This window comes from Erigeron canadensis, chromosome 9 (genome assembly GCF_010389155.1).
Source record: "Erigeron canadensis isolate Cc75 chromosome 9, C_canadensis_v1, whole genome shotgun sequence".
Classification (NCBI taxonomy): domain Eukaryota; kingdom Viridiplantae; phylum Streptophyta; class Magnoliopsida; order Asterales; family Asteraceae; genus Erigeron; species Erigeron canadensis.
Genome location: NC_057769.1, coordinates 4,629,560 through 4,701,648, shown reverse-complemented (window position 1 = coordinate 4,701,648; position 72,089 = coordinate 4,629,560). Strand labels below are relative to the sequence as shown.

At 33.3% G+C, this 72,089-nt stretch overlaps 7 protein-coding genes and 2 non-coding genes across 10 annotated transcripts in view; 5 read left to right on the top strand and 4 right to left on the bottom strand.

Annotated features, from left to right (window-relative positions):
• Positions 1-7,753, bottom strand: part of LOC122582683 (ATP-dependent RNA helicase DBP2-like) — a 10,003-nt gene extending 2,250 nt beyond the window's left edge. Inside the window, exons 1-10 of the mRNA XM_043755110.1 lie at positions 7,417-7,753; positions 5,607-5,699; positions 5,331-5,495; positions 5,086-5,181; positions 3,915-3,989; positions 3,501-3,662; positions 2,862-2,942; positions 2,434-2,532; positions 1,417-1,512; positions 572-703 (exon numbers count right to left, since the gene is read on the bottom strand). Of these exons, the coding sequence (XP_043611045.1) occupies positions 572-703; positions 1,417-1,512; positions 2,434-2,532; positions 2,862-2,942; positions 3,501-3,662; positions 3,915-3,989; positions 5,086-5,181; positions 5,331-5,495; positions 5,607-5,699; positions 7,417-7,689 (1,272 nt within the window). The 5' untranslated portion in view covers positions 7,690-7,753. The remainder of the gene's footprint in view (positions 1-571; positions 704-1,416; positions 1,513-2,433; positions 2,533-2,861; positions 2,943-3,500; positions 3,663-3,914; positions 3,990-5,085; positions 5,182-5,330; positions 5,496-5,606; positions 5,700-7,416) is intronic.
• A 9,639-nt stretch (positions 7,754-17,392) lies between these two features.
• On the bottom strand, positions 17,393-17,534 carry LOC122584079. Its single transcript, XR_006321430.1, has one exon. It is a non-coding gene; the product is annotated as a small nucleolar RNA snoR74 (small nucleolar RNA).
• Positions 17,535-17,588: 54 nt separating this feature from the next.
• LOC122584077 lies at positions 17,589-17,698 on the bottom strand. Its single transcript, XR_006321428.1, has one exon. It is a non-coding gene; the product is annotated as a small nucleolar RNA snoR100 (small nucleolar RNA).
• Positions 17,699-21,230: 3,532 nt separating this feature from the next.
• LOC122581607 (B3 domain-containing protein Os07g0679700-like) lies at positions 21,231-30,719 on the bottom strand. The gene is made up of 12 exons (XM_043753850.1): positions 30,601-30,719; positions 28,638-28,719; positions 28,088-28,198; positions 26,867-27,420; positions 26,347-26,449; positions 25,918-26,092; positions 25,294-25,430; positions 24,954-25,181; positions 24,395-24,444; positions 22,910-23,023; positions 22,194-22,261; positions 21,231-21,814 (listed from the first exon to the last, which is right to left on the bottom strand). Exons 1-12 carry the CDS (start codon positions 30,717-30,719, stop codon positions 21,366-21,368), a joined length of 2,190 nt encoding a protein of 729 aa, XP_043609785.1. The 3' UTR covers positions 21,231-21,365.
• A 1,499-nt stretch (positions 30,720-32,218) lies between these two features.
• On the top strand, positions 32,219-33,482 carry LOC122581606 (putative nuclease HARBI1). The gene is made up of 2 exons (XM_043753849.1): positions 32,219-32,930; positions 33,010-33,482. Exons 1-2 carry the CDS (start codon positions 32,219-32,221, stop codon positions 33,480-33,482), a joined length of 1,185 nt encoding a protein of 394 aa, XP_043609784.1.
• A 188-nt stretch (positions 33,483-33,670) lies between these two features.
• LOC122581605 lies at positions 33,671-34,710 on the top strand. Its single transcript, XM_043753848.1, has 2 exons — positions 33,671-34,018; positions 34,387-34,710. Exons 1-2 carry the CDS (start codon positions 33,671-33,673, stop codon positions 34,708-34,710), a joined length of 672 nt encoding a protein of 223 aa, XP_043609783.1.
• A 2,492-nt stretch (positions 34,711-37,202) lies between these two features.
• LOC122581603 lies at positions 37,203-37,718 on the top strand. The gene has a single exon (XM_043753846.1). The coding sequence runs from the start codon at positions 37,203-37,205 to the stop codon at positions 37,716-37,718; it is 516 nt and encodes a 171-aa protein (XP_043609781.1).
• A 6,905-nt stretch (positions 37,719-44,623) lies between these two features.
• LOC122581831 lies at positions 44,624-53,760 on the top strand. Its single transcript, XM_043754138.1, has 9 exons — positions 44,624-45,149; positions 46,938-47,123; positions 47,793-47,885; positions 48,729-48,911; positions 49,009-49,111; positions 49,705-49,890; positions 50,293-51,116; positions 52,068-52,441; positions 53,474-53,760. Exons 1-9 carry the CDS (start codon positions 44,925-44,927, stop codon positions 53,532-53,534), a joined length of 2,235 nt encoding a protein of 744 aa, XP_043610073.1. The 5' UTR covers positions 44,624-44,924; the 3' UTR covers positions 53,535-53,760.
• A 12,081-nt stretch (positions 53,761-65,841) lies between these two features.
• LOC122581064 (probable serine/threonine-protein kinase WNK4) lies at positions 65,842-71,253 on the top strand. 2 transcript variants are annotated; one of them, XM_043753204.1, is made up of 7 exons: positions 65,842-66,053; positions 67,183-67,448; positions 67,528-67,751; positions 68,629-68,786; positions 68,865-69,177; positions 69,720-70,040; positions 70,500-71,253. In XM_043753204.1, exons 1-7 carry the CDS (start codon positions 65,964-65,966, stop codon positions 70,937-70,939), a joined length of 1,812 nt encoding a protein of 603 aa, XP_043609139.1. In that variant the 5' UTR covers positions 65,842-65,963; the 3' UTR covers positions 70,940-71,253. The 2 variants fall into 2 exon arrangements, with proteins under 2 accessions (XP_043609139.1, XP_043609140.1); XM_043753205.1 differs by having other exon boundaries at positions 65,977-66,053; positions 67,169-67,448.
• Positions 71,254-72,089: the final 836 nt, after the last annotated feature.

The following is a 72,089-nucleotide window of genomic DNA, read 5'->3' as shown; positions in this document are numbered from 1 at the left end:
TTATATAATATTGTAGCAATCAAAATGCAAACAAGATAAAATGACAAAAATATATCTACATTTAATTGAAAGTTTGTACGGAGCCACGGAGGAGCACAGGCTGGTTTAAAAAACTAATTGTGTTGTAAATAGTGTCAATCATGAAGCCTCCTACACTATTATAATTAGTTTTAAAAAACTAATTGTGTTTTATGATCAAAGCACCAACAGTTTACCAATACAAGATGGTGATTTTCTGGGTTATGTTTTATCTCTAACGGGCAAAAGCAAGAAATAGTTTGAGGATACAAGCCGAATGGGCCTAAAAGGTCAAAACGTGCCCAAAAGTATCTTTTTTAATCATGAAGCCTCCTACACTATTAATAATAGAGCTTCTTGAAATCATATTATGGCACAATATACACAAACCTTAGGACAGAGCATTTCAAGCCAACCCGTACCATACAAAAAACTAACCATTTGACCCCTTACCAAACCCACCCATTTCCAACTTTAGTAAATCTTTACAAAAACCATAACTTATATAGTGGAAGTGTTATCACAAAGGCTGCTCAGGTGTTCTGTGACATACCAAGATATTAGTAGGACCATGCCTAAAATCACGCAAGGCGCCCTCTCTTTCACTCTGAGTTCGGCCTCCGTGAAGAGCAACAGCATTTAATCCCTGAGCCACCAAAGCTTCAGCAACTTCATCACACCTTGTCTACATGCAGAATGCATAAGCTTTTAGACTTACTAACTAATACCAAAAGAGCAATATACCAGGCATTAATACGAAATTGTGTGGATAAAAGATTATCACAATCACCCCAGGAAACATAATAGCTTTCGATCTAAATAAGTGGAGCAAAACATGCACACAAGTGAAAAGAAGGGACAAGAGGAGGGGGGGCGGGGGACAAGCTAAAATCCTAAAGCGTAATTTTGGGTACAAAACTACAAATCAGGCCAGGCTTACCCTGAACTCTTTTTTGGCCATCACTTATAATTCTATATGAACGGTAAATTACAGTGTGAAAAATGATGATGATCATCATAATGTTATTTCAATGACTATCAAATTCTTCCCATAGATGATTTTAAGAGGTCAGGAGCATTAAGAACACACTTTAGGCAACTTTGATCCCATTGGACCCGTTTCAACTAAGATAGTGTAAAAGTATTAACCAAAATCTATTCATTACATTACCAACAATAAACTATAAAGAAAAGCTTGTGTGATACTGTATAAAACTGTGGTTCCTAATGGCAGCTGGAAAAAAGCTAGGTGGATCAAAGTGGCGAGAGGAAAGGATTAAAAAATTAAGATGTTAATGAAATTACTAACATGCAGGTGCAGGATAGAGAAAACTCAACCAAGAAACTCGGAGTAACATCAATACCATACGAGTATATGTAAAAATAAATCTGCAATACCTTCCGTTCCACAAATACGATAGTTAAAGGAAATGGGTGGCCTAAATTTTCAGCCAGTGCAGCCTCCTCAACAAGCAAAGATAGTAGTCGATCAATCTGCGACAAAATTAAAATCACATGGAAATTAACATAACCGAACCACTTCGTAATTCAACAAAACATATATTTTTTTATTGAACTGGATCTGAAATATGTGAATCTTTGAGGCAGTCGTATCTCTAGGTGACAAAGATGACTATACAAAGATATTAGATAGATTACAGTATCTAGAGTTGTTCCAACCAAAGATAACATCTGCTTTGGCCTTTGTGGATAGTAGAGTGTCTGAAAGTTGGTAGAGCCATACAAATTTTAAGTTCTAAAACAAAAAAATAAACTATTTAATGCTACAATAGTTGCTGATTTCAGGGTTAAAAAGGGAGAAAAGACTAACGTAACCCAAGAAATCAGATGGTTGGACTTTGGAGTCACTTGAAAGTATAGGGAAATCTAATAAGTACAAGAATACAGAGGAAATCCTATACAATTCCATTTTTAAACACACGTTATCATGTAGTATTTTACACCGACCCGAATTAGCCAAAGCCTAAACGCCATCCGAGGCATTCATGTAATTTAGAAGTAGGAGTAAGTTCGTATGACGTTCAAGAAATAAAACAAAACATATCAATACAAATCCATGTCTAAACACATGTTTACCAACAAAAACTCCATCCAGATAAAAGTTGTCCACGTATTCTCATACATCATGCATGTGACATAGAGATAACAGAAGACGTAATGCTCATTAAACCTCAAGGCTCAAGCATCACCCAAGACATCATATAGATAACATTGCTTTGAAAAAAAACAAGGAGCGGCATCTGTGTATCGTGACATGCCATGTGCAGGTTTCTGCTAAACTTTTGCTCTTATCATTTTCAGATTACTCTTTTAGCAAATATGTACTATTTCGGTTTGACATTATTAGCATAAATAAATCAATTTTGGTTACGCCTAAAATCAAAACTGGGGTACCTTTTCATTCTCAGTAATTTTCTCCAAAGTTTGGGATACATTCTCTGTTGGGCTGCTAACTTTTCCAACCTTGACTTGTACTGGATTTGTCAGATATTCCTGAAATTCATATAATATAAAGGAAGTTTGGATGAGATAACAAAAAAGAACAGCTTCAACAGGATCTCGTAAATAAACCTATGACTGAGGTTGTCATGAAGTAGATCTAGTCAACATATCAATATGCCCACTAGCAGTGATTAGTTAGTGAAGTTTATAAATCATTACATGAAGATATATTGTTTTGTAACTCAAATGAAGCTATCAAGCAACAGTTGCGAATTTCACTGTGCAGATGATTTGTGTCAAAGCGTTTAATGCATTCCTATCATGATTAAAAGATTAAGACTCAGAATGACAAAAACAAAAGAACATGAAATCAGATGAACCTGTGCTAGTGCTTCGATCTCTACCGGCATAGTCGCGCTGAACAACAACGTTTGATGTTTTTCTGGAAGATTATGCATTACCTAAACAAAAATATAAGCAAACAGATTAATTTTCTTTAGTTGCTCATCAATTACCAGCCTATATGATAATATGAATGTATGAATAACTAGGTAAGTCATACATCATTTTAGCCATTTACTACAACAGAAATCCTGAAAATGGCCTGTGTGTTACAACATTCTAGGAGTAAAACAAACCTTGTATACACATGTAATCTAGTTCAGGTAAAATAAAATGCTTGTGTACTAGGAAATCACAAACTTTTAGACATGATCATTAAGCCGTAAAAACCCAAAGTCAAAGCATGTTCCAATAATATGAGAGAGAAAGAAAATTGTCTAATAGTAAGCTGGCTTAATAGAACCAACAGAAAACGCAGCCAGTTTCAGATTTAACTACCTAACATTGGATTTTTAATGTATTTGCAGTTTTCCCTGGAACATTTTTTCAGTAGCGCATATTGTAAAAAAGCATTCCCCTACACCCATAATGAAGGACCTAGAATATTTACTTTAGAAAACAATAAGACATAAATAGCTGCATGAATTTGGAAACGTTGACAATGTAACACAGCTTACCTCTCTTATTTGAGGTTCAAAACCCATATCAAGCATTCTATCTGCTTCGTCCAGTACAACATACGAAATCCGTGTAAGAGACGTGTTTCCTTGTTGTAAATGATCAATAAATCTTCCAGGAGTAGCAACCACAATCTCTACTCCTGCCCGAAGCTCAGACCTCTGTTAGATATCCAAACACGAATTACAATGTATGAACTTGTGATATATCTGAAATCCAGGAGGAGCACGAGAAAGTATCTTGTAAAGTGGTAAGAAAGCGACCACTGACTAATTGACCAATTGCCAAAACATCAGAATTTCCATTTATGCTACCGATACTATAGTCTGCGATGTATAATGATGCTCAAAGCACCAACATTATACAGCATATTTCAGATTACAAAATATATACTTCAAATCAATATTATTCACCTGGTCAGAGATGTTTGTTCCACCCACAACAATCGCAGTTCTAAAAGACTCCAATGATTGACTGAAGGCCTTCACCTGTAAGGATCCCATGTAACATGTAATTTCATAAAAAGGATATGCATACAATATGATCAAACTAAACCACATCAAACAACTTTATTTAACAATAAGTGTTAACTCTGCATATGCAGGTTGCATAAACAACATATATGATGTGGATATCAGTTGTAACTATTGGTGGTCAATATAAATAAAGCTAGTATATGTGTACAGATTCAACATATACAACAAAAATGAGCTTCAACAAATTATATCACAGGTTCACAACACATCAATTAAGTTTTTTTTTTTTTTTTACCATAACAAGTACTTGAATAAATCAGGTATGGTTTCAATTCTCAACAAAATAGACATGTAGACCACTATCAGCATGTGCATACCTCAAGAGCTGGTTTCCATTTACCATAATACGATATTGTGACCGTTACAACAAAGTCAATAATTTTTTAACAGTTCAAAATTTATCAGACGTTTATATTTATACTCCTTAAGAGTTTATAATACATTTAACATACTATACTCCCAAAAAAAAATTATATAATATTCATAACTTAATTAATCACAACCATTCATATATCAACCATCCCATAACTTTGATTACAACCACTTATCTTTCAAACATAAACTTAGATTTTAACTACTCCGCCGCTCATTTTTCAAAGATTCATTACTTTTAATCCAAACATATATTTCACCCAGCTATAAATACACTCGACCATATAATTGATTTTACACAACCATAATCGTAGAAATGGTTAGTGAAGTGAAACAAGGCGAATCACGGCATCCGCCATCCATTTCCGACCAAGAAATGTTTGGTTTTGCCACATTGCACAGGTACATGCTAGTATATACAAAATGAATCAGAGCTTAAGACAGATTAACATATTCTACAATGAAATGTATGTATACAGCATAGGCAATAAACCAAGATAGATCTTTAACAACATCAAAACAAAAAATGTCACTAGTTGCCATATTCAATACCTCAAATTAAAAATAGAAAATGAGATCAAATGAGTATACATATGTTACAATGCATATGATTGTTAACAAACTATAAAAAAAACTGCACAGGGTGTCTTACTAGATCAAACATAAGTTACCTTACCTCTTTCTCTATCTGCTGTGCAAGCTCTCTGGTGGGAGCCAACACTAGTGCTAATGGGCCATCTCCACGCCGAACAGAAGGCTGAGCTATACAATGCTGCATGGAAGATATATATCCAAAGAAATGGAAATATAGAATTCATCATACGAATGGTAGTTCATGGTAGACAATGATACAACTATGCTTAATTTCTTTTTAAGGGTGGAGGACAAAGTGTTATAAGCACAAATTCAGTGAACTAGTACCTGTATCATGGGTATTGTGAATGCGGCAGTTTTCCCACTGCCTGTTTCTGCACAGCCCAAAAGATCCCTTCCACTTAGAGCAACAGGCATTGCCTGTGCCTGAATAGAAGTTGGTGTGGAGTATTCATGAATGGCGATATCCTTCATGATGCTTGCATCCAGGCACTACGTGGGTTAAAAAGAATGATTCAGAACAGTTAGTCAAGAATAAATAATCATTGAAAAAGCATATCAACATGTAATAGAATTCGAATATCAAGAACAAAATTTGTTTACCATGTCTGTAAAAGATTCAATTGGTGCAGGTGCAGCCGGAGAGTCGGGAGTGACAGTAACATCAACATTGAGTCGTAATCTGACCTCTTCTATCTGCAGATTGTGGAATCAACTTTTAAAAAAAAAAAAAACAAGAACAGACCCTCCTTTAACAAAATGCATACTACATTACTACTGCCATATAAACAGTTATAAACCGAGACAAAAAAAAACACAACAGCCAACTAGTCAACTTTTAATAGGTCACACTTATTGTGAAAGGATTCATACAGGCTAGACAGTACATGTTCATCCAATGTACAATGAAATAGATGGCTGTTTAGATCTAGGTCCACATCTCAAACAAAACTACCACAGCAACCACATTTTTCCAATAAATAATTGACCACTCAACAATTGAGTTTTTCATCTCCTTTAAGTATCTTAAGAGCATAACCAAGTTGCCACAATTTCTTTAACAGCCAAAAACCTCTGTGCAAACAAAATGACCTGACATTATTGTATGAACATGCAGTACTATTCTCAATAATTATCCTCATGTTACACTCACTCAGGCATAGGTTAGCCCCTTCTCTATGAGCATGTAGAATTCCTATCCTTACTGGCCTACATCCTATCTCATTGTACGTCTATGTACCAATATCTGACATATGCATCCAGTCTATTGAAAGCCGTTATTAGAGATCCCAAATCTCAATCAAATAGGCACTTTTATTTGATTCATACTAGTTATCATCATATCTATGTTTTGAAAAGGCTATAACTATATATATAAATATATATAGGGTGACTTTCCGGTGAGAACACCGTTAAAGTGAAATGAGACCAGTGTGAGAACGCTCAAAAAATATATATTAAAACCAAATAAAATTGTCCAATTGACGAGAATGTTAGGATTTCATGAGCTATACATACCAAAAGGCTGAACCTCAAAATGTGTCCCTAACTTCTAACTTCATAGGTTCTGTATTAAAGCCATGTATAACATATAAGTACCACAATCACAGATACATCTTCTAATCAATAGCATTTCTCGCATATTTTAAACAAGTTATCATTATGCATAACATGTAAGTACCAAAATCACAGATACATCTTCTAATCAAAGGCATTTCTAGCACATTTCAAACTAGTTATCATCATATATATGTTTTTAGAAACTTAAAACCTAGAAAATTTGTACATCGAATTAAAATGTTAGGATTTTGCGAGTCAGCTCAAAAAGGACCTTGAAATTCATCTATTCATCCCTAGCTTCATCAGTTCTATTACAACAAAACTAATCTGTAATACATCTAATCTAATCAAGGACAGTATCTGAATTCCTATATCTTAACTAGATAGGCACTTATAATGCATTCAATTCTAGTATCATCAGATATATGCCTCAAAAAGGTTATAGCTACATTCGCACAATAGATGAGAATACTACAACTCTGCAAATCACCTCAAACGGCGGTATCTCAAACTGCTTCAGTGCTTCCCTAACTCTATTAGTTTTATTATATTTATATTATATATATATATATGAGGACAAAACCTAATAAATCTAAATCTATTAACATATCATGAGAATATTATCATTTTGGAAATTGCTCAATAAGCTTCAACTAATAGATTCAGTTCAATATTAAACTAACCTAAACACATATATATATGTACATAATATATATATATATATATACACACACGTACACACAACATGAGAATGTTATCATTCTGTAAACTAGCTCAATAAGCTTCTAACTAATTAACATAATTAGCTATTAAAAATCTAATCAAAATAAAAAACGACGTCGTAAAGGAAAACCTGCTCAGGTTTAAGGCGGAGAACGCGTTCGGAAGGCTTCCATTGAGGAAAAACTACGTTAGGTACAGCTAAGGCTCGCGACGGTTGGCTGTGGTTGTTCGTAGAGTTCCGGCGCGGCGAAGCTGCATTGGAAAACGCATTGTTAATTGAATTCGAGTTCAGTTTGTGGTTTTCTAGGGTTGCTGACGTGGCGGTGGTGGTTTTGGTGGTGGTGGTTGTTGTGGCGGTGGCGGCTGATGATTTGCGGAGGTGTGGAGGTACATAAGATGACATTGTGTGTGTTTATGGATGAGTGTGTGTGTGAGTGAAAATGAGTGTGTGTGTGTGTGTGTGTGTGTGTGTGAGAGAGAGAGAGTGTGTGTTTTGTGAGTGAGGTTGATTATTAAAGTCCGAATCTCAACGAAGTAGACATGTATTATATAGACTTCAGGATTATCTTTTCCAAAGAAAAATTGTAAATAAAAACGTCTAATTGAGGTGTATCAAATTAAGTGAGGTAAATTAGCCAATTAGGGCCGTTGTTAATTCATCATTACATGTGATGTGAGGTTTTGTTTCTTCATTTTTAACGGCCTAATTAACAAAAATGATTCATTACTATACTAGCAAATAACTACTTTTATTGTTGAAGCAAAAACCATCATAATCATTCAAAGCATCAAGACGTTAAGTTATCTTTGGTTTCAAGACGTTAAGTTATCTTTGGTTTAAGAATAGAATGAAGCATATGAACATCATATGGAATGATTGGTGTAATTTTTAAGTTGTTGTAAATCTTGTACATATTGGCCGTCGGCGATTTGCCGGGGCGAGTATTAATAGAAGTTTACTTTTCAAAAAAATAAAAATAAAAACTACTTTTACATTACATATATTGTAATTTATAACTACAGTACATTAATTAAATTAAAATTTTTCCATTGATCCCAAGTCAAAACCTCCATTTATCCTTATTTTTTGCCATGTATAACTCATTACTTTGAGTTGCAGCACTTACAAATTTTTGATTGAAGATTTTGTTATTTTTGTTCGTTCATATAACTCAAACGGCTGAGTATAAGAGAGCGTGAAGAACTTTTTTTGTCCATCTGAACAAAACAGATGTATGAAACAGGTCTTTTATCCACAATAAATACTTTCCAAGTATTCTACACCAATCTGAAATAATATCCTATACTCTTTTTAGTCGTAAAGCATGTTACACAAAGGTGATCACTAGTCTCCATATAAAGACTACAAAATAAACGTAACCGTATGTGATTTGAATGTTACAATCTGCTAGCAAGATGATTGAGATCCGTCCTACAAGCTACAAATGACATCTTTTAGGTAACTAGCTCCAAAAAAAATGAAATCGGTGAATGAATATGCCTAGAATCTATTTTCTTGGTATACTTTTTGCAAACAACAAATATTTTGTTCCAACTCACAATGTTAAGCATTATTAATAAGTTTGAGGAGGGTCGATACCTCGTCAAATTCTTGTTGAGCTGTTGTGTAACACTCGCTACTTTGACCGGTCAACGCTAGCAAACTTGCAAAACAGAAATTAGTTAAATTCAAGTAAATAAACTTTTGTAATGAAAAGGTAAGCATGTGAATAGTCATTAGGAGCGTAATTTCAAAATATGTTTGATTTTGTCGAGAAAATATTTGAACGAGTCTCGAGTCAAAAGTTTTAACTAAGCGAATAACTTATCGGGAGAAACTCAAACTAGTCGTGAGAGTGTTAGTGGGGAACAAAACCTTCCCTCCCTCTTTTCTTCCCCTCATTTCTCACACCCTCTTCTCTCGCTACTCACTCTTTCTCTCTCCCTTCTCTCTATTATCCAAGAACACCCTCATCATCATTTTTCTTCCTCTTTTTTTCTTTAAATTTAAGATTTCTTCATCATCATAACAAGTAAAATTGACTATTAACTTGTATAATAATAGCTAATGGTTTCAAGGATTCAAGTTTTCTATTTTATCAAGTGTGTTCTTCCTTTCTTTGTCTCAAATTCGGATTACAACTCAAGGTAACGATTCGGCATGTAAATTTTCTTTCTACATACTTAGTTTATGTGGTAATAAGTCTTGGATATCTAGATTACATAAAACTTAGTCAATTTTTTTGAGTTGTTGATAATAACTAGTAACTTAGGGTTTCAAAAGAGGGGTTTTTGATTTTGGAAGTGGGTTTTGGTTTAGAGTTGATATTATAGCTTGTTTATACTTGTAATGCATTGTGGTAAAGTTTAAAGTTTTAGTTTTGACGTTCAGTTCATCGATTTCATGCTTACAATTTGGAGTTGCGACTTAACGCCCGTTATGTAACGGGCGTTAAGGACTGTTTCTGTCAACATTTTACAACGTCTATAACTTTTAAACCGTAAGTCCGTTTTTAACGATTCAAGCGGCCATGGATGCGTAATTGAGTCTACTTTCTAATGGTATAGGCCTCTGAGTCCAAAACATAGTTTGAACAAATTAAAAGTCTTGATTAAGCAACAGTGGTCATGTCCCGACTAGTCATTGTGAAACAAAACGTAATGATTCCACCTCGGTTGGATCAAAGCCTTATAAAATGGACATAATAAAGCTTTTATAGTAGTATTAGGTCAATATTGATAGGACCTCACCTCTTGATATGCTTTAGGATTAATGTGATACATGTATGATATGTTTCAGCTATCGTGGACGTCGGTTCTACTTTCTTTCATCTTGGGATTGTATTGCACGCGTCAGGTGAGTTCCGTAGCTCCCTACTCAATTGAGTTTCGGTCTGAAAAGTGTACATATACGTGCTTGTTTGATTGTTTGGTTGTTTTGATTGACGGCTTATTGATTTACCGATTGATTGTTTGATTGATTGTCTGATTGATGGATAGTTTGATTGATGGATGGTTTTGATTGATTGCTTGATGGTTTACTCATACGATTGTGATTTTGTGATTAATTAAGATAGTTGTGCATACATGGAAGTCGATTATGCCTTCAAAGGGTTTGAGATGTAGTGGGAAGGTTGCGGGTGACCTTATATATAAGCATCAAGAACCCATTGAAAGTAGAATCCTCCAAAGTGTATGTACATATCGTTTGGTTGGTTTGGATGGTTGATGGACTTGTGATTGAGACAAACACGCAAGCATACTTATTTATTTGTGCGGGGAGACACGCAAGCATACTTATTTATTTGTGCGGAGACACACGCAAGCATACTTATTTATTTGTGCGGATATACACGCAAGCATACTTATTTATTTGTGCGGATATACACGCAAGCATACTTATTTATTTGTGCGGAGATACACGCAAGCATATTTATTTATTTGTGCGGAGATACACGCAAGCATACTTATTTACGCGCTTTACCCGCAAACCCTTTATGTGACATGGCTTACCTACATTTGATGTTCATCATGGCACATGCATACATACGATACGTGATTTGGATATTTACATCGCTTGTGCTCACTATTTACACGTAACTATTTTACCCCATATGATCTTATTATGATTTGGTATTGTGACTATCGATAATGGTTCCTTGTGAACCATTACTACGAATTCACCAACCTAGTGTTGACTTTGTTTAGTACACTTTTTAGGTTATCAAGTGAATGCATGGCATGATGTTTGATTGATTGATGCATGTGCTTGGACTTACATGGATCCAGGATTCATTTGCCCCTTATTTTGCGTTATGCATTTTGTGCTTGATTGTTGAGGTTGGATTCTCCGGATCCTTTTCTTTTCCATATAGTTCATGTTTTACGATAATTTCATGCATATGTTATATATCTTTTTGGTAATATTTCGAGCCTAGCTCGGGGTGTTACATGTTGTATGACATTTCTATGAAAATCTGATTATGCATTACATGAAAATTTACTTCAATTTGAAAAGAGTTTGGTCATTAAAAGCGTGATTTTGATCCATACATCTATACAAAATCATATGGATTTCCCATTACAAAATCACAATACCAAAAAGAGGTATTGCCCCTTGCGAAACTTGTGCCTTCGCAATGAGTACTAGTTATTTTGACTAACAATATAAAGCCTCATTGGGGTGTTACGATTTTGCTCATAAATGCAAGACATCCCTGCGATGATGCGATTTTATATGTATCTTTTAAAATCTTAACAAAATTTAGATATTTTGGTATATTTAGGATAATTTTTGTTTATCTAAACTATATTCTTTATTAAGAAAACTATGTTTGCTTCTTATGTTAAAAAGACCAATTTTTGTAATTAACAACTACATATATGTAGCTAAGTTGGACTCTGGTGGTATTTTATGTTGATTTCATTAAGCCAACTTATAATCAAATTCTGAATAGTGTTTTTATCATATTATTGGAACATGTTTCGGCTTTAGGATATGAAAATGACACACCATGGACGACGTCTTTCTCTAAAATGCCAATGGACATGATTAATGATTTCCACACCACCCCAAAGGGTCGTCTTATTCCAAAAGTGTAACTTTGGCATCCTCTACTAGTCGTGTACTTTCAAGCTATCACTTTTTTTCAATTTTATATGTCACATGCTCCCAACAACACCCCCCCCCCTTCTTTCAACTTATAGGATGGTTCCTCTTCATCTTGTCTTTATTTGACCATCTTTATTTATTGGTTTAATATTTTCTCTTGCCTTCTATTATATCTTTTCTCAAGATATATCTAAAACCCATCAAATCTCCTCCTGTTTTTGCTATCATACTCATATATATATCTCTCTATTATACTCGTAAGTAGTGATGTACACATAATTTCTCTATTGTTTATTGTAATTCCTTTTATATATTTTAAATTTATAGTTTTATAGTTTTTGTTGATGGGTTTTATACAGATCCAAAAATGATGAGAGGAAAGTGATAGGTTTCAAATTTAGATGATGAAGATGGTGGTGTTGGTGAAACGTGGTGCCTCGGTTGTGTCCTGGTGGTGGTGCGGTGGCTCCATGTGGGACTGGAGTGGTGGCAGCGCGGCTCCAGTGGTGTTGGTGGTGAATGGAGATGTTAGGTGGTTGTAGATAGTATTGTAAATGACTTTGAAGGTGTGTAGTGAATTTTCCGGTGATCGGGCGGCGGCAAGAGTGGGTAGCCGGCCGAAATTTGAAGAAGGTGGAAGAGAGAGTTTTGTTTGTTTGTTTATTAAAAGTAGATATAAATGTATGTGGGTTAGTGGTGCATGTATACCTATGTTCTTGTGGTCCTTGTTTTTGCCCAAACAACTATTGGTTACTTAATTTTCAATGTTTTTCTATGTGGTCCAATACCTATGCATTATCTAAGGGAGGGGTGCTCCAATCATTCCCCTTTTATATTGATCATACCAATTATTCATAAGCCACTTTAGTCTCCATATAAAAAGATGCATCACTTTCTTATCTTTAGTAGCATCTTAAGTCAAGTCTTTCATACCCAAAAATGAAAATTGCATTAACTTTTTTAGTGTTAGGCTTTTGTGATTCTATCTAAAAGTTTGTCAAAATAATGTTACACTACGTATAAAAGGTTTGTTATACTTCAAGAATGTAAAACGAATGCCATTCTCAAGACTGTATTCATACATTCATATAGATATAGCCGGTTCAAGTTTTTTGGTGACCTTAAACGAGATCAATTTTGGGGGCCTAATCTATTAGCATAGAAAGTAAAGTAAACAAAAAAAGAAAAAAAAGGTACATACTACGGTGAAGGACCACCACTGCTACTGCCTTCTACATTGTGTTGTTGTCAACACCTCCTACTTGTCACTTGGTCCGCTTTTTAGCGGTTGTTTAATTCTTGCCTCGTCCCCTTTCGTTTTTGCCATCCGATTATTTCTTTTATTCAAAAGTTAAGGCTATGAGCCCAAGTATTATAAACCTTAAGTCCACTATATAAAAATTGGAGGCCTTGCTTGACCCATTTACATATTGGAGTCGGCTATCCATATAGACTACTAATTAGTTTGTGTTCGGGCATTCATATACGCTTTACCTATGTATCATACATTCAAACCTAAGTATTCATACACATGAAAATCAATTGATGTACTAACAATTTTTTTAGGTATTCATATGTTCATATTGGCTCATTAATTTACTACATTATTATCAAAATTACAAAGTTCATATGGTGTTTATACCTTAGCCTTCATATTAATAGTTTGACCTCACACTAGAATTTGAATTCCCATGTCAACAACCTTAGACCATCTTTTACGTAGCCGTATTGGTATTGCTGGTACGTCTAATACGTCTGGAAATTTGGCATGGAGAATTAAAGGCCTCAATGTTTACTTCGGCGTCTTCGTTTCGGTTGGTGGCCACCACACTCATGAAGATGGGCGTATTGGGTATATTATTGTTTTGAGAAAATTACATTTTTGGTCCTTCAAGTTGGCAGGATTTTAATTATTGCCCTTAAGCGAATTAATTACAGAAAAAACCGTAAAGTGGGTCAATTTTTTCACTTTCACTCCATGACTAACAACCGTATATTAGGTCCTTTAAGTGAGGGACAAATTCATCATTTCACTGTGATTCCTTCTTATTCTTCTTCCACACTCAAACACAAACCCAGATTTTGAAAATCACGGTGGCGGAAAACGAAATGTCAGCTGAAGAACACACACCGAGCACACATACACACACTCGGACACACACACAAAAACACACTCGACAAACACACATCTGAGATTGGAAACAAGGGTTTTTGGATTCAGAATTGTTTGGATCGAGATCGGTTTGGGCTAGATTTGGTTGGATTAAAACAAGTTTTATTCGTGATCTGATTCCGATCATGTTCATGTTCTCAGTTTGTCGATTAGTTCTTTTTTGTTGACAATTACAATTTGCCGACGAAATCTAGATCGGATTTATTTTAGCAAGGGTTCGTGCGCAGTTGATTTCTGAGTCGATTGCAACATGTTTCGTATTCTGATTCGAAGAAACAAGAGATAAATCTAGATTATAATTTTCCAGGCGTGATTTTCAAATTTCGGCTGCCATGATTTCAGTTGACATTTCTTTTTCTGCAAAACCTGACGAATCTGGATTTGTGTTTGAGTGTGGAAGAAGAAGAAGAACAAATCATGGTGAAATGATGAATTTGCCCTCACTTAACAGACCTAATAGTTGACTGTTAGTCACAGAGTGAAAAATGAAAAAATTGACCAACTTCAAAGTTTTCTCTGTAATTAATTAACTTAAGCACAATAAATAAAAATCTTGTCAACGACCAAAAATATAACTTTCTTTATTGTTTTTTATGCTATTGAATGAATTACATTCATAAAAGTAAATAAAAAAAAGAGAAAATTTCATTACATACCCCTGGGGTATGTCATATTATTAAGTTTTGCCCATCTCGTTTTTTTGTATCATTACATATCCCTTATGGTGATTTTTTGTATCATTACATACCCCTCACTTTGACGTCCGTTAATATGTATCCGTTAAGTCCCCCATGTGCATTGCACATGAGGGTAGTTTAGTACTTTTAGCTATCTTTATATATACCAGAACCAATATATTTGTATCTGTCTTCTCCATCCTCACCAACTCCAGATAAAAACACCTCCTCTAATTTATTATCTCCATTTTCCTATTTTACCCAAATTACACGAATCTTTACTAAAATAATTCGTATACCTAAAAAAAAATCATCTATATAAACACATATACACATAGCCAACTTCATCATCACTGTCGTGTATTGCGGGGGTAGATCATATCTACAAATTGTTGGTAACATCGGAAAGAGATGCCGGAAAATAAAGATGGAGCGGAGGCAGAAGTTGCAGAGGTAACAATGGAGTGTTGTTGTTGGTCGCCGGATCGTGTAAGGGGAAATAGAGGGTTCAAGTCTATATTCATACATATGTATGAGATATAGATTATATAGATCTGGATTATCACTATATATATTCAACCACCCAAATCTATCTATACATATTATATGTTATTGAAAATACAACATCAAGGCACGTATGTTTTGTTGAGGCATATCTAAAACATGGAAATGGTACACTATGACATTTAGAGAGGGTGTTAAAATAAATGTCATAATATAGATTAGTTATTTAGGTACATGGAATATGTACAACACGTACAGATGAAAGACTAAAGTATGTGTAGTTTTATTATATAGTAGTTTAGTCTATTTGGTCAATGTTTACCTAATCTATAGGTATTAGTGGAGTACTGGAGTGGTGGTCATTGTTTGACCGAGATATTAGGGGTAGCAGTTTATATTGCCTATGTATTCTTCATTGTAATTTCAGTTTCTAAGTAATCAGAAAATTAGAGTAAAACACTGTGTGTTAGTGTGTGTGAGTTATATATTTCTGATTCAACAATTGGTATCAGAGCCGTTAAGATTCAAGGCCGGTTTGAGAGTCGTTTTTAGAGAAAGGGTGTAGCCCGTGGCTGCGGGGAAAAAAGGCAACAACAGTAGAGGTGTACTAGAACCGAGTGTTAGTTTGTGGGATTGTAACGAGTCTATCATAGGTTGAAACACAATAGAAGATAGTGACCAGAAGGTGGCTCGTGTCAATCGCTGTAGCACCTAGAGTACCGATTGAGATGACAGGGAGACGGGTCAACATTGGTGTTAGTCGTGGCTGTTAGTCGCCATGAATCAACCACTATCTTTCTTCTCCATTTTTCTTCCTCTCTCTTTCCGGCGATATTTCATGTGGGTTTAGCAAGAAAAGAGGTATCTTATGCCTCCATGAGCATACAGTCATCGACTCATCATCATCAATCTTCACCGATGTCGACATCTTTTCTAACGAGATGAAATTAGGATTTGTGTTACGTGAGTGATATTATTGGTTATTGGAGTTCATGTTTGATTTTCCATGTGTGTTAGATCCGTTTGTTTTTTTGTTTGATTCATGTTTAATTTTCTATGGAGTTCATTATTGAAATATTTTCCATAGAGTTCATTATTGACATCTTTTTTGTTTGATTATCCGTTTGCTTTTTTGTTTGTTTGATTCATGTTTCTTTTTATCTTTTTCATTTTTGGGGTTTTTTGTTTCATCTTTCGGCAATGTACAAAAACAAATAATTTTTAACATTTGTTTCATCTTTTGGTAATGTACAAAAATTAGAGTTTTTGTTTCACCTTCCAATGATTTTAATGTTAATCATTTACTGTGGTAATGTTAATGTTCATATAATCGTTGTTGCAATTAAGAAGATAAAAGGATAAAAAGACAAATTTACCCTCATGTGCAATTCACATGAGAGCCTTTACGGAGAGACACAAACGAACATTAGGGTTAGGGATATGTAATGATACGAAAAATTATCACAAGGGTATGTAATGATACAAAAATACAAAATGGACGAAACTTAATAATGTATGTAATGAAATTCTCTAAATTTCGTAAGTTTCTAACACTGTGATAATTAATTGTTATTTAGGTCCTATAGGTTTTAGTTATTTAGATTCAAGTTAAAAATTGCTTTTCATGTATTTCCAAATTTATTTTATATTCTATGAAATGTGTTTTTTAGCTTAATGTAATTTTGCTTTTAATATATTAATAATACATAATAATAAAGAGGGATTTTAGTAATGGTTCAATATCATATATTAGCTAAAACTTAGACCATGACAATATGACATGATAGGTCAAAAATGATCTTATGGTTTCAAGTGACTTTTATCATCTGATTCCTTTTACGTTATTTATCCTCCCCTTCTAACACTGAAATCAGGAACTTTTAATAGTCAAACTAAAAATACCAAATAATGGGTTGAGAGTTACCTAATGTATGTTCTTAATGCACTAGAGGTATTAACACGATCATTTTTCCCATTATTCATAGAAAACTATTACCAATCATTGTTCATTGTAATCAATATATATACATAAAACACATTGGTTAAAGAAACGATGTCGTAGTAACTTGTAAGTACTAATACGAGAATTTTCGAAATTTCTAAAACAAAGCCTACAAAAAAAATCCGAAGGAAACAAAAAAGATATAGCTTCGTTTACTGAACCTTATCCGTCATAAAAATAGTATCAAGAGGTTCACCCAATAACGATGCCCAGCTCTATTTTCCTGGTGTTTACGGGAAACATATTCACATATATATCGGCAATATATCTCTGCTTTTATACACCAGGTTGTTTATTCAATTTATCAGAATATAATTTCAAAACAAATTCTATATTATGTAGGTCTAGTCCAGGCCCCCAAATCATGAGAGAAATCAGTGGGGGCAGACATGACGACCTAAAAGTTGCTTAATATTCGTGCACAGTACCATGCTACCTTCATTGCTTTTATCCACAGCATCGGCTTAATTGTACACGGTGTATATAACACAACAAATTTATATAAAACATCAAAGGATAACTTTAGAATTTATTTAAAATACTTGATAAGTTTAAAGATCTTGTTATGTAAAAACACACACACACAAAAATTATTTACAGAAAAAAGTTGGAAACGGCAAATGAAATCATAGAGAAGAATGAGATGATGAGAATTAGATTGGTAGTGAAAATATATATAGTCACAGATTGAGAGTGATTAGGGTTTTTTATGCCCCTCACGGGCCGCTTAAGATCAATAGGCCCAATCTCATGGTGACAGCCCATTAAGAGTTTTAAGTAATTCGTTTTGTTTTCGGAGTTTCTTTGTCAACTAGCATCTGTTATATAACAACTAGGTAAAATTTGGGTTTAGGTTTGGATTTTCTATAGGTGATAAAATTTGATGATATATGATAGAAATTTGATATAGTTGATGAAATTCCATGTATTTTGTGTGCTTATATAACTAATATTTTGTGAGGTTGAATAAAAAGATGAGATTGTTAATAAATAAGATTATTGGAGTAGTTCAAAAGTAACTAAGGTGATAGATTTAAAATTAAATGAATTTAAAAAAATGTTTCACAAGCCTTCAGAAAATAACTAAAAATAAAAATATATTAAAAAGATTATATGAACTTCTAAAAACATATCTTTAGTTAAGGACATATACCCTAATCCTATAGACAAGCAAAGACAAATATGCTTCAATATTATAAACACAAAAAATATGCCCTATGGACAAGACGAACATGCTCCGATGATATGAACACAAAAAAAGATAAGCGAGGATGTGTAAGAAATACCCCTTGGAGATAGTCTTTGGACAAGTATATGTATATTTACACAAATTTACTTGTTATAGGCGTAGCCATAGAGTACAACTTAGTTATGAACTGAGTGGCATTTGCACACCATCATTGTTACTCGTAAACCTCAGAGTTAATATAACATGACCAAAATCATGTTGGAACCAACTATGCTGCAAGGAAACTGGCCAAATCGTTTGCAAGGACAGACCAAAATCAGCCATAACAAAACGTATTTATAGTTACATGATAAGGGCCATATCAAACTGTGTCTTTTCAACAACTCGGCTAAAATAATTATGGATGAAACCTCTACCACCACAAAAAGTACAATCCACAATAGTAACAAAAAGGAGAATATATCAAAGACATGAAAACTTTTATCTAAATATATCTATCTACATTATAAAACAGTAGTTAACCGAGACTTCTGAAGCACTCCTCAAATTAAAGCTATGTTTAAACATTGCCACGTAGGATTTATCCTATGTGGCAGCTCCATATTTTTTTTAACAATATTGTATAAATTTAATACAAAATATTAAATAAAAACAATATAATAACAAATCAAATCTCATACTCCTATATTTTAAAAGAAAATCCCGTACATGAAAAAAACAAAATATTCATAATATCAAATCAAATCTTATACTATTTGTTATTATATTGTTTTTATTTAATACTTTGTATTAAATTTATACAATATTGTTAAAAAAAATATGGAGCTGCCACATAGGATAAATCCTACGTGGCAATGTTTAAACATAGCTTTAGTTTGAGGAGTGCTTCAGAAGTCTCGGTTAACTACTGTTTTATAATATAGATAGATTAATTATAAAAATAAAAAAGAATCACATACATGGAAAAAAAAATTTATATCTAAATCTACTTTTACTACAAAGTTTTCCAAACGAAAAAAAAAAATCTATTTTTGAAATAGTTTTGTGCTTGAAATTGCATGGACTTTCAACTATTTGAAATTATAGCTAGATTATATAAAATTTTTGTAAAAAATATATAAACTATATCAAAATTTAGAAATCATATGAAAATATTATTATTACTAGATTATATATAACAAAACAATTTTGTTGTTCATGTCCTTCCTTCTCTTGGCCGAACATATAAAATAAAGTAACCGAAATTGGTTTGTATTCTAGCACAAACAAAGTCTATTATATAATGATAATAATTGTTACTTCTATCTACATTATAAAACAGTAGTTAATCGAGACTTCTGAAGCACTACTCAAACTAAAGCTATGTTTAAACATTGCCACGTAGGATTTATCCTATGTGGCAGCTCCATATTTTTTTAACAATATTGTATAAATTTAATACAAAATATTAAATAAAAACAATATAATAACAAATCAAATCTCATACTCCTATATTTTAAAAGAAAATCCCGTACATGAAAAATACAAAATATTCATAATATCAAATCAAATCTTATACCTCTATATTAATTATAAAAATAAAAAAGAATCACATACATGAAAAAATGAATATTTATATCTAAATCTACTTTTCCTCCAAAGTTTTCCAAACGAAAAAAAAAAAAATCTATTTTTGGAATAGTTTTGTGCTTGAAATTGCATGGACTTTCAACTATTTGAAATTATAGCTAGATTATATAAAACTTTTGTAAAAAATATATAAACTATAATTTTAGAAATCATATGAAAATATTATTATTATTAGATTATATATAACAAAACAATTTTGTTGTTCGTGTCCTTCCTTCTCTTGGCCGGACATATAAAATAAAGTAACCGAAATTGGTTTGTATTCTAGCACAAACAAAGTCTATTATATAATGATAATAATTGTTACTTGAGTTTTATAAATGAGTTTCTTGATTGACGGAGATAAAATACTTTATAACTTGATTGTGTTTGAGATTATATTTTTTCCATCACTACATAAGGTATTTCCTTCATCTCTTCAGCATAACTAAAAACAAAAACCATAATGAATTTCTTTTATTTCTTTTATTTATCTTATTGGTTTTTTACTTATACGTATTATATTTATGTGAATGTTATATGTATAAATTGTTGTCATGTTTAGTATTTTGTTTTGTACATATAATTACATTTGATGAATAGATAGGCATGCTACATATTTTCCACTTTCATTGTTGCTATGTATTATTATTGAATACAGTAATATATGTTATAATCTTTTTTTAATAACCTATGTAGTAAAGTCCAAATTCAACGCATATTGTTTAATCTTTTTGTTGACCGGTTTTGTTGTTAACCATAATATGAAAATACAAGGGCCAACAAATGATATAATTGTATAGATTAACACAAAATACTTTTAATAATCATCAATATCCACATCTAGATTGTGGTTAAAAAAAAAAAAACCACATCTAGATTATTTTTCTTACATTCCGTTCATTAATGATATTTTAATTAGCCGTAGATTTTTTTTCTTACATTCCGTTCATTAATGACATTTTAATAGCCGCACATCGTGCGGGTAAAAGACCTGGTTTATATATATATCTACAGGATTATAAATGGTAAAGGCCATATCCAACTTCGCCATAAGTAGGCTTCCTTACACATATAGCGAAAAGAGAAGGAAGAAAACCAGATATATTCTACTTTCATTGACAATCTAGATATACGATTACTGCTAAGGCAAAATGGGAAACTGCCCAAACACATTAAAAAGGTTTGGGAAATTAACTAATGATTATATACTGAAATCAACTACCTTCAACGACCTTGTTTGTCTGCATATGCTAGTCTTCAATGTCTCTTTACAATCCCAGCAAGCATGTTTTGCCTCTCTGGTGGGATATACTAGAAAGAATTAGTAGCTTCAGAGAGTATCATCTCTTCATCCTTTGGGTCACAATTCAAATCCAAATCTTGACCTTTATTAGTGCGCTCAGTTATCATTTCGGACCCAGTTCCAGTTTCAAGCCCATCATCCACTTGGGTCTTGTTGGTAGCCTGAACCAGTGATTTCTTGACAGCTTCACTCTCCTTTTCAGATTTTTGTTGTTTCTTGCGTAGCATTAGGGTATTGAAACGACGCCTAACTGTTGAGCAGACAATACATATGCAATTCGGTTTGTGCTTTCCTTTTCCACTTGGGGGTTGCATACAGACGATGCAAGTGCAACCAAGCCGGTGGCGGGGGTGCCTCGTGGTGGGCTCACAAGCATTCTTTCCTAATACAGCCACGTTAGGCTCTAGTTTCTGTACTTCGCTTGCCGAACTTTCTGTTATTTTCTGCTTCTTAGATTCTGTAAAGAATGATGCATGTCAAATGTTTGGCTAATATAGAAGTTATAGGTGGCAAAATGGACATGTGAATTGGGTTTAGTTACATGTCCCAATAATTTTAGGTCAGGCCTGTTACTTTTTAATATAAATTGGGAGTTAGGTTGACCTGTCATTGCTATTTTTTGTTTTCCCCTGAACATTTTAAAAACAAATAATGCATTATATATATGATGAAAGAACTACATTATTGATATTCATCTATAAATTTTGGTGTAAAGAAATATCGAGATTGTAATCATTTAAAAACACTTGGAGCCAATTTCGACCTGTCAACCTGTTTTTTAACCAAGTTATACTAGTTAACCAAATCAACCCACTTCTAACTAAATGAAATCGTACCCTTGTCAAGACTCTGTTGGGAATCCAAAAGCCCAACTCCAATCTCCTCAGCAGCCGTACAAGAACACCTGGTATAGGTTATGCAACGCATTAGTAGAAAAGTCACATTCCATTAATACCAAAATTTGCAAGACGTCAAGAGGACAATTTTTCGATCCTTATTCGCTTCGTGTCAGGTTATTCTAGTGAAAAGGGAGATTGACATTCTTTGAAGAATATTCTACTACTGATAACTTACAAGTATAATTACAATCCTGATAGTGACCGTGAACTTATAACCCACACGTGCATGTTGTGAGTGCACGGGGTAGCAACTTTGATCTGTTTACACATGAATGGATAGTAGCCAGTGGCGCTTCTATATATAATGGGCCAAATCGGTAGAGTAGAATATTAAAACATTGAAAGGGTCAAATGGGGCTGGAAGTCACCCAAAACCCCCAAAGTGTTATAATGAAATAATATAAGTTACATAATCATATTAGATGTACATTTCATCGAAAAAATTGTTCCTTTAGAAATTTAGACAAAATTTTAGGATCAACCCAAAGCGACCGGGACAAAGACTAACCCATTATCCAACCCTCAGTTTGCCACCTCTAGCAACAGTCATAGAGATAGGTTCCGTTGTCCAAATTGTATAACTGTTTCATGGGTCCAAACTCTATACATGGAAATGAAACCCACAACATAAAAACAACATATAAATTAAGTACCTGTCTGGATCTGAAACATTATCAGAGCAAGTCCACTTGGAAGGAATGAGGACATCAGAAGGCAACTTCCGCCATTTGGAGCAACTATCACACTGAAGCCATTGATCTTGTAACCTACAATACAACTAATTATTAAAAAACTGATTTGATCGGGAGAAAATAACCTTCTCATTGGGAAACATAAAACGTGGACTGAACAGGATGTATTTTCACATGATCATATGACCTCTTGGGATGAGTCAACGTACTTATAAGCATGTTAACTTCAATTAAAGTGGAAAGGGTCATGGGTCTCCACGAACAGTGTCAAATTTTAGAAAAATACCACCGAATATGAAGCAAAAGCATTGATATAATTTTACAGTTTCAAAAGATAAATTTTAGATTAAAAAGACTAATTATAAAATATCAATCCTACACCTTTTATGAGAAACTTTGTGCCTTATGTCTTCTTATTTGCGCCTTATTTCTTCTTAAGTCGAATATATTAAGTATATAACTACAGAAAATGTTAAATAGCAGTCGTCAGTGCAAGAAATTCGGTAGCAAGTAGCAATGACCAGTTGTGTAGCAAGTCAGTGCATGACATTTGGCTGCCAACCAACTAAATTAAGGCAATGCTGGCTGAGAATAACCCTGGCAATCCATACCCAAATCCATTGATTTGGGCTTGATTGGGTAATTTATTTCATTGATTGGGTATGAATGGACTTAAGGAAAAGTAAGCATGCGTGTCTCATTGCTAACTCCTGAATTTGCTAATATATTCGAGCGGGTTGAGCGGGTCTCGAAAAGTAAGCACGCGGGTCTTATATACACTGCCGCCTACAAACACAACTAGTCACCTTCAATTCGGAGTGGAGCTCAATGAATTAAATCATTAATTAAGGTGAATTATATTTAAACACATGCTTAGCAATTTCTTCTTTTCAATTTCAACGAAGGGGATATATTAAAGGGAATAAATTATTATTATTATTATTATTATTTATTATTATTATTATTATTATTATTATTATTATTATTATTATTATTATTATTATTATTATTATTATGTCAAGAATCACAAGGTAATAATAAAACTTGTTTAATTACTTACATTTAGTAATAAATTAAATAGAAAAAAAATTATTACCCTTTTCATTTATACGTTTGCCAAAAGAATATTTTTTAAAATAAGTATATGGTTTGGAAACCATAGTAAGGAAACTTCAGTTTTGACATATTTATGAAAATTGATTTTAGCTCTCCAGTCGAATTGCCATAAACATGTACAAGGGATCATTTTTTTTATTTTTATATTTATGATTAAAAATTAGCGGGTCAACCCGCACCCAACCCGCTTTGACCCGCACCCGTTTGACCCGCATTCTTAAAATTACCCGCTTAGAACCGCACCCCCGACCCGCCCATTTTGCCAGGTGTAGCTGAGAATGTTAACTTCTCAATATGTATATATATAAACAAACTTGAAACGATTCTTACCCTGATGCATTCGGCATGAATACGGTCTTCTTGCCAAAGACAGGTGGTTCCTGAATGAAACCACACACAATTAACCTAAAGATAAAGGTAGAAACATAAAATGTAAAGGTGGCACTCTTGACCTTTTTACTTAAGAACGGATAGATTTGGGTCATGTTTTATACAGAGTGGGCCAATTGGATTAAATCTACAAACTTACCTAAGAAAGATTATCAAGATGGTTGAACGGCTCAAAATCCACCCAGCTGTTTTTTAAATGCCTACAACCTTCTAATTCATTTTTTTGTGGCGGGGGTTGAGAGGGTTACCCTCGGTAACTATAAAATTAATAAAAAATTTTAAGAAAACATAAAGTCAGATGATTGTTGTGATAATATAGTTTCATCAATGATATTGATCAGACTACTTATTAATAAAACAGAGTTGGACACTAAGTGTTTCAGCTTAACCCAACCCGTACAATAGAGTTAACTGTTTCGACCCATCACTCAACTATCCTTATTCATCCACATTGCCACCTCTAATTAAACTACTAGAAAGTCTAAAATTGCTTGCTTACATCATATTCTTCCAGTTCACAATTTTCAATCACAACAACAGTTGGCTTAGAAGGAGGTGGCTTGAAGAAATCTTGTGCTTCTTCCCATGTAAATTTGATCTCCAAGGCATCTTCACAATGCATGTGTAGCCTTTTGCTTTTAGACCCTATATTACGGGTCTTCTTTTCTTCTTGAATTACCGATTTCTGTACTGATACAAAGTTATTTGTGTTGTCATGCTCCACATTCTTTGCCAAAAAAGTTAAGCCCATAAGCAAAAGTGAAATTAATAATTAATAACAAAATATAAACAGATATATAGAAAATTCTAATAAGAAACAATATTCAACAAGAACATACTGATGAAGAGTTTCCATTTCCTGTGCATATAAGATCACCATTAACAGTAGTAGGAAGAGCAGTTGCATCCTCAGAAATTGGAGCCTTTTGACAAACCATAACAAGTCTGTTTTCTGGATCTAATCGACTAAATATCACTGCAGAAAATTGATACAATGAAAAATACAGCAAGACATTGAAATACAAGGTAAGTTATTTATCAATTTTTTACACTTTCTATATGATCAAACTGAGGTCATGTAATGTTAACTGTACCAGAAATCCAGAATAAGATATATATTTGCTAAAGGTATCCATTTTGACCCATTTATTTATGAATGGGTCGATCAGGATTTAGTTTTTTCTCTAATGGGTCAAACAGGTTAAAAGTTGCCTGAAGTTCACTTTTAATGCATCAAGACCTTTTAATATAATACTCAAAGTTTAACTTATTCATGAAATAACTTTACCCAAAAAAAACTTATTCATGAAATAATGACAAACTAAATATCTAAAACATTTTAAATCCATCAATAGTATACCCATTTTGATGTTACACAACCCATTTGACACGACTATAAAGACCGCATAAAGATAGCAAAGTCGCCTATTGCCCACGGATACCACAAGATCATGCAAGGATACCTGTGTCTCCAGCTTGCAATTTTAAACTTCGTATAAAAGGGCTTATACCCTCTAGAACATACATTCGGCTGTTATTATTGAGCCAATATCTGAATTGAAATGTCCATTCTTTCCCATTTGTATCAGTGATCTTCACCGGTACACCTTCTGAGTGATCAATAGCCGGAAAATACGCCTGTAACAATATTTGTTTATCATGAATTAGAGCATGCAACAAGAAAGAAATAAGCCCAATATAGTATCATATTATTATTATTATTTTGTTTTAATATAATTGTAATCCCACATGAAAACATAGGTATCTACACCTTGTAAAGATGCATGTAGGGTGTCTTATAACTATCCTAGTGTTATATATATATATATATAAAATACTGTAGGTAAATAAAAAAAGACATAAGTCAAAGAAGAGGAAGAAAATCAACCCACTTCAGCACATGCTTTTGGCAGGACTAAGCGACCAACTCGGCCAGCATCACTTGCAGACAGAACCTTCTCAAATAGTGGAGTGATGGTACAACTTGAGCTTAAACTAGAAGATGTTAAGATACACGCATGAGCACTCATGCTCAGGTTTTATGCAATTGTGGTATACTGGTATATGTATTGTGAATGGCTAAATGGGTGATTGCACATATTATGATATGTATAATAGTAGTTTAGTTTTCAAACAGTCTGATGATTCACCGATCACAACTCGTTTTATTATTTCAGTATTGAGAATCTAAAGAAATGACATGTAAAAGTGCATGTGTTAGAGGCGTGAAACTTTTGTCCATTTTGAAGTTTAAGAAGAAAAAAAAAGCTTAAATGATTAACTTAATTTTGTCCCCATAGAAAAGATTACCCATTACCCAACCTGCCAACTCAACCCATTATGACCCAAAAACTTTGACAGTGCTGTCATCTCTTAAGTGTGTGCATATATAAATTATAAAGTGAAGGATACCCTCCATATATTTGCAACATTTCTTGTTCAGTGATCTTCGGCACGTATTTTGGAAGTAACTGATTATTGCCTCGACCTTCACCATGTGGTTTGGAAGCTCTGTTACCTGACCCCGTTCCTTTGTTTACTTGTGACTTTATGCTAACTCCAGAATTCAGCGACTTTGGAACTATCTGTGGTGGTTGTTGCTCTTCTTTATTTGAAGGTACTTTTTCTTGAACTCTTACCTCTACAACCCCATTAGAAGTAGCGAGTGCAGAAAAGCCCATAAATTGTTGATCAACTGAGTTGGATCCTAAATTTGTTTTTTTATTGTCGGGTAAAGTGGGTAAAGGTAATCGGCCTGGAAAGATTGTAGGTAGAGGTAACAGATTTTCTAAGGTTGAGACATTATCTTTATTAGAAGGGCAAAGGTTCCCAACTCCAGAAGAAGTTGAAGATGCATGTTGATATTGCTTAGATGGTGTGGCATTATTCATATGGTTGGCACAAACAGAGGAAAGCCCATTGTCAGAAAACCAAGTGATGCCACTAGGAATCTTGCTAACCTGTGGCTGCAAGATTTGCATAAATTTGTAAAGTTAAGATTAGTAATTCATTACCAACTAAAAGTAGTCACAAACAAAGGCATATCATGCACCATCAACCAAATAAAAACTCTCAATGATTATTAATCAGGATAAGCAATGGAAGATTTTAATCTTTGTATTACCAAAAAATAGAAAATTCAGTGACTGATTTCTATCATGGGTTAATTGCATAACAAGGTACCAGATTAAGTACACTTTCTATTTCAAGATTAGCCATCCTTTTTTCACTCATAAAAAAACCCTCAAACATTCAGAAAACAATTGACTTAAGGTATCTCGTACAGGTGGTTGGTCATTTGTTCTTAGCACACCACATCAATATAACTCAAAACCTCCCCATCAGCATTTTGACCTACTAAGCTTTATGGATTACCTTAAATCAATAGGTTTTAAAAGTTTGAGGGGTTCTATAAATGAAAATAATATAGAAACGGGACCCCAGTTGATTACTTCTTTATGCAATTACCTCTTTTATCGGATTATATTCCCAGTATACCCATGAATTAAACATCCATATCCTTGCACCGCAGGCAAGATACAGCCTTGGTGACGCTTTAATATATGTAGTATAGATAAATGTAAAAAGTAAAATGCTTGGCAAGTTGACATTTTTATTTACTGAAAGAAGTACCTGTGAAAATGATTGGGTTCTCTTAGCTCTTATGCACTTCATACATGATATCCCACCAGAATCAAGGCATTCAAAAAGATATTTAGAAACAATGCATCCACAATGAACAGGCTGCAATGGCGAACACAATGAAACTTGGTGAGCAGAATGGAAGTCCGTGTTAGTAAACGTGGCAAATTCGATCCATTAACTAATGAATATAGTGATTTGACTTGTGTGCATTATTTCAAAAGAGACTAATGTTTTTTAACAAAAGATATTGATAGTAGCCAAAAGGGGAACGAAACAAACATAATGATAGCAGCCTTTTGGCTGCTACTATGCAAATAGCCTCTGAAAGATTTTTGACAAAAGATTTAGATATTTTTTTACGTCATAATTTACGCATTGGTTATTTATTCAAAATTAGATATCAAGAAAAAAGTGTTTGTGAGTAGACCTGGTCCGGCCTGTTCCAACACGAACCCGGTTTGACCCGTTACCCAACCTACACATCTCATCAGCTATTGGTAATGTAGGAAGTTTCAGAAATCATAGGATCCTAAATTACCTTCTCACAAAATTGACATTCTCTCCAACCCGATTCATTCAGATGGAATCTTTCACAGTAATGCACTTTTTCATATTCAGTTCTGTAATCATCAAAGATCATATCAAAGCAAATTAATATCCACAAAAAAAACAAACTATATCATAAATAAGAAGTACTAACAACACAGGAATAACTCTTCAGAGAAAAAAACACGGTGACACGTTCTGCAAAACTAACTATTCAGGCACGAATGCCACTACTATAAAGAACAAATGGGCCAAACAGATCAAAGGTCGCCCAGATTGTACTCTTAATGCACTACACTTCCAAAATCGGCATATATGAAATTTTGGCCTATATTTGTAATAATACAGTTTTTGTAATCAAGTTAACACATTAATTTGTAAAACTTGATCCTGTTCAACCCTAACGCGCTAAAATGTTATATGCTTTGACCAGTTACCCAACCAGTCCGTACGACATAACTTCTCACTTTGATGTTATATGTGAGTGAGGTGCAAAAATGATATGGACATACCATGAAAACACTAATGCAAAAACAACTATCCTATATGGTGTCTTTTGTTACATCACGACTCTTTTATGCATTGTTTCAAGGATAATGGTGTTTTCACAGATCAAACCAAGAAAAGATAAGCAAAGGGAAACCTTTGGACAGAGCTTATGAGCATATGAAGATATATACATTCACATATTTATATCAGACTTAAGTTGATTAGGTAAACTCGATAGTGATTTTCAACTTCTCACTGCTAAGTCAGGCCAAACACCCTGAATGATAAGCACCTCAGATAAGCTTAGCCAAACATCCATCTTAAATTAACACATGTACATAATTGCGTAACTACGTATAGTTAATCAAATAAAGGTAAATGGCATAAAAGGTACTGTACAGGTGAGCTTTCCGTATCTAGGTACCCGAGTCTTTGACTCATATGTACGAGTCATAACCAGCATATTCCCATGACCGTTTCTGAACCCGGACATCCAAAATGTTTAGCTGGGGAGGTTTGAACATGAGACCTCTTTGTGCGGACATTAGTACGTCTAACCACTATGTTACCTTGGTGTAGCTAAAAGAGTCCTCTACTTGTATCCATATTCTACGACACCGTTCTTTTCAATCATTAATTTAAGGTACTCTACATAGGTTTGGTTGTTAAAACGAGGTTTTTCTCCTTTTCCCAACGTTAATTTTGAAGGAGAGTACCTTACATTAAAAACTAAAAACCCAAAATATGTAATTGAACCTAAATAGAAACCTTAATTCTGTAAACAAACATAAATAGAGAAACTTAAATTAACAGCTACAGATGGTACCTTATAATGACTAATATAACAAAGTAGAATACATTGTGTGTGTTTTTTTAATCATTTGCCCATTAATTACAATTGACAAGGTAAACTTGTGAGATGATGAAGGTTAAAATTAGAATACAATAATAGTTAATAACAAAGATTTTGCTAGCTAACCTTAACCCTTAGAGCCATGATTAACAAGAAAAAAAAAGTGGCTTTTGCTAATCATAACCATATGGAGATGGCCATTGGCCGTTAACTCGCAAATCGCAATAAAGTGTTGTAATGAGAATTCATCGTAATAAAGTAGGGAGGGGATTCCCTCATGTTACCCTAACATAGGGCAATCTTGACCCTCAGATGAACATCAAGGGCCAGGATTCAATAATCATCTTTGAATCTTGGCCTTTGATTTTATTCAACGTCAAGATTTCCCCAACTTGACTCAAGTTGAGAAATAACTTGAAGGAATCCCTTCCCAATGAAGTATGAGACGGTTATATCTATGTGCAACATTTTACTATATGTTAAGCACAACCCTTTACGACTATATTTAGCAAAATCCAAAAAATAACTTACAAAAATTTAATGTTCAACAAAATTATGATCCATTTACAACAAAAATCCTATCCTAAAAGTTAATATAAACAAAGAAACATACCCACAAATGGAGCAAAGAGTAGCAAAGCCACCGACTTTCATGGGCCAACCTCTTTTCCATTGATCTGACGTCGTTCTCCCACACATTCCATTCATGCATATCCTTGTCGACGACGACATCATTTATCACTTTATAATTTCCTTCCCCGAAGATCTCTCTATTTAAACCCTAATTAAAAAATTACTTAATTAAATTTTGAAACTTTACTAAAATAATAATTATACAAATATAAAAAAGATATATGTATGTATAAACAAATTAAGTAAACAATGGTTACCGATGGAGTTAGCTGAACCGGAAATTGAGTAACGGCGGCGGTTGACGACGATGGGAGTTAAAGTTGACGGACGGTTAATCGAATTGAATGAAAAATAGCAAAACAGACACACACTCACAAAAAATTATTACGAGTATTATTTTTAGAAGAGAATGAAACAAAAAGAAAGAGATAGTAGCATATATAGCATGCATGCACACGACACACCGACCGCTTTAATTTGGCGACTTGTTTTTTTTTTAATACTGTAAAAGTGACAGTAGAATTGGGGGTTTTGTTTCTATGTTTTGTAACTTTGTTTTATGGTAACAAAAGGATATTTTTTTAATACTGTAAAGTGTTTGCACTCTATTCTTAAGTTTTTTTAAAGAAAGAAAAGGAAAGAGTTGGGAAGAAAAAAATTAAAATTGCATTCTTAAGTTTTATAGGGTGTGGAAAAGAAATGAGATGAAAAGATATGTGGGGAAACTTATCAGTTGTATTTGTTCTACTATTTTTCTGCCCAATTTTGAGGTGATTGGAGAGGATTAGAGAAGATAACTACTAGACTACATAATTAATGACACTTTTATCCCTCAAAAATTATTATAAAAAACCTCACTCACAAAAATCTCTCACACGTCTATCAAACCCGCGGCAACAACTCCCTCCAAAAACAACTTCAGGTATATCATCAATCATCTTCTACAATTGTTTTTTTACATATATGATTATTTTTCATTAATTTTCTTTCATTAATATTATTCATATGCTATCTTCTCACAACAAAATCGATTTTTCAAGGTATCATTTTTTTCTCCATTGATTATGTATAAATATATGATCTTGTTAAATGTTAATCATTAATATTCATTTTAAGAAATATAATTACTGATTTTATTGTTTTATGATTAATATTCCATCATCATTAGAATTGTTCATGTGGCTTTTGATCGGCAAGAAATTAATGGTAGAAAAAAACTAGTTTACTATTATTTATTCATAATTTATGTCTTCAATTAGCTACCATTCATATCATATCGTTATTTATATATGTATATAGTTTAGTTATCGCAATTGTAAATTGTGGATACTTGTTGTTTACTTAAAATTATACGAATCTGCATTAATTTGGGTAGTTTTGTAGTTTTTTGTAAGCAATAACTTTGTATGATGATGATATGTGCAATTGATCAATATGCTTCTATAGTTTTTATTAACCTTATCTATTAGTCTGATTTTCTTTTTTGAAGATCACAGTTTACCCCATATATATCGTAGATACAATATCCTTGTTATTTATATCTTATAAGGTTCATTATGGTGTGTGAATAACTTACAGTGATAATATCAGTAAATCTAATGACGACACTTCAACATTTAGCCGCAATCCACTTGGTTTGTGTTGTAGCTGTTTTTATTGTATATCGTAGACTCCGTGGCACATACCGTTTACGTGATCGAGACATGATGCTAAATGGAAAAAACGTACGGAAAGAATTATTTCACTACCTCTCCATAAGTGGCTCATACCATAAGCATATTCGCATGAGTGAGAACGCTTTCAATATATTATGTCACAAGTTGAAAAATGAGGGTGGTCTTCGACCAACTCAACGTATGTCGGTTGAAGAACAAGTTATTAGATTTTTGCATTTGGTAGCTCATGACGTAAGAATAAGTGCAGTGTCTTTGTTATATCGTCGTTCCGAATCAGCCATCAATAGAGATTTTCATAGAGTTTTGAATGCAATAATATCATTAGAAAATCAATACATTCAACAACCTACGGGTGATGTTGTTCAAAAGGAGATTCAAGACAAAAAGAGATCTTATCCCTTTTTTAAGGATTGCATTGGAGCAATTGATGGAACACATGTTCGTGTGAGAGTGTCAAATAAAGATGCGCCTAGATTTCGCGGTCGAAAAGGTTATCCAACAATTAATGCGTTAGTTGCATGTACATTTGATCTAAAGTTCACATATGTTTTGAGTGGTTGGGAAGGCACAGCATCAGACTCGAGGATAATAAAAGATGCCCTTAGTAGAGATGATAAGCTAGTTATTCCTGACGGTAGTACTCAGCCCAATTTTTTTAAATATTAATAATGTCATATTATGAAACTTATTTTACTATGTTTCTATGATTATAGGTAAGTTTTATTTGGTTGACGGTGGTTTACCTCATAGAAGCACACTTATAGCACCTTATAGAGGCGTTAGGTATCATTTGAAAGAGTACTCATCGCGTGCACCTCAGAATACGCGGGAACTCTTTAACCTTCGTCATGCATCATTACGAAATGCTATTGAACGAGCGTTCGGAGTGCTTAAGAAAAGATTTGCTATAATAAGAAGCTCAAATGAACCTTTTTATCCTCTTGAGACACAATCAGACATATTTTTGTCATGTTGTATTTTACACAACTTTTTACTAGAAGTGGATCCTGATAAAGAACTTGAAGATGAAGTGGCACGTGAAGTTTTAGATGCACAACAAGAAGAAGTACATCACTCTCAAAGAGAAATAGATGAGGGAGGGGAACAAATAAGAAACTCAATTGCAACTCAAATGTGGAATGCATACTTGTCTGACCCAAACAATGAAATTGATATGTCTAATTAGGTTGTTAATATTATTTGCATTTGGAACATGTGTATTGAAAGTTGTTTGGATTTATAACATTTTTATATATTACCTACTGATTGTTAATTTTTTATTGGTCCCATTTATATTAGTGGATGTTTTTTAACTAATCTTTTTAGACTAAATATCTATCTTTAATATGCTTGATTACTATGCACAAATTAAACATGGCTAAAAAACAGAATGACGGATCTACTGTGAAGGAAGAGAGGTTTCAATGGACCGCTAAGATGGACGAAGCATTCATTGAAGCCATGCTTAAGGAACAAAACGAGGGCAATAGGATTGATGGGTCTTTCACACCACAAGCATACACTAATATGGTGAATGATCTTACGGCAAAGTTGAACAAGGATTTCAAAAAAGAGCATCTGAAAAACAGATTGAAAACATTAAAAGATCACTTTTCTCAATGTTACGATCTTTTTAGGGGGGTTTCATTAAGCGGATTTGCATGGAACTCGGAGACTAGATTAATTGAGGCCGAAGATGAGGTCTGGGATCAACTCATCAATGTAAGTTAATAGACATATACGTACAAATTTGCAGCTACTTATAATCCTTTCAAACCCATTAGGTACTGCTGGATTATCTTTAAGTAATGCATTATTACTAGCTAGCCTATAACTTTGGGAGCTGATGTCTAAACATCTCACGATTTACCTTCTAATATACGTGTGTCTTATCTCTCTTGTTAATGTTTTAAAAACACACATATGCTTTATGTATGTTTATTATGTGTTTTTGCATTTCCCATCATAATTGTTTCTTGTCATAAACGTACTGCTGTAGGGGTTTAAATGGGTAGGATTGAATCAAAACAAATTATTATCAATGTTCATTATTTATTTTTATAACTCGAGTTCCATTTGAGTATATATAGGAGAAGCCCGAAGCTGCAAAGTGGAAGACGAAAGAAATATGTCATTATGATGAACTGCGACAATTGTTTGCAAAAGATAGAGCATCAGGTACTTCAGCAATAACTGCAAAGGAGAGGAGAAAGCAAATCGAAAATGAACGGAGAATTGAAACAATTCAAGAGGTTGATCAATTGCTTGAAACTAATCAGGTTACCTTGGAGAAGCCTATTACTCCAGAGGAAACTCAAGGTGCACCAACTACACCACTTTCACAACTGAAGCTTCCAACTATAAGCAAAGAGAAAAAAAAAGAAAAGGAAGGTGGAAGAAGAAAAAAGTATTGAGAGTTAGCTTATGGATTCCATCAATAATGTTGTTGAAGTTATACGAAGCTCCAATCAACGCGTATATTCACATAACGAGATCTACACGGAGCTGGAACAAATGGGTATGGCGCCTGACATCATAGTTACCACGTATATTTTTCTTGCTAAACGTCCAGAAGAAACACGAACATTATTTGGATGTCTTATGGCGATGCGGATGACTGTCCTAAAACAGATGATGAGGTCAAATGAATGAAGCCTAACTACTTATGGTTTAGAAGTCGTTTTTTTCCTAGTATTATGTTTAGGCTCCAGATTTTCGCTTCAACCTAGTGAACCTTTTTTTGTTTTGTTATTGAAGTACTGTTTAGTTTTTCTCGGGATTAGATTGGACCTTCTGCCTTACTTTCTTTGCTGAAGTCTTGTTGGGTTTTTGATTATCATATTAAAAATGTGTCCAGGCTTTGCTGCTCTTTGCAAGATTCTTTACTATTTATGTTATATTGTGAATGCATTGATTCTTTACTACTATATGACTAGCTTCAATGATCGTATATAGTTATGTCAACATTCTTTACTATATGGCTGACCTAAGTTACTTTCATTATTCAAAGTTTTTAGTAAGAGCAATTCCATTTTTTATTTTTAATTATAGCTATTGTTTATAGTGATTTATTTATAGTGATTGTTTTCATTTTTTTTCTTTTTTGACAGCAATAGTTTTTGTTAGTAGTAATTGCAATGCCTTATGTATATAGATATGTAGTTTTGCAGACACTATGTTGCATATATCATGTTGTTGTTGTTACCAACTCATTATACCCTTTCCTTTATATGTTTAGTATTTGCATAATTATCCTCAAACTCATTAAACATGAGTTCCCTACTATACTCTTGATCATCGGCTGTAACAATAAGCCAACTATGATTACATATATAGTTAATTTTAGATCTTTCATTTATAAAAAACAAATATTGCTGACCCAGGTTTGTAACCCCGTTGCACCATTTTTGTATTTAGAAACACTTAACAATATTTTTTACTCTGTGATATACATAAAGGACATGATTGTAAAATTGTATATTCTTTTCTCTTTCTTTTCCTTTCTTCTCAGCTTAAGAATACAAATAATGTATCCCTTTCTTTTCTTTTCTTTAGTTTCATGGAAAACTAAAGAATGTACATAAAACAACTATATACTTTTTCTTTTACTTTAATTTCATTCCCTTTCCATCTATTTTGAACTCAACAATGCAGTGTAAAGGCGATGGCTTATGAACAGTGCCACCGCCAAATGGCACAACATTATTCGCTCAGCTACACCTCGGTGCTATTATTCGGATTTTGCTATATCGAACACCATTTGAGTTTTTTCTTTTCGGTTTTTCTTGGTTTTTTGCAGAGTTTTTTTTTTGTTTTTGTGTTCTTAACTAATATATCGGTGGGTGACACTGTGTTCTATTAGTTCATCTTACACATCGCATCATTATTCGAATTTTGCCATATGGGATCCCGTTTAGGTCTTTTTTCTTTCGTTTTTGTTTTTTTTTCATAACTCTTTTTTTTAATTTATGTCATCGACTAATATATTGGAAACTTTTATTCAACACTTTATTTTTGCTTCAATTTTGATTTTTTGTTTTTTGCACAAAAACTAAACGTATATGTTCGATATTGCAAAAGCGTTTGTGGTATTGCCTTTTCAACAAATATATTAATATTTTTCATTTGAATTTTCTTTTCGTTTTGGTTTTATTGGATATATGTATTCGATGTTGTAAACTTTTAAACGCGTTTGTGGTATTGCTCCTAAACAATTATCTATTTTTTATATCCATGGCAAAATGGTTTTTAATTTGACTGTTGTAGGTTCAACACAAATATACTAACATAACGAAACAATATGAATACGAAAGTCGAAGTCCTGAAGAGCGGGGCCAAACCCACTAGTTCTTATTATTTACAACGTAGGTTTACACATATATATAGTTTTTCAATAGACACTACGAACCATCATACCTCTTCACTAATAGGTGTGAATATCTAACAGACACAACTTTTCCTAAACGACATATCTGTTGACATCCTAACTTCCTATAACCGAAAATAACTTCCATTCGGGTGTAGACTTTATTCTTGACACTTTAGACCCCTAAACTTATATACGTAACTATTTGACACACATGGATTAATAGATTATTATCCAATACTCCCCCCTAATTTATTAATCCATGCCTTCACCTCTTCAAGTGCCTCATTGTCTTTATCCTTGAACTTTGGCTTGTTTCCATTTCCTTCGACTTGATCTTTAACACGAACTATGTCTTGAACTTCTTCCATGATTTGGCTTCTCTTGCTCTTTTCTTCAATCTCATCTTGATCATCGTTGTTAACTTTGTCAGTATCTTCCTTCATTTGTATCATCTCACAGTCTTGAATCTCTAACAATGTGTTTCTTGTATCAGGATCTTCGGATTCAACTTTCTTGTTTACATGATTGAGATGGGTTATGTGTTTCGCATCTTTTATATGCAAGGCTGTGGAAAATAACAAAATTAAAGGAATTGATTTAGGGAAAGATGGGTTATGTGTTTCGCATCTTTTATATGCCGACGACTGTGTTCTGTTGGGCGAATGGTCTGGGCAGAATCTCAAAGCTATTGCTAGAGTTCTACGGGTTTTCAACTTGTGCTCGGGTTTTAAGATTCATCTCGGGAAATCTAAGTTATTTGGTATTGGTGTGGGTGACAATGAAATTGAGGATATGGCGAAGGTTGTTGGCTGTTCGGCATGCTCATTACCTTTCAAACACCTGGGAATATGGATCGGTGCAGATATGAACAGAGTTAATAACTGGAACTTCTTGATCGACATTGTTGAATCGAGATTGGCTAAGTGGAAAGCAGCTAGTTTATCTATGGCAGGGAGATTAGTGTTATTAAAATCAGTTCTGGAGAGTCTACCTACTTACTCTTTCTCGGCTTTTAAAGCCCCTATACAGGTGATTGACGCTTTGGAAGTTTAAATGCGAAGGTTTCTTTGGGGAAGCTCGGTTTCAGGTAGAAAGATCCATTGGGTTTCATGGGATAGGGTCTCGTCCCCTGTGAATAAAGGTGGGCTTGGAATCGGAAATTTAAAAGACACCAATTATGCTCTTTTATCCAAATGGATATGGAGATTCAAGAACGAGCCCGATAATTTATGGAGAAAGGTAATTGAAGCTTTACATAACACTAGGAATGGATGGGGTTTTGTCCCGGTTAATAAATATTTACCAGGTATTTGGAATAATATTGTTAAATTCATCGATACTAAGAAGGTGAACGGGATGGGTTTTTGTAACCTTTTGAAAGGGAAGGTGGGCGATGGCAGAGAACTGAGGTTTTGGTTAGATAATAGGGCCGAAGATATATGTTTTAAAATTAAATTTCCACTTTTGTTTCACCTCGAGAAAGATAAAAAAAAAGCAAAGTTCATGAAAGGTTCAATTTTGATGAAGGAAAATTTGGGAGGTGGAACTGGGCTAGGCGATTATCCAAGAAGGAGGAAATTGTTGAATTGCAGAGTCTTGAACAACAGCTCGATGGCTTGACTATTGGCAGTAGGCCTGATGAATGGACGTGGTCGGGAGGGAATGATAACAGCTTGACAGTTAACATCGTGAAGAGCAGGTTACTTGGCAGCAAGGGCTTCAGTAACAGGTATGTGTTCAAATGGTGTAAATGGATCCCTAAAAAATGTAGTTTATTTATATGGAGGGCGTCTATGGATCGTTTGCCTACCAAGATGGCTTTAAAGGCTCGAAACTGTTATTACGATAATCTGGATTGTGTCTTTTGCGGAGAGCGGGAGGAAACAGTTGAGCATCTTTTGTGCAATTGTGTTATGGCGGCAAGTATTTGGCATGCTATCAGTAGATGGTGTAGGACTACACCGTTTTTTATTTTTAACGTTAAAGATCTGCTGGAATTTCACGAGCAGCCTGGGAAAAGTAAGATTGAGAAAAAAGTGTTGAAAGGCATTGTTTTTATTGGCTGCTGGTCGATTTGGAAAACTAGGAACGATGTTGTGTTTAACAATGTTTCGGTCAACGCTGCGGAAGTTATTCAAAATGTTAAGTCGTTAGGCTTCTTATGATACAAATATAGAACAAATCATAAAAGTATTACTTGGGAAAATTTGTGTAAATTTAACTTCATGTAAATATCTTGTATTGATATACCGCCGGTGTTTTTTGCCGGGGTAAATATGAACATAATAGTTACTTTTTAAAAAAAAAAAACATGATTGAGATGTAAATTTTAATTAATTTATATATTTATATAAACAATTTAATACTGTATATTATTAAGCTTGGGTGTCTAAGTTAAAGTGTAACACTCTTTTACGAAAGTACGAAAAATACTTCTTCCCAATCTTTAAAACCCAATACAAGTACCTTGATAATAAGTTACCAACTTCGACACTTTAAAATGTTATCTATATAAATTGATCAAACAAATAAAGATCCTTTAAAATTAACTTTATAGATAAAGTTAAAAAGAATTTTGGCATTTGACATATAATTACGAGTTAAGATTTAAAGACTATTTTTAAAACTTAGGTCCGTTTGGCTCTGACTTAATTAACTTAATAAAAAAAGTATTTAACTCATTAAGTCAATCAAACACGTTTATTTTTTACTTAAATAAATAAACAATTGTATTGACTTAATACACACAGACATTATTTTTTTATTCAATCATTTAATCAATTCAGTCACTTAATGGTTAAAAAAACAAACATGTCCTTAATCATTTATTTTAATGTAATGGTCAAAACTCTCAACTTTACTTATAAAATTTATTTCAACTTTAGAGAATCTCAGACCATGACTATACAAATTTATTCAAGATAATTACAAGTCAAATCAATATAAGTTATTCAATTTATAACTTAGCTCTGTGATAACGTTTTTATTTATTAATACAAATTTCTAATTTCATCAAAACATTTTTATTTTTACATGGATACAAATAATATATCATCTTCATTAGTTAACATGTAAATAAAATTTTATACTTTACATATTAAAAGTTTGCCCTATGAATTTTATGATAAATGTACTAGCATGGTGCTCGCGCAACTCGTCGGCAATGGCAGCAATACGGTGGTGGCGGGTGGCGGCGACGACTGATAGTGGTGACGACGAATAGTGTAGCCTATTTATGTAATTGTAAGTAATATAATGGTTGGTGTGATTATTTAAGAGGTGAGGGGCTGATTGTGTAATTTATTTCTTTAAAAGTATTTTAGGTATATTATTGATGATAATTAAATTAGTAAATAAAGAAGATGATGATTTAGACTAAAATAAAGGTATAAAGTAACTTTCAACATATCTAAAAATAAAAAGACTTTGAGACCGTAGCTTACTCGAAAGGGAGTCCCACCTAACAACAAGAAAGAACTGTAGGTATAGATAATTATTTTATGAAAAATGTTAAATGAATCCCTTAGAGTTACACTTAACGTGTATAAAAAGGTTGTATGTTTTCATATCAAAAGTCCACCCCCTAATTTTTATGATAAGTGTATAACTATTTAATGCACCTTAACGAAAAGCATTAGAGTTTTGTTTAACAAAACCTTTTTTATTTTATACACATTAATTATAGGCCTTAAGACTATATTTTATAAGATCACAATATTTAAATAGACGATAATTTGTGATTATATGTAAAAAGTTTTATTTTCTTCTATGCTTCAAGTAATTAAAGTTTATTTTATTTGCTTTAATTTTTAATGTATGAAAATTTTTAATGACACTTCTATCTGTATGAAAAACTTTTATCTTTCATATCAAAAATTTACCCTTTTAATTTTATGGTAAAAACATAACTAATTTACGTTTTTACTGACAGCCCTAAATATCGTAATTAGCCTTAATATATTAGAGCTGATAATAGATTTTTTACATGAGTTTTCATGCTAGTAATAGAATGAATATTGAGAATCAAATATAGTGTTTTGGATGACCAACTGACAGGGTGTAATTGCATAATCTCTTTATTTTTTAAGATCAACAACAACAACAAAACTCAACTAATTAGCGGAATATGGGGAAGATGAACTGTACATAGTCTTACTTCTATCCAAAGGTAGAGAGACTACTTCCATAAGGATCTTCAGTCAAAAAGATGTAAAAGTAAGAAAGTGTACAACGTTTAATTAACAGACATGCGGCTGAAAAAACATAAGAAGTTACACTCTATACTTTAAGATCCTCTAAATATATTTTAAAAATACTAGACGGATATATGTATGATGTAGCAACGCAGTGAGATATGTTAGTATTCATCTAATTGGTTGTCTGGGTGAATGACAAATGTATACTTTTAGAAAATATTAAAACATGATCGACTGGAGTAGTCAGTGGATGATAATTTGAAGTATGCAAAATGAAGAGGTAGAGGTTCAATGTTAAACGAATGTATACTTTTACATATTCGGATAAACATATAAAACCTGTTAAAAAATGTAAAATATAAAACTAATTAAAGTAGTTAATAATAAATAATAAAAAGGTGAAGAGTAAAAAAATGACGATAATAAGTATGAGTCATGTTTGAAATAATTTCTTGTAACAAATTCAACACCTAATTTCCGAAAATAAAGCATAGCACTAAACATTAGGGGTGTTCATTATTCGGATTAACCGAATAACCCAACCAATTCATTTGACTTGTGTATTATTTGGATTGGGTTATTCGGATTTGGTTTGGTATTTGGGTGAAACCAATTAAGAAAGTTGTTAAATGGTTTGGTTTTGGTTTAGCAAATTTTCAATTGGGGCCCAACCAAAACCCGATTAAGCATGTTTAATAAAACTATAATAACCTAATTTAAATGACATAAATACCACTTACATTATTTTAATAATTTAATCCATAAAATCTTAATACACGTAGTTATTTGAATAACCTTACCATGAATAAACAAAATGGTGTACATTAACATTCGGATTGCATGATTATTCAAATATACTAATTAATTAAAACTTGAAAACGTTTATTATCTGGGTAATCCAAAACCCGACCAAATAATCCGAACTTTATTTGGGTGATATGGATTGGGTGACCACATATATGGATTGAGTAATGAGCGATTTACTAATTTTAAAAAAACCAAATAACCCATATTGAATAACTCTATTCCCCTAAAACTCGATCAAATGAACACCCTTACTAAACATGATGAATACATGCATGGAATTTCATTCTACCACCATTTTATCTTTGTTTTATCCATAATAATGAGTTAGAATTAAGTATTGGGTGGGGTATATTCACCAATTCACCTATGTTCTCAATTGATTGATCGTTTTGCGTCTTTTTCATCCAATGATTTAGTGTGAGTCAAAAGTCAAAACTCAAATCCAAACAACAACCAATCAAGTCTTTGTTCAATTTGGACAATCATATCATATATTGCTATAAAACTCTCATTAAAAAGAATGCAACCTCATAATTGGGTATAAAGCAGACAAATATAAAGGATTTTAAACACAACATTTTCAACTCTTTTCAATAGAAGGTCGAGTATATGTTATTGTGTTTAGACGGACTGCTAAATAAAAATAAGATGATACGTATAACTTTTTTGGAGATCAAACTAAACTTGTTAAGACAATTCTTTTTGACATAATACAATAGATGGAATCTCTACTTGAAGAGCTGTGTAAGTTTTGTATCAAGAGTCAAGTTGAGTATACTTATTAGCCACTTATCTCTATCTATACTACATTATAAAGCATTTATTCCCTTTATTTTTTCAACTTTATAGTAAAACCCTTCAAAATACCTATATCACTTATTCATAATACTTTTTTTTAAAAAAAACTTATTCATAATACCTTTAAAATAAATCTCAACCACTCATTTTTCTATCTCATCCATAAATTTCTCATATTTATTCAAAATCTTGTATCTCAAAATCCGTAAATCGATAAATTATAAAAATTATATGAGTGTTCTTAAAATTTCATGCTCTTTCATTAGAGATGTCATTAGATATATTTTCGACGAATTTTTAAATTAGAGGGTGAAGCTCGTATGAGTAAGACATTTGTCTATCACACTTTATGACATATCACAACCTATAACCTATCACTCTACCATCTTACCGTCACAACATGCGGGTACTTACTCTCTTTCAAATGTATATCTAGACTTGAATTTGGTCCAAAGAGCTTGGCGGCATACTCTATTTGTTATTAGGCCATCTACAATGATGTGCTCAGTTTGCCTGAGCACACCGGTCACCCCAGCAACACATCAGCAAACTGTTCCAGCACACTGAAATAACAAACTGAACTGATTTTAACTCCAACCCAACACACTGAAACTCAGTTTGCCAATTCCACATCATCAATTATTAAATTATAAAAACATATTACATTTACTAAAAACCATGTGTTGGGATGAATGAAATTTTGTATTGTTGAATGGATTTGTGAAATGGATGTATAGATATAAAATTCAAAGGTTGTTTTAGTTGAAATGATAATGTATATATAGAGTTTTAAGTTGAAAAAAGCAAAAAAATTTAAAAAGTTGGCGAAGAGGGCGTATAGCTTTTTTTCAAAAAATTTCAAACATTTTTACGGAAATTTTAAGATGCTATTTAATGAGTATTAATCAAAATCTTCAAAATAATAAAAGAAAAAAAAAATGAAAAAATGAAACGGTAACAATTGTAGTGAAAAAAGGTTGTTGTGGCCCACTTGTTTGAATGCTTTCAATGTGCTCATGAGCAATTTGGCCTAGCAAATTGATAAACAAATTGATCCTTTAATGGCAGCACATTGATTTCCAGTTTGCTAATAGTCAAGCACGTTGCCATGCAATGCCATTGGAGATGGCCTAAAAACTTTGCACACATAGTTTGTAAGAGATAAGACTCCGAATCACATTATTTTGACTTACCACATTTTTTGAATGTTGTTGATCAAATTTAACTCATTGACACCATTCCCAATTTTATACAAAGCAAGGGATAAGCACTTTATAACCTTTAAACGTGTGAAAACTTAAAGACTATCAAAAGTAGCCCGTTTTCTCTCGTTTTTTCACCCGGAATGCCCCTGAACTCCCTCGGAACGCCGGAGCTCGGCCCCGGGGGGCGTTCCACCTTCTTAATATTGGTGCCCCGTTGCATTTCAAACGCTAGGCTTCATCCGTTCATTTTTGTCATTTAGCCTGCGCATCTTTTCATTTTTGGGGGTAAGCCTTGTTGACTGCCTCGTGAACAAGCAAAACAACATTTTTTTTAATTTTTTTTTTTCAAAACCAACTATATATATATAATATACATATTTATTCTTTCAAAAAAAGAATGCCTTGAAGCATTCTTCCACTTCAAAGGATTGAGGGGAATGCCTCTTATTATTAGTAGTCGACAATTGTCATACAAGGAGTGGAGGAGGGGCATTCTCTTAACCCTCTACTCCTCTCAGTTTTAATAAGCTTTTAACAAACTTGCAAATACAACAAACACAATATCTCATTTAACATGAAAATAAATCTTTTAGAAAAAATATCCCAATTCTCATTTTCGTTTTTATGGCCACATTGTAAAGATAGAAACATATAGATGATAGGAAAAAAATTTAAAAAAAAAACAAATGAAAACTTCTTTTTCTTCAAAAATTTGTCCTTAAAATCAAATCTTTTTGTATTAAATTAATCAGAAACAAAATCAATCAAACACATGTTGTTTGCGAATTGTTCCAACTCATCCCTTCACTTTCTTCACGTCGCGTCTCATATCCTTTCTTTCTCAGAATTTCAATTTAATACAGACAAAAAAATACAAATAATAAATTAATATTTTATATAATAGAACAAAATAAAAAATCAAAACCTATACATACAAAAACCTCTATATCTACACATGTATATCCAAAAAAATCCATGTCATAAAAACCGATCACGAAGAAAAGATCAAGGGGAGTAACCGTCTGAAACTCTGAATTTTAACACTTTACACATACACATACACACACACACACACACACACACACACTACTGTGTGTATTCTTATATCTCTATAAACCCTAATTTCACCTTTAAATTTCTACAATCATGTGTTCATTTTCACCTTCTCAAACCCTAATTTGATTAATTCTTCGTAGGTTTTTCGCGTTACATATACATATATATATCGGTTTAATTGTTTTGTGAGAAATTGAATGGGCGATCTCGGCATGGATGATGATCGCCCGTACCTGCCAACATTTGCTGCACCGTTAAACAATCCGGATCCGGATACAATTCCGGACGAGGCATGGGTTGCAGCTGATGACCCGACTCGGGAAGTTTTGAATTGTATCCACCCGACTTTGGATTCCGAGGATAAAAGGAAAGATGTTATTGAATTTGTTCAGACGCTTATTCGGCTCAAACTTCGATTAGAGGTTTAATTTTATTATTATTTTTTTTTAATTATAACACAATTTTTTGATATTTTATTTTAATTTAATAATGCCTTTAGATATATTTATGCATGCTTATTGAATTTTATTAGTCATTAGTTGATAAAAGTGATATGCTAATGAATTAGGGGGCGATTGGACTTTCGGATAACGGGATGATACGCTGTAAATGTAAATATTTCATTAGGAAAGTTTATATGATGGTTTAAGGTTGAAATAATTATTAAGAAGTTGCTGGAAGGTTATTGTCGATATGAATGTAAAGTTTTTTCGAAGTGACGATAATCATTTTCAAATTGCACATTCAGAACATGTGGTATGTCTAAATAGAGTTTCTCTTGTTCAAGAAATATCACTTTCTTTTTAGTGTACTTGGAGTGTTCGCGTTTACTGGTGCGTTGTTGTGCTTGTTTTTGTTGATTATTAATTATTGTAAGGGGAGTTTTGGAGGCTACAGTCGATATTTATTTTTTTTGTTTTTGTTTTTAAAGTTAGCTACCTCCTTTTCCGAGTTATTCATCTGATATTCTAATTATATCAACTTATGAGTTACATAAATTGTTTCACGAAGTGGGTCCTTTTTCTTGTTGTAGCTCAAGTTTGTAGTGGTTGTCTAAGTTCAGGAGTTGGTTGATACATCTTATTTTTAATTATAGTAACAACAATAACAGTACCCAATCTCTGCTTACGCGGGGTATGGGTGAGTTGAGATGTAGACAGTCTTGCCTCTACCAAAGGTAAAGAGTCTCCTTCCATAAGGACCTCTAGCCATATGTGATAAGAACATGTGAGTGTAAGAGGTAAGTAACCATGCTTTTCGACCGAGTATCACATGCCTACATTAAGGAAAAGCTTAGAATAACAGAACATACGACCCAGCACGCCTTAGAGAATAACCAACAAAACATAACATATAAGAACCGTTTGAACATAATAGACAACGTAAAAGCATAATAAACCAATTTTAATTATAGTGTTTCTGTTTTTCTCTCAAGTGTTTTCCTGATTGATGGATTTAACATTTCAGTGCACTAAAGTCTTTTTCTTTGATCATCTATGTAGTGAATATATACTTAAAAATATGGCTTTAGATAAGAGATCTTGGGAGTATACAATTGATGTCGGAGATCCTTGATTGTTTTTTTTTTCATAGAAATTTAACACCACTTTGATTTATAACTTATGTTTTGGGTTAAAACGCTAGTTTTGTTGTCTGTTGCAGGAAGAAAGTATATGTCTCATCTGGGACCGTAAGAATATTGCATTTCATAACAACTTATTCTAATTATCATCTATCTTGATACATAAACCCGAAAGACGAAAGTACATATGTTTTCGACAATGATTTATTTCATTTGGACATGGTTAAATATTCTATTTTATAACACTTATTTTATAATTATTATTTTTTAAAATACATGACTGAAAAGGACAAATATAAGTATTACGAGTATGATTTTTCCAAGAAATTAACAACTATTATGGAATCTCTTGTAAGAGTTTTGAGGTGCATAATCAAAATCTAGACGGGACATGGAGACTTGATCCCAGCAAGTTGTGTATTTTTATTACATGAAGACTGTTATTGATGCCCAAGAGAAAAACAAAAGAAAAAATCTTGCTATCATTTGTTGCCATGTTTGCCTGACTGTGCCATGGTAGCTCTTTTAATCATTTGTCTTTGATTCATTAAGTTAATGACTTAGAATGTCATCCAGAGTACTATTTACTGAATGTTTTTTATCTAATATTTGCGGTGCATTGTTGTAGGTATTCCCATATGGTTCTGTTCCACTCAAGACTTATCTTCCCGATGGAGACATTGATCTAACGGTCCTTAGTACTCCTAATTTGGATGAGTATCTGCCTCGTGATGTTCTCCGTGTTCTTGAGGAAGAAGAGCTGAAAGGAAATACTAAATTTCAAGTGAAAGATACCCAATTCATCGATGCTGAGGTTATCTTTGTAACACTACTCTTTTTTGTCTATATGTACCATTTTTGGAGGATGTCGTTTAGAGGCGACAATCCGGTTTGTGTTATAATTATAACAGGTCAAACACCAAAAGAAAAAAGTCAGCTAACTGTGAAAATGAGGCTAATTCACTGAATAGGTCAGATGTCATCCATAGTGTGTTTTTAATTCTTAAAACTTTCTAAATTATCTTATTTGAAACCCAGACTAGTGTGTTTTTAATATGTAAAACTTTCTAAATTATCTTATTTGAAATCCAGACTATTATTGACATAGTATATTGTGTGATATTTGATACATTACTGATATATTAATAACTCAACAATCATGGACAAACGGTGTTCTGGTTAACATAGCTTTACCATACAGAAGCTCCCATCTGGCATTAACCTGTTTTGACTGGTTTCACATTCTGCCCAGCCCGCCCTTTTTCCAACTTTAATATTCTTGTTAGGTTGCTAATGTGTACCTCTCATTTTACTTGTCCTTATGCCACTTTCGTAAATAAGATTCATTCATCTTTTCTTCAGCTTGTGGATCTAAGCCAGTTTTTATATCTTTTATGTGGTATGTTCTTGTATATGAAGTATAAATCGTGATATTCTAAATGTGCCTTATAACCATCTTCATATATTTACACCAACTATGCAGGTCAAGCTTGTGAAGTGTCTTGTCCAAGATATTGTCATAGATATATCGTTCAATCAATTGGGGGGACTTTGTACACTGTGTTTTCTTGAACAGGTATGCCCTTAAATATTGTGTCAACTTTTAATATTTAGTGTATGCTATTTTTGATGAAGGTAGGCACTGCCGTAGGAGGTTTTTTAACAGTAATCACTATTATAAAAGTATCAGTCTTTGATATTACAAAGTCGGATCATGGCTATGTGAGTGTGTGAACTTGATCATGATAATGAGTGAATTTTGCATAATTTGTGTACATCAAAAGTAAAAAGTAAAGTGAACACCCAATGCCGTCTTCCATGGATTTTGGGTCCCATTACAACGACTGTGTATGGGCCATGGGGGAGGTTGAGATGTAGACATTGTCCTTTACCAAGGTAGAGAGGCTGCTTCCAGGTTCTATCTAAATGATAGAAAAGGACCTCTGGCCTTCGCATGGGGTGAGGAAAGTAGATTGTGTCATTTTTAACCATTTAGTGTATCTTTCCCGGGTGTGCACTACCATAATATATTATAATCTTTTTACGCTACAAACTAGGTCCACGGCTATGTGACCTACACCAAGTTTAAAGGGAATTTTGCATAAGTACTCATCAAAGGTGGATTGGGCAATATTAACTATTCATATCTGGTGGTTTGATTTGATGGGTTGATGACTTGATGGCTAAGCTATAAAAACCTAGTCATAAGTGAAAGGGTTGGATGGGACAAAAATGACTCGAAATGTATTTAAGTGCTTGCAACCTCTCAAATTTTTTATATTGAAATAGTGAGACTAGAATCTTAATAATGCTATAATGGTGTTATTTAATCTTAGTTATAGTACATTAAGCACTAACTATACATAAAGTTAAGGAAAGAGGAATGAAATTTTTTGGAATTCATACTTTTTTGTTGCAGGTTGACCGCCTTGCTGGCAAAGATCATCTATTCAAGCGCAGTATTATTCTAATTAAAGCATGGTGTTACTACGAAAGCCGTATACTCGGTGCTCATCATGGCTTGATATCTACTTACGCATTGGAAACTTTGGTCCTGTACATATTCCATGTATTTCATGCTTCTTTAAACGACCCTGTAGAGGTAACTTATTTTGTCTTTTCAATCATAAGCATATCTGTGAGCAACAATGTATGCACAAATGGCAAATCCCCTAATGATCAGTGATCCCCCTTTTTAGGTTCTCTACAGATTTTTGGATTATTATGCCAAATTTGATTGGGATAACTTTTGCGTCAGTTTGGATGGTCCAGTTTGCAAATCTTCCCTTCCTAACATAGCTGGTAAGAACTAAGTAGAGGGTGCAATCTCTAAAACTCTACCCATTATGTGAAAACTTGTCAATTTGGGTTACATTTTATCAATATAGGTTAGATAGGTCAACAGTTAAGTAGTTGAGTCGTCAAGCGACCTCAAGTATTTACAACCTCATACATTGCTTTTGAGATCATTAATCTGTGGCCGTGGAAACAGTTAAGAACCCAGGATCTGTTTGAAAAGGTTTTGTCAAGATCAGTCCAGTTAGCAATTTCGCCCACCACTCAGCCTTCAGTCCCCCGTCCTCATATTTCAACTGGTAATAGGTTAAGGCTCGACTACGATCGGTCCCGGTCAAAAGGGTTAAATTGTGCTTAAAAAGTTGGACCTTCTCACTTCAAATCAAGTATATTGTTTAGAGCAAGAAATATAGTTTAGTGGACAAGAAAGTATTGATTGGTCAATCCAACCCGACCTAAAATATATTTTAAGTTCTTGTACTCATTTTGACTTGTTAACGTTCTTCCTGGCCCACTTGTTTCGTTACCTATAGAAATATGCCATTTTGTATGATATCTTGTTCTTGCTTTGTGATTTGCTCTTTCTTCTTCCTTTCCAGTGGAATCTCTAGGCTACCAAAGAACTGATGTTCTACTCTGTGCGGAATTTAGGAAGAACTGTATGGACATGTTCATAGTGCCTTCCAAAGGGGTTGAGACAGATCTGCGAGGTTTTATTTTGAAGAATCTCAATATAATTGATCCATTAAAAGCAAATAACAATCTTGGACGAAGTGTCCACAAAGGTAAACTCTTATTTGTTCTATGATTAGGGTGCTACATAGCCTTTTCTTCTTTATACTCCTTTTTAAATCGTTTTCCAAAAGATTTTGTCAAATGGACTTCAGATATTTGATCCTGTTTTGGCTGTCTAGTTAGGTAGAGAACAAATCAAATTTTGAAGTATTAGTTTAATACCAGCACGTAATTGATTATACAAGGGTAAAGTAAAGTTAAATTACCTATATTTCTTCAACTTCATTCGAGTGTTGTACTCCCATTTAACGAAATGTCTTCTTTTTCTTTCATCACATATTACGTTAATAAACAGAATTTGGCAAACACTTGCACATCTGACGATCACATAATCACTTTCAAAATGCACACCCTAACGCCCCATTAATGTGAAATCATTTCGGTCCTTATAGGAAATTATTATCGGATACGGAGTGCATTTAGATACGGGGCTCGGAGGCTTGGTAAAATCTTGAAACTTCCAAGCAGCAATATTGGAGATGAGATCAAGATGTTCTTTAGAAATACCTTGCAGAGGCATAAACCTAAGTGCGGCCCAGCTCCTGCTTTAGTACTTGGTGCTAATGGGTTTGGTAATTTGTCCCTTTCGTCCCCTAGTGAAGCCTATCACGAGGATGATATATATTCAAGATTCTCAAATAGTGATCTTGATGACTATATGAATGATGTATCCAGTTTGGGCGAGACCCATACTATGAGCTTACAAAATGACCAGAGTGGTGCTTTATGCAACGAATTTAACTTAGATGAAGAACCTCTCCTTGAAAACAAGGAATCAGAGTCTGTTGATGAGAAGATGACCCTTGAGCAATGGATGAAGAGAGGTGCATCTGTAGTGGATGGAGATTCCCTTTGCTTATGTGCCAGTAAGAATGATAATGAGAGTATTGGCGAAACCGAAATTTTGGACCTGTTTTCTGATCTCACAGGGGACTACGATGCTCACATAAGGAGTCTGTTGTATGGTCAAGGGTGCCATGGCTACGCGTTGAATACAAATATAGTCCGTCCTAGTCCTCCTACTTCGCCTTATGGAAATAAGAATCATTGGGACCCTGCTACTCATTCATGGTCTGGGGTGGCTATCCGGCGGAACTCGGGTTCTCAAGTTAATGCAAATGGTGTAGTGATGGGACACTCCACATACCTTAATGGCACCAACCGCACCCCGCGCAATGTTATGGTCGGCGGGGCTGGGCCCTATATTCCTATTACGGTATATTCTCTCTTTTTTCTATGTTTGTTTTGTTTTATTTTCTATTTCTACTTGACCTTAAAACATATGTAAAATCCCTCTATCCTAATAAAAAATGAGAGATGTGAAAACAGGTTGTTGGGTCGTATGTGTCAGAATGGTAAGGTCTAGAAATTATAAACGTGTTACATTTGATTTCGAAAGCTGCATTGTGTCTAGTCTCAACAATTATAGATACTTTAATATAAAGCGATATAGCAGTTTTTACATTCTAAGTCACTCTGAGTGATTGTTAGTCACTCTCAATGTATTTTGTCAGTTTTTCGATAATATATAACCATAAACGATCCATGTGTTCAAATATGGGTCAGATATGTCGCTTTCTGGAGTTCTCGTGACAATGTGTAACATGTTTTTACTTCACCTGATCAGGGACTGGTGGGACCCATGTGGCAGACCTGCCTAAAAGGCAGGATATGCATGTGCACACCCCGCAGTTTTTTCTGTAGTGTAAATCAGAGTAGTATGAAAGTAAAATCTGTGGTGGTATTTCGTAGCTGACTGCTAAATCTGGAATCCACAACAACCTCATCAATATTAGTTTTCAAGAAAGATTTGGTTTTTACATGAGAACATTTCAAGTAAGATATGGTGTATCTGACCTCTTGATGTCCAAAAGGACCAAAATACTATGTCATGTGACAAAATTTCGCATATTCATTTGGCATACTATGAACGTTTTCGTGGTGTAATCGAACAAATTAATGATTTGTGATGGACCGGTGGTAGTGCAATGTCATAGTACTTGGATTACCGCTCCACCGGAACTAAATAATGAGTAAGCATTTTAACATGAAAGTTATCCAAGAAAGATATGGTCTAAATCAACATGTTAAATTGTTAATCCTAGAAATAGATGCCTTATGGTTTTTACGTGACATCCATTATCTGACTAATGCTTTCTTCTTGCAGAACTGTAATACATGCAAGGATAGACCATATTCAAGGGGGAGAGGGAGGGGCAATGGGCAAACAATCTCTAATGGTCAGCTCCAGCATCGTCGTGGTGGGTTTGGTGAACCAAAATTGGTTGTTGAAGCTAAATATGCAAACCAAATCCAATTTGTACAGTCTCCAAAACAACGCGATGTCAATGGACATTTATTCAACCAAAATCACCAGCTGCCTAGCCCCGCCAACTCAACCACCAACAGTAATTTGAACCAACCAAGGAAACTTGAGTTTGGAACTTTTAGGGCTGTGTCTGAGACCCCATCTAACATGGAGGCATCTCTCCATTGTGTGCCAAGTCCAAAAGTAAATGCAAATGGCAGATTACAGGGGAGGTAATCCTGCTGATATCTGTTTTTTACTTTTTGTTTCATTTTTTGTAGAGGTGGCAAAGTGGGGGGCTCTCATAGGTTTGTAATCGGTCAAATTGGGTTCAGGTCTATGTAGTCAATTTCGGTGGGATCCCAGTGGGATTTTGGTTTTCGTTCCTATGGTGGGATTCCAGTCGAAGTTTTGGTCAATTCGGTCAACGAAATTTTCGGTCAAATTTCGGTCCAAATTCTGAAATCCCACTGATTTTGGTCGAAGTTTCGGTGGGATTTCGGTTTAGTTTTTTTTTTTTTTTAACATTTTCAAATATTTTTTTTTTGGTCCAAACTTAAACACAACATAGTAAACACTTATTTTTGCAAGTGTCATCACTAATCTATCAAATATTGACATTATAAAACTTGACTTTTGATATTTCTATCAAGTATTAAGCATTAATTATTTATATATAAAAGTTTTGCATAATATTATAATTACCGAAATTCCAGATCCCACAAATATCGGTCTTTGAACGAAACACTGAAATCACAGGCTTTAACTACCTAGGTTCAGGTAATGTTGGCACGGGTTGGGTTGACCAGAAACACTGTCTCAGTCTTACCTCACTTCCTGTTAAATTAGTAGTGCGTCAAATAGGTTTTCCAAAAGTTGTATTATTTCAGTAATAGTGTTACTTTTTTAATTGAATTATTAAGGAAGTTCTATGCATTACGAGTACATTGCGGGCAAATCTAAATCCATTAGAGATGAAACACAGCCCAAAGATGGGATGTCTAACTTGATGAAACACAACCTAGAAAGTATGTATTTTCGTTCTAAATAATTAGCGTTTTAGATATATTACAAAACTGATGTTACTTTAGTAACGGTTTAGTTTATTCAATAAAATCGGATCAGAAGGTATTTTGGTGACTTTCAAGCCGTTTGACTCATTCCTTTTTACCTTTTTAGTACCATCCTTTTATGATTTACCTATCTGATTCACCACCTGTGCTCTCGAGTGTTTTGCTCATATCTATTACATTGCTTGTGTTTAGCAATGGTGATAATTCATTCCACTTGAAGAATGAAGACGAGTTTCCCCCTCTATCAGCCTGAGTTTCGTGATGAACATGTATAAACAAAGAGCTAGTCCGAAATGTGGCATGATCATTAGATGCTAATATACCAGATATAACTGATCTTTAGGAAGGAAATTGAACCTTTTTTTGCTACTTTAACTGGAAGTTATCTGTTAGACAGAACTCCTCTTGGTTTTTGTTTTGTTGTGTTATAATGTAGAAAAAAAGGTTTAAAAGGTTAAAAAAGAGACCTTTTGTCCAAATGTTGCCTGAATGTTTTGCTTGATGGTTTTTTCTCTTTTTTTAACTGCTTCAAATGTCGGCTTTTGGATCTGAAAGTCTGTTCTTTGTTTGAAGTTTGTATATATCAAAATCATTACTTGTATATGTCATCGTTATTGGTATATGGTTAGTTACATATGCATATTCTTACTTTAGCTTTGATTGTCGATTACCATTTCTTCGAGACCACCTCTCTTGGTAAATCTTGAATGGTTCTCGTATGCAATTGTGGTATCATCGTTTGTAGTTTGTGCTTAATTTTTCTCCGATGTATAAGTGTAAAAATGTTTGCATAATTGCATAATATAGCATAAATATAGACATATAGTATGTACTTCAATATACATTTATCTTGTGATAAGTAAGTAAGTAACTGCTCAGTGCCGTCTTCCGCGGGTTTTGAGCCCCAATACCTCGACGGTGTATGGGGGAGGTTAAGATGTAGGCAGACCTTACCGAAAAGGCCCTCCAACCTTTGCATGGGATGAGGATCGAACTCATGACCTCTGTCTCCAGAGACAAGGGTGTTTATCATTGATCTAACCATGTTTGCTTCTACATTTATCTTGTGATGGTAACAAAAAATCTATACAAATGGGCTCTTTGGGTTGCCTATCGGTTACCTATCAAACCAATGTACATTATGACTATCGGTTGTGCACCTGTGCATCAGTTTGATCCCTTTGGTTAATTAGACTCGTGGTTTTATATTTCCATTTTTATTTTATTTTTTACTATTTTCTCTAAACGGCTTTATAGATTTTGACTTTTGAAATCAATAAAAAATTCCACTTTTACTCTCTAGTAGTTTAGTCTATACATACAAGAAAATAATATAACTCTGTCCCATTTTATACAATTTATATCAGATATATGTACACTATCATGTCATAGGAACAATCAATCACAATTCACAAGGTAACTTATAAATTTATCACATTCTCATGTAAACTTTCAAACAATTTTTTCTAACAATTTTATAATGAAACTGGTTTTAACCAGTAAATAGTTATACCACCACCCTGCCGCCGCATTCATATCAACATTAACCACCGCCCCCTATTTGACCTATGAAACACGTAAGTAACTTACGCAGGTCGTTGGGGTTCAACAAGAAGCACTAGAAACTCTTCTAAAGGCGGCAAAACATAAGAAAATGATCGATGCGTTCAAGTTCCTTCAAACAACACTCGATGGTTAAAGTAGAAAGGATGGGAAAGAGCTTGAAAAAGTACTAGAGTTTTGACTTTAGTATGGTCCTCACTTTGACCAATGAGATAACGATGAGTAGTTATTGTTTTTATTAATCTAATCGTTTTTATTATTATTAATGTCATTTATTCGGCATAAGAGTAATGTTTTTGTTATTAATGTAATGTTTTTATTTTATAAATATGTGTTTTTGCTATAAACTATTGTGTTTAGTTTATTGATAATAATAGAAAATAAAGTGATAAGACCTCGTTGATAGAGGTGTATAAGTTTTGTGTCAGTAAATAAGTGATGCCATGCTATTAAATGAATTGATGGGGAAGTGATGCTTAACACTGGGAAAGGTTTTATTACTCTATATACTTGATTCCAACAGTATGCGTATTTGATATTTTGTCGATTTATTTCTATACAACTTTTAAACTGATAAAATTTTAAAAATAAAACCTTAAACCTAACACATTTATTCTCAGAAACAAACTAACAGTATCTAATCTAATAAATATATGTCGATGCATTTTGAGAATCAAGCAAGCACAAATAAAACAAAGACGAAAGCAACATGTATGGTCAACATCGACATCAAGAAACAATGAACCCAAGTTGTCTTACCCATAAATGATGATGACATGCTTATTTAGATTAAACCAAATACATATTTGTTTGGGATATATGTATCTACCAATGTTTTAGTTTATGTTTATTTGTTATTAAAAGGAAAATATACATTTGTAAAATTAAAAACAATACTGTTTTTACTCGTATTTTTAAAAGTAAATAAAAATGGGTGAACGTTAGTTATTGTTACCATATACATAAACATAATATCTCTCGAGACAATGCTCAGGTGACATATCTCGTTCAATTTAAGATGCAATGGAAATACTACTACTGCACTTATAAAAGTGAAATATTTTTATTGCAAAGGTGACTATCAAATTATGTCATTTCAAAATACGAATAGACTCTCTCAAGAAAAACAGTTTTCAATATAACTTGAAAAAATATATAATTTGATTGTCCATTTAAATGTATATTTTTTCTATATTTTCTAGTAAACATTATCCAAACACTAGCTTACCATGCTTTGGATATGAGCGGATTGGATATAATTATAAGAGGTTGTTTGATGTTAACATCAAACTTAATTGACATGTACTATAACATAAGGGTAACAAAAACTAACAAGACACGTAATAAATCAAAATATTTATAAGGTTTTTTCCCCCTTAGATTAACTGCTTATGAATATAATAAACATAATGATTTTCATCAATTTGTAATGTATCATACACTAAAAATTATACAATTTGAATGACTAACAAATAATAAAATTTTATATGCGTATAAAACATTTTGTATTATCTACAGTATATTAATTATACTATTATGTTAGTTTTTATATATTTTGTAACTTGTAAATCATATATTTACGAAACTATCTTGGTATATTCAATGAAAAATGTCAAAGGTAATCGTGAATATATTTCTAACAATTATGTAACTAATTATAAACAAACAAAACGCAATACATTAAATGCTATTTTCAAAGTTGATTGCAAGTTATCTAAAAGTGTTCTAATATTAGTTGTCCTGTTTTCGGGCAGATTAATAGGGTTTTAACCCATCGGGTATTTGAATTAGAAACTTCTGTGCGAACCCGGTTAAGACAACGTATGTTAAACCTTCCACTGTCAAATCACAATATAAAGCTTCAAGCGAAATCACCTTTCGAAAAGAAAAAACAATGATACGTTAAAAACTATTATAAACTAATTAGCTAAAATGATAATTTAAAGGAAGCTTTTGCTTTTATTTACAACAAAAGAACTTTTTTGTTTTGAAATTAATTGTAAAAAGGGATTATTCTTAACTTTTGAAGAAATAATATATTGTTGTTAATTTTGAGAAAGATGTTTAGTTAAATGATGTTATCTACGCTACTATATAAAGATTATCCATTATTGTTGAGAAGTTAGGAAAAAAAATGCAAAATATCCATCATACTTATAATGATTTAATATACACAATGAGTTTTTAATCTTTTAAGATATCTCCACTATCCCTTTAGATAAAAAAAAACATTTACATCAATTACCACTATCGCTCGCCATCGCCGTCATCACCACCGGTCGCCGCCACCACTACATCACAGTCGCATTGCGTGGGTAGCCTTCCATCTTCTAAAATAATTTCATCACCACCTTTATATTAGTTACATTTACATCAACCTACATGACTTGATACCACCATCACTACTAATAGTCGCCAGCATCACAACCCGTCACCAACACCACCGGGTCGTCGTTGTAATTACCGCCGCCGGATTGCACAAGTATCGTGCTAGTTACTTGGAGAAAATCATTATTAGTTTATCAAAATGTAAGAGGTTATTATTAATTTAGATAAAATTATTTGTTAGGAGAATAATGATTTAGTTAAATTGGTTTAATTAAGTAAATTGATTTTAAAAAATGACTAAATTTCTATTATTTTTGTGAATGGCATGACTAAATTTAGTTGATAATAAAGACCATTAAAGATAATTTTTATAATACCTTTTCTTATAAATATATTAATATTAATATTATAACTGTATATATAACAAAATCCCAAAATAAATTGAGTTAGTCCTTTTTGTTGGTCTAGAGCAGAGTGATTTGGATCAGTGATAAAGACTCTGACTTTTGGAAGGATTCGATCATCATCTCATGCAAAGGCTGAAGGTTCTTTTCCACCATTTAGAAAAACCTAAAAGCAGTCTTTCTATCTTAGTAGGGGTAAGATCCATCTACATTTTAACCTCCCAATACACCGTCAAAGTATTAGGGTAAAACCTAAAAAAAACGTCAATGAACAATTTCTTCTTTTTTGTTGGTCCAAACTAAACTTTAACACTTAAACGACTCTCTTTAGGTTGCGCACTTAAATAAATGGTGTATACAAGTATACAACTATACATTACAAAAATGAACATAAACTCTAGCAGATGATGGTGATATGCACATCAATATCAACTCATCTTTCTCTTTTTCCTATAAGATTTATAATTGTATTAAATTCTAACAAAAAATCTATAATATGTATTGTATTTTAAAATTTATTACGTTGTATGTTTCTGATAAATGATAATAATAACTGAAAATTTGATATATAAAATAACAACCATATACATTATACAGTATATATTATAGATTTTTGACATGTTTATAAACATTCAATTCATTTAATTTTTTCCCCATAAATATTGTAATGAAATGTAATGTGATGTTTTTGATAACTTAAAAGTTTACAAAGTCAAAGCATGGTACATTACTTGTTGAAAATTTGAGGAGAGAGTTGTATGCTATATTGCAAACTAATATTTTGGCCCCACGCTTGTGTAAAATGGCGTGCATCTATTGTCCAATTAAAATTCGTTGAAAACAACTTTACTAAAAAAAGTTCGAGACATTTTGATCATTGTATTAGATTTAATAGTTAAGATTCAAAAATTATATTTGAATCTCGACTTTTGATTTTAGGGATTATTATTTCTGAATGTAACTAATATGACAAAATGTATATGTTATGTAAAGATCTTGTAAAATATAAATGTTATGTGATCAACTTTCAAATCTTGATTATTGGATGTACCTGACCAATAAAAAAATTACACGTGACAGTTTATATGGTTGCCACATATACCCGGTTACATTCAATAACCAGGATTTGAAAGTTCATTACATTATATAGACATTTTTCAAGATCTTTACAAAACATAGACATTTTGTCATAGTTTGTTACATTCACAGTTAATAATCCCTTGATTTTAATTCAATGGTCAAGATCTCCAACTTTATTAGTAAAGTTGGGAATAATGTTGGTGCATTTCCGGGTGACAACATTATTATAGAAGTTTGTCTTGAGTCTATTGAATATGTACTTGTAATAAACGTTAAGTTTTCGCATATAATAAAGTCAACCTCGACCGTTGACCAAGTCAAGCTCGACCTTTGACCAGGTCGAGCTCGTGTGATGTCCAAGATGGGCCTCGGTCCATGAAATTCTAGGTCCGTTTAGTCCATTAGTTTTAGTATAAATAGAAGATTAATCCTTATGTTTAAGGAAAATCTTCTAGTTTTGTTTTATTCATATTCTCGTGTTTAGGAACTTGGTATTTACTTGTAATTGCATTTACTGAAGTAATATACGGTTCCAGTTTATTCATATTCGTGTTCGTGTTAATATATTCTGTTGATTGCTTTTGTATAAGAATTTCCGCACTTATACATTAGATACTTAATCTTGTTAGATCCGGTGGCAAAGGGACTTACAAGTGGTATCAGAGCCACTGGAGGTATTCTTTTGGTTCGGGATTAAGGTTTCGACAACGATAAAGGTGGTTACATTTGATTTTTGGTCCAATCAAGCTTCATACGCTCCATTCAAGCTCGAAAAAGTCAAGCCAAGCTCGACCAGGTCGAGCTCGACCTCCTCCTAGCTCGACCTCGTCCTCTCTCCAAGCTCCAAGCACGAGCTCGACCAAACCGTAGCTCGACCAAGACTAGTCAAGCTCGACCAGGTCGAGTTCGACCAAACCCAAGCTCGACCAGGTCAAGCTCGACCCCTCCTAGCTCGACCTCGACCTTACTCCAAGCTCGACCAAGACTAGTCAAACTCGACCTGATTTTGTTTTGACCATAACTTTCAAACCGTAACTCCGTTTTTGACGATCCAAGCGACCACGAACTCGTAAATGAGTCTACTTTCCAATGGTCATGGGAACATCACTTGACCTCGACCAGGTCGAGCTCGACCTCAAGCTCGACCTTGACCAGATTTGGAGCTCGACCTCGACCACAACTGGAGCTCGACCTCGACCTCTGGAGCTCGATCTCAACCTTTTCTGAAGCTTGTCCTTTATCTCCTGTTCGACTATATAATCAGATTTGGTGCTCCAAGTGATTGCTCTTTTTAGAATTTGCAATCTTGATTATGTTTAGGTTCTAAACTTGTCTGAATATTGAACTAGTAAACTCTTTTGAGTTTAGGTTTGATATCTGTTAATCGAGTTTTGGACTTGTAAACTTGATCAACTTTAGATTCTGATTAATCACTTTTTGAATTTTCAAGAACTTGTAATCTTGATTTAGTTTTGGTCTAAGCTTGTTGGAATATTGAACTTGTAAACTCTTTGAGTTTTGGTTCGAATTCTGTAATAAAGCAATAGACTTGAAAACTTGATCAACTTTAGGTTCTAAATTTAGACAACTCAAATCAATGGTGACTAGAGTTCTATCCTTTATAGAAGATTCTGAGAAATCTTAGAATGATTTCAAGACCAGGCCAAAAAGGTTGTTCTGACAAGGAGCTACTGGGTTATCTCTTGATTGAAATATATGAACAATTATGTCATGATGTTGTTTTGGCAAGGAGCTACTGTGTTATCTCTTGATTGTATATGTGAACAATTGTGTCATCATGTTGTTATGGCAATGAGCTACTGTGTTATCTCTTGATTGTATATGTGAACAATTGTGTCATCATGTTGTTATGGCAATGAGCTATTGTGTTATCTCTGGATTGCATATGTGAACAACCGTGGGATGAAGATGAGATTGGGAGATGTGTTGAAACCAAAAACAAACATATAGGCTGTTTTAAGAATTTTGTAGAGAAAAAGGGGGGATAAAAATTCAAAGCTTCCATGTTTTCTATGCAAAATTCTTGGGTGTTCGTAGCAATGAAGATCATGGTGTTTCGACGTGGTTTATTCATGGTATCTTTTTGGTTTTGAATCTGTGTGACATGTGTCCGACCTAGTTTTTGGATCAAAGGCGCCTGATTTAAGATTAGGTGATTCAAATGAATCAGATGAAGATTGAAGACCGAAATTGAAAATCCGAGTAAACTGTTCATGATCTTTGCTTAGTAATTGAAAATCAAACCTTTATTTAATGCCAATGATGTAGAGATAATTAATCTGGTGACTAGTGAAGAGGTTGCAGATTAAGTGGTTCTCTATTTGGAGATGCTTACCTTGAGGGGGAGAGTTGATATGAAAGACTTCGGCTGATTGGTGGATTCATGAAGATAAGACAAAGTCAGACACTATTGGTTGAAGACATAGATCTTGTGAGTACTGCATATCTGAAATTCAAGTTACAGAATTTCTTATTGTTGTGAGAGCTGATTAAATTCGATGCTGATTGTTGGAGATTCAACTTCTTTCTCATATGTCGGTTAAGCTTGAAGATCAAAATAGATTGAGCGATGTTATTTTGCATAATATTTGGAGTGATGATATCCGAATTGCATGAGGAGGCAATGATGTCTGTATTACTTTGAAGTGATGATGTTTGGCATGATAATATTGCTTGGAGCTTAATTTGGATGTTATTGTTCAGGGGGAGAATTACAATCTGAGTATTGGATTTTTTAATTGTCATAAGGATACAGAGATTTTGCAGTTTGAAGATCAGTGTGCAGTGCATAAAGATCAAGTCTTACCAAAAGAAGACATAATATTATTAGTTAACGAAAATTTGTTGATTGCAGATTTTTTAACTAATGATTGTCATAAGTGATAGCAATAGTCAAGGAGTGCTTGATTGGGCATGTCTGTTACTATTTCCATGCATTACAAGTGAAGACTTTGAAGATCGATGAAAACTTCTAAATGCTGATGTCAAGGGGGAGTCTGTTGGTGCATTTCCGGGTGACAACATCATTATAGAAGTTTGTCTTGAGTCTATTGAATATGTACTTGTAATAAACGTTAAGTTTTTGCATATAATAAAGTCAACCTTGACTGTTGACCAAGTCAAGCTCGACCTTTGACCAGGTCGAGCTCGTGTGATGTCCAAGTTGGGCCTCGGTCCATGAAATTCTAGGTCCGTTTAGTCCATTAGTTTTAGTATAAATAGAAGATTAATCCTTATGTTTAAGGAAAATCTTCTAGTTTTGTTTTATTCATATTCTCGTGTTTAGGAACTTGGTATTTACTTGTAATTGCATTTACTGAAGTAATATACGGTTCCAGTTTATTCATACTCGTGTTCGTGTTAATAAATTGTGTTGATTGCTTTTGTATAAGAATTTCCGCACTTATACATTAGATACTTAATCTTGTTAGATCCGGTGGCAAAGAGACTTACAAATAACATTAGAGGACCTCAATCCATTTTCATGCATATTTACCAATGAGATGGAACTATCCAGGCCCGTTGAGATCACGGTGAATTAAACTGTTAAAATTTAAACCGGTTCCGATTTAGTGTTATAAGAAATCGGTATTTTTTAGTGTTAACGGAATTTTTCCGGTACTATAACAGTTCCAGTCTCAAAAACTATTAAAAACGGGTACCGATACTAATCCCACCTAGGACTCGGTACCATTTTCTAATACCGGATTTAGAGCGGGGTTGAGGACTAGAAACTTTTTACTTTCCTAATGTTTTACTACTCTTATGTTTACGAGTCTTATATATGGATTGATTATATTTACTTCAAGTTTTTTGCTTAAAATCATTGCGTGTGTATTTCATTTTGTTCATTTCATCGAATTCTTTTATTCCCTGTTAGGCATTAAATGTTTCCAAATTGTCTCATCTAGACAATTCGACCTTCAGAACATATTGATCATGATGACGTAGCTTATGATATAAGATCATTTAACAACTCGGTTTTTATGAGATTTGAAATACATGAGCCATAAATTATTAATTTTTTATACATGTGTAGGTTTTTATAACTTACACATGTTTAAGTTGTATTTGTTTTTTGTTTTATTTACTAAAACATTTTTTTAAATGGGTTTATGTTAACAAAAAATATAAAAAATTAAAAAAAACAAGCTAAAGTTTTTTTATATACAACCTTCTCTGTTTTCTTCTTAAGTCATCTTTTTTTAGGATCTTTATCCTCTCTCTCTCTCTATATATATATATACTAGGTCTTTTACCCCGTGCGATGTGCAGTTGTTTAAAAACATAGTTCAATTAAGTGTTGGCTAAAATTATATATATACGCTAACAATTATTAGCAAATTGTTTTTCTGCTTTAATAGTATATATAAACTCAGTCTATTTATTATTTATGTTGTTAATTGTTAATTGAAACCAAAAGTTTTATATACAAAAACGAAAGATTTTTCACTAACACCTTTGATTAACAACCATCATGAGATTTGCCATTGAAAATGGCCACCCAAAATCTAAGAAAAAAATTTTTAGTTGAATAACAATAACAATAAAGCAAAGAAAAGATAAATCTTACTGTAATTAAGTTGTACCATAACTAATAAATTAAGAAAAATAAAAAAGACAAGCAATAGAACACATGAAATATAACAAATCGGTTAACTTGCATATTGAAAGTGGTGAAGAACAAAATTAAAGAGAAAACCTAAGAATTTTATATAATTGTGTCGATAGGCATTAGGAAGCATATTTATATAGAAGTAAACAATATATTTACCACAAGTAATGTATGTATTTTTGGAAAAAAAAATAAAAAAATATATTTAATATTTTTTATAAATATAAATAAATGAAAATATAAATAAATATATTGTAAAAAAATATGGGGATGCCACCTAGGATAAATCCTATGTGGCAATATTTAAGGGTAGCTTTATAATAAGGAGGATATCTTACAATGCTTGGATAATTACTGTTTTATTAATTAGATATATATATGGGGATGGGAATATAAGGCTGTTAGGTACATAAGCTTAGGTGTTAGACACTCACATATTAATTTTTTAAACCATAAAAATCATGGGGGCCCAGACATTTGATTATTAAACAATAAATAATAAAATATTACTATGTGAGGGGTTCCAAACATAAACTTAGATGTCGAACAACCTTATATTCATTTTTCCCTATACATACATATATATATATATATATGTGAGATATTTTGAGACCACCTCTTATTAGGACCATTGATTTTTGTACACCATCATGATCTACTACGATATACAAGACTTTTTTGTAAAAACACTAAGATTTTCCGGCGACGGGCCACAGAAAAATCATGTGTAAGTGTAAGTTTAACTTACACATGATTTTTTTGTAGGCCCGTCTCCGGAAAGTCTTAGTGTTTTTACAAAAAAGTCTTGTATATCGTAGTAGATCATGATGGTGGTGTGTAACTTACGAAAATTAATGGTCTTTTTTTGGACTTCTTTTAGTTGGTCTTAAATTACCTTTCTTATATATATATATATATAAAATTGTTATCATTACTATTCCTAATATATTAAACTTAAAATTTTAATAGTTATGTAGTGTTTTCTTCATTGCCATTCTTAATACAACAACTCTTTAGATTTTAAAGTAGTTAATCAATGTTAAATATTAGAACATTTAGGATAGTTAAAAATTGTTAAATATATTAGAACATTAATTTTAAACTATTACAATAGAATTTTTGTTTTAATTAACTTTCAAATATCATAAGATAACTATCAGCTATTCATTTTTTTTTAACGATCGTGGGTTGTCCTTAGTTAGAAGTTTTTTAGGCCAGAATGCTACCCACTTCAATACTTCCAATACAGTACATGAAGGGAGAAGCCCCCATTTAAATTAAAATTCTAAACGAGCATCTATGGGTTAGTTGTTGTGTTTTCTTCAACACCATTCTTAATACAATCTTAATAAATTAATGAGGCTTTGTTAATGACAATATTAAAATTATTAATAATTTGTTATTATATGTATAAAATGCAGTATTTTTATATTAAATCAACTTCTTAAGTTCTTTAATCATAAATAAAACATTTTATATATGTAATTATTTGTTATTAACTATTATAAATTGTCATTAACAAATTTTACCAATATTTCAAGTAAGCATATGATAAGTCTCAAATTTCATCAATTCCTTTTATTTATATTTTATGTCCATTTTTCATTACATGTATGATGTGGACCGTTATTGAGTTTTAGCTCAATGGTTGAAAGGTCATTCCCTGTAAGAGGTCTTGTGTTTAAGCCTTGTAGAGGACATGTATTAAGTCTCTTTATGAGGGCTTGGTCTGGGTATACCCAAACTCAAGTCTGAGGGGGCAGAATTTACCTTTATTAATCATCGTGCCTTCCGGCGGATTAGTAAGGGTATTTTCCCCCATCGGGTATTTAAAATAGACATTTCTACTTTGAGAAAGTTCTCTGGTGCGGACCCGATTAAAACAACGTATGTTAGACCTCTCGTCGAATCACTACACGAAATTTTTATCGAAATTCACCTTTCAACCAAAAAAAAAGAAATAACGTATCTGGAGGACCATTTTGCAACTTCTCAATATTATCTCATTAGTCAATAAGCACTTAACCAACTCAACCCACCCCACACAGAACTCCAATAGATCATAGCCACAATCCTTAAAGTTTAAAGATCCTTATCAATGTCACTTGTGTCTCATCTATCTTCATCTCTATTAATAATTCTTGACCCACACACATTACAAGAGTCCAATTCCTCTGGATTACCCACCAAACATTTTTTCCCTCAAATATTCCCCTGTCTTTTCAACCCACTTCAAAAATTCCTCAACTTTCATTAATTTTAACCTTAACCCAAAACCAAATATCAAAAATGTTTGACATTACTAATACTACTTATACTCAAATTAGTATCTCTAACTACCATGACTTGTCAAACATGGCTCTTGCTGATTCTTTCATACTGCCAACAGTTGACTATAATCTTCATTTTTGGCCCATTTTGGTGTCATTTTATGTAATTAATCATCAAGGTAAAAGTCCTTTGAAAAATCCTTTTTTGTATCTATATCTATCATATTATTGTTATTATTATATTTATATATATAGTGGGGGCTTATGTTACTTCTCTGTTCTCCCCTGTTTCCCCCTGTTTTTCATATGCTTAAATATTATACAAGTAGCTTTCAAGACTTCAACTTTATTATATTATATAGTTGTGTAGCAACTTTTGAGTTGAAGAAAAGGGTGTAGCTATGTTTAGCCCCAAATCAAGGTCAGGTTCTAGTGATGAAGATTGTCGAAATCGATACGTTGAGACTGACCCGACTGGGCGATATGGGCGGGTAAGATGTCTACTTGAATGGGTCATTCTTATCTCATGCAATTGTTTTGTTTTTGAGTTTGTTGAAATTGTTTATTGATTATAGTCTCAAAAGGTTTAATTTTTATTCTTTGTGTGTAGTATTTTTAGTGGTTAGCTTAGAATTTAAGCCCATGTTTCAATTTTGAGGTCTTGATTATCTGACCAGATGTTATGAATAGATATAATATGTTTTTATGTGTATGTGATTTAATTCATTCAATGGTGCTGCCATGATACAATGAAAAAGGATGTAAATACAATTATACGAAGTTTTTTGAAGGTTGTTTTTATAAAACATGTTTTTTGTAATAAGGTAGTGTTTTAGAGGTGTGAGTTAGAAGTGGAATTCAATAAATTTGATCGAATTCGAGTCAGGAATGCGATCTTATAATATGCTCTTGAACATGAAAAAAAATCATATAATCTTGATAATTTTTGTATGAATTCGGTTATTGGTATTTTTCATAATTATTAGAAGTGAAACTAGTGATAGTAAATTAAATGGATATATTTCATCTTGGAATCTTAGCTTGCTCTTCCAAACAAACGTCTTTGCGTGATTTTTGTATAGCACAACTTGAATTCTTTCTTCTTTCACCTTGATGGAATTCACTAAATTCTCATGAGCAGCTTGCACCTTTGCCTATATGCCTTCAAATATTCAATTGTCCTGTTGGATCCTCATCAATCTCATTTTTGTGTCTCGTTGATATGTAGGAAGTCTATGTTTTTTTTTTTTTTTTTGTATTGGATCATTAAATCGATTTTCTTAGCCATTTTGTTTGTAGAGTTGTATTGCCACGTAGTACATACAACGGAGGATCCAATATTTCGTTCTAGTTATAGCTTCTTTTTGGGATGCCTTTGAATAAGAAGATATTAATTGTTTGTTTAGATCTTGCTTATATCTCGAGGAAGTGGTTTAAAATGGTCTGGGAGCTGTCTCGTTTTGACCCAAAAAACAGCCCGTTTTGACTTTGGCTGATCTGCCTTTTGAGCCACTTTAAGTGTATGCCTTTAAGTCTGTATGAGCGTGTTGTTCTATAGGTTTCTTGCATCAAGGTGATCAAATCTTATTCTATTATTTTTGACTAGTGAATTTTAATCAGTTTAAGGAAGTTCTTGGAAGAGGGTCAATGAAAACTGTCTACAAAGCAATTGATGAAGTTCTTGGGATGGAAGTAGCATGGGGCCAAGTCAAGCTTCATGATTTGCTCCGATCTCCAGAAGACTTGCAACGACTTCATTCAGAAGTTCACCTTCTCAGTACGCTCAATCACGATTCAATCATCAAATTCTACACATCATGGATTGATGTGGAAAGGAGAACCTTTAATTTCATTACTGAAATGTTCACTTCAGGAACCCTCAAAGAGTAATGATTTTTCCCCGTTTATTAATAATGAGTTCTCCTTCTGGTGCTAATTTTGGGAACAATTGTTTTGTATATGCAGGTACAGGAAGAAATATAACAAAGTGGATATGCGGGCTATAAAGATTTGGGCTCGCCAGATCCTATCGGGCTTGATTTATCTCCATGGTCATGATCCTCCAGTGATCCATAGAGACCTTAAGTGTGACAACATCTTTGTAAATGGTCATCTGGGACAAGTAAAGATTGGTGATCTCGGGCTTGCAGCTATTCTTCGTGGCTCGTGCAGAGCACATACCATAATCGGTACATCTCTTGCGTTGACCATATATTTTTGTCTTGTTAGGTAGTATTAGAGGATGCGGTTTTCTAACCACTCTATGTGAAAATAGATCACTTTCAGGCTATATTTTATTGTTGACAGGCCAAAGGGTAAAAAAAGGTCTAGAATGGGCTGTGAAGTGTGGAATGGGTAAAAAGTTGTCCATGGTATATTCGGGTGTCACATCCACAAATATCTAGCATCTTTATAAGTTCTATGTGAACTTTTCTAACTATTGATCATTTATGATTGCAAATGTGTGTTGGTGGGTCAACTGGACCTAGTTTGACCGAAACCTACGTTGATCAATTGCACAACCTGCCCATTTTGCCATCTATAGCTAGTATCCCATTAGAAAATCGTTTACGCTAAGGTAGCAGTATCCTTGAGATTATTAGTAGGTTCCATTTGGGTTTGAGGTCTTATCTAGTGATTCGATCAGAGGGCAAATTTGCGATATTGTCTAAGAATGTATGACCTTATCAAAACAAAAAAAGAAATGCACTTTATTAAATTTTATTCAAGATATGCATGTGTTTATCCGGACTACTTACTTTCTCAACAAATTATGATATTCAAGAAATCAATACATGAAATGAATGAAAGAGACATTCTTATAAGAAAAGAAGAGATATGTCTTATAAACTTGGGGCCAAGAGATGTGGCAAATAGCTAATCCTATGTCAAAGTTTTGGTCGCAGACAAAATGAAATCAGTTATCTCTTTGTGGAACCATCAAAACTAAATACTGAGAACTTTTGTTGCGACAATCAAATAATCAGTTTCAAAACTTTAATGTAGTTCACCTTTAAATCAACTGGATTTGGTACCCTTTGCTAACACTATGGTTCTCTCATTCAGGCACACCAGAGTTCATGGCACCAGAACTATATGATGAAAACTACAATGAGTTGGTTGATGTGTACTCATTTGGCATGTGCATACTAGAAATGCTAACTCATGAATATCCATACAGTGAATGTACCAATCCAGCTCAAATTTACAAAAAAGTAACATCGGTATGGTCAGATTTTGATTACATATTTAAAAGAATGTAACATTGGACATTAAAACTGACATGTATAACCCGTTTTTAGGGCAAGCTTCCACGAGCATTCTACAAAGTAAAAGATCTCGAAGCTCAATGCTTCATAGGAAAATGTTTGGTCAATGCTTCAAATAGGTTATCAGCTAAGGATTTAATGCTTGATCCATTTTTAGCCATGGAAGAAGATGAACTAGCACCTGTACCAAAATATGCTCATCAGAAACCGTTTATGAATGATGATATTGAAATCGAGAAGCTGAATTTGCATGGATATCCACCACGAACCAACATGTCTATTGCAGGGAAATTGAATCCAGATGATGATACTATCATTCTCCGGGTTCAAATTGCTGATACAGAAGGTAATATTCATGGCTTTTTCAACTTAATATTGGGAATTGAAATTGATCATTGGAATCAGGGTAGCCAGCTTTTACTTATTATGTCATATAATTTTACTGTAAGGCTCATTTAACAAAACCGTCTATCATTCAAATGAAAGTTCTCTATCTCGAGATTCCTTAAAAAGGCTTATTGCATGAATATGTCATGACCTTTAGTTCCTTACTGTTTGATATAAATGAACTTCTATAGCAATTAAACTAATGATGTGGTATGCCTACATGTCATCCAAAGCTAGTGTCATTCCACCATTTTATCTGGTATGGTCATCTACACAAACTGCAAGGAAATTGTTCAGTTAAAGTCATTACTTCAAATGAGAAGTTCATTACATTTTCATGCAAATGTCTATTATTACAACTTCAAACATCAGAAGCACGTTCGTACAGTATCTTTTATTATGAGTTTTCTTACAGCTGATTATCTTACTCCGATCATATAATTGCTATCATATCAAAGTCATAGAGATTGACGACTTACATTATTCATTCTGGGTCTGCAGGTTCTGTTAGAAATGTATACTTCCCTTTTGACACTTTAAATGATACTGCGGATGAAGTTGCATCTGAAATGGTGAAGGAACTTGATATCATAGATTGGGAGCCATCTGATATCTCTGATATGATAAATGGAGAAATTTCTGCTCTCATACCCGCTTGGAATGGTGACCCACATAAACTACATCTCAATCATGATGAAGAAGATAATCACAACCCTTCGCCCCACTCTCTATCGTCCTCTGCATCATCTCAGTTATCATTCTCAGGAATGAATGCTTCCCGACAGGTAGAGGGAATGGTGTCTGGTTGTGATTGGTTGCAAGGTACGTTTTAAAATGCCGAGGGGTAATGATAAACCATAGCGCATTTTCGACCCATATCTATGAATGGTTCATTTTGGTATATGTTTTAGCTTTAATGACTCAAATAGGTTGAATGAAAGGATCGGGCTAAGGAGAAACGGGTCGAAAGACACCCAGATTATTTTTTAAATTGTTATTGAATAATGCAACTCTTGTAGTCATATATGACATGCTAATTGCTTATGAACTTTTCATTATAATTTTGTAAAAAGAATTTTTTGATCAACCAAGTCCAATCCATATGGCATGTACCAAAACTACTTGGTTCCCCCCCCCCCCCCCCCCCCCCCCCGGGGGGCCTGCTATATCCATATGGCCACCTCGAATGAAAGACAAATCATGAACTACATGATAATAGCATTGATACAAAAAAAACGCTTTTATAAGAACCGCGTTTATATTCTAAATACGTTCTTGCAGATCACTATTTTGATGATACAAGTTCTCAAGGGTCTGTAGTTTCAGGAACATATTCAAATTTGAGTTACGTTTCTGCTGAAGACCACCACGAATACAGTTCTTTAAGTCCAAAAAACGTAACCCACAACTCTACTAGGTTCGGTCATGGAGATAAAGCTACAAAGAATTATGAAAACCAATCAAATGTAGCAGTTGATTTTCATGGAGCTTCAACATCTAAAGCTAGCACGGGGACTGGACCTATGTTATTAAGAAACCGATCTCTGGTTGACATGAGAAGTCAATTGCTCCATAAATCTTTGGTGGAAGAGGTTAGTAAACGCCGTCTATCAAAAACTGTTGGAACTGTTGAAGATGTTGGGTTCCAGGCACCCATTGAGAGTTCGAGGTCAAGGCTTGGTGGTGGTCAGCGACTCAAGCACAACAGAAGAAGGGTTTGACTCCATGTCAAATGCTTAGCATTAGTCCTAAAACAAAGTTATAGTATGTGCCTTGGAAGGTATCATTATAAGTTCGTCTTCAACTCACAGTTTCGGCATATGTCATGGTCCGGTTTGGGTTGCATCGAACGTAAAGGTTGCATATTTGTATGTAAGCTTGGGTTCCAAAAGGTGCCCTAAGAATGAGACCACATTCACTGTATAAAAACGATCAAATATATAGTTATTTATAAATTGCAATATATAAAGTACAAGTGATTACAAGATTTGTTGTATTTAATTTGAAAAATAAGAGGCCGGTTTTAATAATGACAGCTTGTAAGGTTGTTAATATAGAAACTCTTACATTGTTATACCTCAAATATAAATATATTAAAGTATTTAACGATAAAGAGGATAAGGTATAATAGTTTGTTCATATCTTTTAAAGTTAATATCAACTCTTATATATGTATGGTTACAAAGTTCTCTTTTTTTTTTTAGAACGGCACAAAATTAACTTTTTACTTATTTCTTTTATTAATTCCTGATCAGAACTCAGAAGAATACATTTAAGGATGTGGTAATTTATTTTTAAAATTGAGGATTTTCTAAAACCCTGTCTATGAAATGACACCATGAAAAAGGGGGTTTGAGGTCCTGATAGAAAAAAAAGGTTGAATAATTGAGATTCTTTGAATTTTGGCTCCTTAACTATTTTTTGTGGTGACAAAGTCCTCATTTAAAAAATCAAATGACTGTATTTTTGGTTATGTCCAATAAGACAACACATGGGAGGTGGGCCTTTTAATGTCTAAAATGGTCAAATATGTGATAATGCACCAACTTGTTACATACAAAAGTAATGTTTAACATCCAAGTTTTTACTATGACACGTAGCAAAAGATGCTTTATAAGATGAGAAGACTGATTAGATTAGGTGCATCTATCTGATATTGTATTGTTTACATAGTTTTCACAACTCTTTAATTAATAATTGCATTGTTTTCATTACCTATGTTATTTTTGTATTGTTACAAGTGAAATTTTCAATTTTTGTTTGAAAACAAAGATGTATACTTTGCAAGCACTTCGCGACCCACACAAGATAGACGTGTAGATTAAATAAAATTAGTCAAAACGAGTTATTAATGACGAATCATATGCCCGC

Coding starts and splice junctions, on each gene's coding strand:
- LOC122581607 (XM_043753850.1), bottom strand. CDS start 30,719: ATGTCGTCGTCGACAAGGATATGCATGAATGGAATGTGTGGGAGAACG. Junction 27,421..28,087: donor GAACCCAATCATTTTCACAG/GTACTTCTTTCA, acceptor CAAATCTTGCAG/CCACAGGTTAGCAAGATTCC. Junction 22,262..22,909: donor AATGTTTCAGATCCAGACAG/GTACTTAATTTA, acceptor AACCTATACCAG/GTGTTCTTGTACGGCTGCTG.
- LOC122581606 (XM_043753849.1), top strand. CDS start 32,219: ATGACGACACTTCAACATTTAGCCGCAATCCACTTGGTTTGTGTTGTA. Junction 32,931..33,009: donor TAAGCTAGTTATTCCTGACG/GTAGTACTCAGC, acceptor CTATGATTATAG/GTAAGTTTTATTTGGTTGAC.
- LOC122581605 (XM_043753848.1), top strand. CDS start 33,671: ATGGCTAAAAAACAGAATGACGGATCTACTGTGAAGGAAGAGAGGTTT. Junction 34,019..34,386: donor TCTGGGATCAACTCATCAAT/GTAAGTTAATAG, acceptor GAGTATATATAG/GAGAAGCCCGAAGCTGCAAA.
- LOC122581603 (XM_043753846.1), top strand. CDS start 37,203: ATGTGTTTCGCATCTTTTATATGCAAGGCTGTGGAAAATAACAAAATT.
- LOC122581831 (XM_043754138.1), top strand. CDS start 44,925: ATGGGCGATCTCGGCATGGATGATGATCGCCCGTACCTGCCAACATTT. Junction 49,891..50,292: donor TGGACGAAGTGTCCACAAAG/GTAAACTCTTAT, acceptor CGGTCCTTATAG/GAAATTATTATCGGATACGG. Junction 51,117..52,067: donor GGCCCTATATTCCTATTACG/GTATATTCTCTC, acceptor TTCTTCTTGCAG/AACTGTAATACATGCAAGGA.
- LOC122581064 (XM_043753204.1), top strand. CDS start 65,964: ATGTTTAGCCCCAAATCAAGGTCAGGTTCTAGTGATGAAGATTGTCGA. Junction 69,178..69,719: donor TCAAATTGCTGATACAGAAG/GTAATATTCATG, acceptor CTGGGTCTGCAG/GTTCTGTTAGAAATGTATAC. Junction 70,041..70,499: donor TGGTTGTGATTGGTTGCAAG/GTACGTTTTAAA, acceptor ACGTTCTTGCAG/ATCACTATTTTGATGATACA.